Genomic DNA, 72,089 nt, shown 5'->3' on the forward strand with positions numbered 1-72,089 from the left:
TCATTTCGTACGAATCTCCAAAAACAAAAATGTAACCAAAGTTAATGGGCTCAATGTCTCCAACACTCTCTGTATGTGAGCGAGAGAGTAAACGCGGGCATCTGACAAGTTTTGTTTCCAAATTCAAAATGCCCTTGATTTTCATTGGGAGCGGACGGGCAGGAAGCGGAATTCGTTGCCCGAAAACGAATGGGACAAAAACGAACCGTAACATTTGACCAAATCAGTTCGGCCCATTTGCGTATTACTATTATATAATATTAATCATTTTTTTAGTTGCCAGTGCTATGATCGGTAGAAACCTTAATACTTTGCAAGGACAAAGTCAAATCCGAAAAAAATATACATCACAATTCTGTTCAAGACTTCTGTTAAATGCTGTTTATTAAGCAGAAAAGTTTCCGGCAAGCTGCCCAAAACCTATTAAAGAAGATCTAACTTTGCTTTGTGAGAAACTGTACTCACCATCAACAAGCGACGGGATAGATCGCTCATTGTCAGAATTGGAGAACAGAATCAGCTCCTTGTTAATGAAGTCATTGTAAGTCAAGTGCTTGGTAGCCGTGCCATACAGATATTGCTGTGAGAAGAAGAAGACATTCCCAGTGAGATATCACATCTATTAAACTACACCTTATCCCAGCCCTCAGAGTCTAACGATCGTCTTTACCTCAGGTAACCCATGCAATCGTCGCTGCCGTCTGTCCTCCATAAAGTTGGTTAACCATTCTTTTCGGTCATCAATCTTCTTTTTGCTAAAAGCCTACAGTATGCAAAGAAAGATTAAAGCGATATCAAATGTGCTCAGTGAAACATGCAAGAAACAAAACAAAATTGATAAAATAAAAGAGAAAAAAAAACAAAGCAGTTTCCTAGCTGTCAAAATGTTGGAAAAATGGCGTCTTCAAGAACATGGATTGGACAGGATCCCTGTATTTCCGGTTTCTTACCAAGGTAATGGCTGCATCGTCTTCCGGGCCCGCGTACCTAAAACCAATCCTATGCCTGTCCATGTCCGCAAAGTACTCTTTGGCTTCCTTAGCAGTGCTTGTACCCAAACCTGAGAAATAAAAAAGCAACAAATTATGTACTTGTCCGTGTGTGTGTGTGCATGTACACAAACGCTCCGCACAGACATGTCAGAAACAAACACAAACCTTTGTAATACTTTATCTTCCAGGTTTTTTGACTATCCGTTTGCTTTTTCCACTCATCAAACTCTGGAATACTGTAGAACGAGAGCTCCTGCTTATTTTTAGTTGCCTTTGGGGGGGGAAAGAAGTTAAAAGTTACATGTAGCTCTTGCCCAAAAGGCACATCGGAGAGGCTGGGATAAGAATATTAATTGTGTACCTTGACAATAGGGGTAATGAACTCCTCCAGAAAACTGTGTTTCAACAGGGACGGCCAGTTGTGATGGAAAAAGTTAATCAACAAGCCTTTGATGTGAGAGCCGTCTTGATCCTGTGTGTATGTAAAAAAAAACGCAGTCACTAACCGGCTGAGATGCAATAAAGCAAGCCATTAATGGCGACCATTAAAGGCTATTGAAGAAGAAGAAAAAACTTCTGCCTACCAAACACCTTGACAAGGAGCAGTAACTGCACAGACAACACACTGACAGGCAGACAGGGCTGTGCACTGAGGATACATGTATAAAGCAGACAAGGCAGCATATAGGAATCTGTGGTAGCAAGCTGTCATACCCTTCATTAACCCCTGACTGTCCGTGACTGTGCTATAATTCCATTATCGGATGACCTAGTCTATGTGCCGCAGTGCAGATCTCCGTTTCACCCTTCACATTAGTGCAGGCAAGTTTTTTTTTTCCAATTCAGATGACTATGTTGTAAAACCTCAGTTAACGTCAGTTGGTCTAAATCAGTTATAAATATATTTGAACAGATGTATACTTGGTGTTATGTTCCTGTTCACATTTTTTGAACGTAAACGTTGACAGACAACCTTTATTACTTTGTGTAATGTACTTTACAATGTTCCTGACATATTTCAGCTTCCTGTTTCTTTGATATTAAAGGCAGAGTGATTTAACACCCGTTAAGATTTGTCATCCAAGTCACAAAATGAAAAGTATGTCGTTTTCAATAAACTTTGCATAAAATAGTTAACTTGCATTTAATTTTAACGGTTCAAAGAATGGCAGGCAAAACGGTCGGCCCTCGCACATGTTCACTTCATCAAATCTGGCACTCTTCGAAAAATGTTTGGACATGCCTGCCATAGTACCTAGTAGAGCCCTCCGCGGGACTGCACGGGACCCGCAGGTGCAGTGCCTGACCGCCCGCAACCCCAGCAAGAGCGCCCGCAAGTTTTTTGGCGGGTCCCAATGCAGTCCTCTAGTACATAGGATATAAATTGCTTATTTTTAATGTGTATTTATTGAATGCAACCAAAAAATTTGTATTGTTAGTTTACAACACTTCAGAAGTTACCTGATCTGTCATGATCATAATCTTGCCATAGCGCAATGTTTTAAGGGATTCTTGATCATCATAGCTTTTTTTGTATTGCAATCCAACAATTTTAATAATATTGTTGATCTCGGCGTTTTCCATAATCTGTAGGAACAAAAAAACTAAAATTTAAGAAGGAAAGAGTTGAACAAACTGGGGAGTGAATGACTGGAATGGGAAAGCACAAACATATACATATAAAATGCATTTCTCTTGTTACCTGTTTGTGGGAGGCTTCTCTGACGTTGAGGATTTTCCCTCTGAGAGGAAACACACCATACCGATCTCTTCCTATGACCCCCAAGCCAGAAACTGCCAGGGATTTGGCAGAGTCTCCCTCCGTTAAAATCAGAGTGCAGTCGAGGGAATGTTTGCCACCTACGCAGAAACCAATAAGGAAAAATTAAGCAAATGAAAAGCAATAGAAGTAGTTCTTCCTTACATAGATGTGTAGCGGGTTACCGGCTGGGTAACACCACTTTTGTTCAATTACAAAAACCTGAATCTTATGATCGAGGCCTCAGACCTCAGATGCGGCAGTGCCGGCTAAGCCTAGGGGCTTGTCACTCACCAACGCCACACTATTTTAGTGTGAGACTGCTATTATTAGTTGTTTCCAACAAAACTATTGGCCAACAGTATTGACCAACATTCTTAAAACCATCCATTAGAAGCAGAGTCCACATAGATGTACGAGGAAAACCTCAGTCTCCCAATACAGAGTGGATATGCGCAGCCGGTGCTGAGTAAGGGAAATTGCTCACACCTTCTCACCACCCTGGAGGTTTAGGGTTTCTCTTATTACCATTATTGATCATATTCTGCAGCGCCGTACAATGAGATTCTCTTATTACACCACTAGTAATGATAGTACATTGGCAAGTGCAGAGCTCCAATGAGTTGATTATTGAAGGGGGTTACAAGGATGGGTATGCTTGCGCAACACTGAAGATCACAGACACCGTGAGGACATCTGTGCATTTGGTGGCAGCTCTTACCAGCATCGTTGGCGTCATCCAGTTTGGGGATGCCTTTTATTTTACTGTGTTTCACAGATGAACATTTCTTGTTTAGCTGCGTCTGGGCCTTGAATTTAACCCAATTCAAGATACTCTCCACTATGCCACAATTTGAAGCCTTTAAGGGGAATTAAAAACAGAGGGGGGGTTATCAAACATGGCCAATGACATACAGGAATACTTTATGTGACTTTTAATGTTAATGAACAAACACTGCTTTTAGCATAATTAAATTAATTAACTCAAATTGCTACTGCTTTTTTTCAATCCGTTTAATTGTTTCAGAATTTTTAGGGAACAGAAAGCAGGTCAGTGTTCCCCATCACATAAGATATGTTGGACTTCTAGTACACTTATGTGTGATGTTAGCAGTAAGCAAGATGAAAAATAATTCATGTTAATTGTCTTAGACAAATACTATGGTATATGGAGTCTAGTTCTACATCAGCAACAAATAAGTGAATAACTCAGAATAAAAAATACAAAAAAGGAAGAGGAAAAAAAAGGGAGAGTTCAAGAAAACCTTACCGCTTTAGTGAATTTTTCAGACAGTGGACACTTTGAACCAAAACTCTTGGGCTGAAGAGTCATGTTTTCTTTTGTCTGGGAGTCAAAGGTGGGGTTTTCAATCAAACAATTGACAAAAACCCAAATGTGATTCTTCACCTACCAAAAAAACAAACACAAAACAAACGTTATATAGAGATCTACATAATAATCTCAGGGGAGTGTAATTAAAGGTGGAAACAATTGTCAAAACAGTTTCTTAAAGGAAAAAAATACCTGGAAAGGCTTCACTGAAACCCCAGCTTTGTTTTTCTTCTTCACAACTTCAATGAGTTTCGAGACAATTTGGTCAACAACATAATCTACATGCCTACCACCCTATAAAACAATAAAAAGAAAGAAAGGAAAAGTGGTTAGCAAGTAACTTCATAGGATCAGTTTAACAGCACAGATGTGAACCGTGACAAATAAATGCCAAAATCCGGGGCAAGGCTACTGATAAATACACATTCTGCTTAAAACGGGCTACAAAAGAGACAAACACTAGTGTAAATAATCAAAGGTGATCATTATTGACCTTATTTGCATACGCCTACCCAGAATCCCTTGGGGTTGTGGCAGCACCATGAGATTTCTGAGGGAAAAACAAGCTTTCTGGCTTGTCTACGCAATGCAAAGTGAAGAGATTAGGAGTATTTGGAACGATATGAATGCAATACTTTACAAGAAACATCTTGTTTTTAACAAATAGCGGATGAGAAAAAGGAAAAGGACCCTCTGGCCAACCAAAAAGAAAGCAGAGGAAGGAGCAAACGTAAGGAAATAATTGCTGAACTGAACGAAAACGTTATTCAAAAGTGCCCAGAAGCAGACTTACCTTTGTGGTAGCGATACTGTTTACAAAACTGATTTGCTGGAATCCCTTCTCACTCAAGGTTAAGCATACATCCCACCGTTCATTCACAACTTCGTGAATAACTTTCAGCGAGACGCCAGTTTCATCTAGTTTGTCCTTTACGTAAAGATCTACGTAGCTACGGAATCCGTTCACCTAAAAGCAGAAGAGATGGTTGGCACAGCGCTCGAGACACGTGGACTTTAGAGCGTTCAGGAAAAAAGGACTTACTGGAAGTTTTTTCCCATTCAACATGACTTTTACGCCTTTGCAAGAGCCGGCAACATCGTACGCCCGCCGTGTCAGGAGGGCCACAATGTCCTTGTCCAGTTTCTCCATTTTAAATTTGGCCAGGTCGGGCTGGAATGTAATACACGTGTAGTCATCGCCATCAAAGTGTTTTATCTTGGGCTCAGTGGATTTTAGCATATTATTTGACCATGTCTGTGTAGAAAGGAAAAAAAAGCACTAAGGAACAGAACACTTTATAAAATAAACCAAGAACCACCTTCAAGATTATTAAATCAGAGTATTTGGCAGACGAATGATAACAGGCAAAAGCAGTCACAGTATTGCAATATCACACATGACCTCTACTAGCATTTTAAGTCGCGTTGCTGCAGGAATCAACGATAGTAGCAGAGGAGTGTGAAAGACTTGTCGAGGCAACAAAGGAGGTAATGATATATGTGGCAGAAAAGTTTACAGACATACAGAAGACTTGATATTGTAACAGGACATTGGCTGGAGCCTCGGGTACAAAAATATACTGTAGAGTAACCTACAGTACTTACTTTCTTCCCATGGGCTAAGGCTCTCCTCCTCACTTATCACCTCTTCCTTTTCCCGTCTACAAGATTTCACTCGGTCTGCCCCATATCTCTGGAATCTACTTCCACCAAACCTCCACCATCTCTCCCAACATTCAAGAAACATCTCAAAACTCACTTCTTTAGAGAAGCCGCACCGTCTTAGCTGCTAGAGCTTCCCTGTCACTGATACAACCACCACACTACCTCTCACCCTTTCTCTATGCCTTATGTTTGTCACCCTATTCCCTCAGGATTGTAAGCTTATGAGCAGGGCTCTCTCCACCTAATGTATTGGTTTGTCTTAGTCTGTCAATTCTCGTCTTGTCATAACCCTTGAATATATGTATATTATTAAGTGTTGCTTATATTGTTGGCGCTATATAAATAAAAAATAAATGAAAAATGATGCGTAGTTTAAAGAACATCCATGACCCTTCTACCCCCTGCACCGCATGGTAACTAAGACCCTACTCTTTTGACACATGAGCAAGATACTGTTCATTGTAGCCAATGGCCAGGGTAGGGGTGATCAATGCGAAATCTGGTACATGTGAAGGCACAATAGATGAAGATGTGTCTTTGAGAGGGGAAGCTTTACCAACAGTGCTGCCGGCAGGTGGACACAACACAAGAGAAAAAGCAGCATTTTGAAAATCTGATTGGTGTAAAGAAAATAATTTTACAAACATATTAGTTGATCACTTTCGAGGGGAAATCATCAGTCTGTGTTGCCCCCAATGCCTAAATAAAATATGGATGAAGAAAATGTTTCACACCATGCACTTATTTATTGTTTTATATAGCGCCATCAAATAGAGCTGTACTTCTAATAGAACAAAATCACAACTAATAAGCTTCCAATTAAAACCTGAATATTTTTGTTTGTATTAAAAGAAATTAAATTGTACCGATTGGAGGAAAATAAACTGCACTTAATCACAAGCTTAAAAGGAAATGTTAAGAAACGTAAAAAGACTCTCACATCGTCAGTATATAAACGAGAGTCCATGTCGTGAACCGCTGCCAAATATCATCGGTTACTAATTGCTTTGAAAAAAAGGAAAAAATATCAGTTGCTCCTTTGCCAATCTATTCCAAAAAAAAATAAAAAAAAATATGTTGGTCTGGAATGATAAAGCGAGGCTCTCCAAACAGTGTGGGAAGTTACTGCCAGCATCTAATAGACACAGAGAAGAAGTCGTATTTTAGCAGTCCCTTCTATTTCCTTAAAAATAAAATTATCTGTAAATCGTGGGAAGGGACCAAAAAGGCAAGAATTTTCATTGAATTAATTTGCTCATTCTCGCTGTGCTCCTCATCATTTAACTATGCGATTGCTGGCTTGTGGATAGACAGCAATGGTGATTCCAGAAGGTTGCGTTCAGGTGTCCTGTTTTTTTTTTTTCTTCTTCACATTAAATGATGATTGATGAAATAATATACCTGAAGCCTTTTCCATTTGGAAAGAATACGGTATAAGATATTTATCATTGAACAAATCATGTGTTTTGGGATGCGGTTTAGCAACATAACCAAACCTACCTGTTTAAAGCTGTGTTTGTATTCTTTGCATGCAGTTTCAACTGTGAATTTGGTACTAAATATATTGCAAAGCTTGGCACCGTAACCATTACGACCACCTGTAAGATGAAAACAGTAATTAGTGTTTATGTACACAATATTGTGAAGCGAAATTGACATTTCAACAAGCCAGGAACTTTTGCATCCGATATACTGACATCAGCTCATGATTGGTGGCTTAATGCAACTTACGCTCTATGACCAAAAGTATTTGGACAACTGGCCATCACACCTACATGAGCTTGTTGGATATCCCATTCCAAAACCATGGGCATTACTATAGAGTCAGCTGGAATTTGTGACCATTCAGCCAAAAGAACAGTTGTAAAATCAGGTACTGATGTTGGACCAGAATGCCTTGTTCTCAACTGGCGTTCCAATTCATCCCTAAAGTGCTCAGTTGGGTTGAGGTCAGGCCTCTGTGTGGGGCGCTCAAGTTCCTTGACATCAAACTTGTCAAACCATGTGTTTATAGACATAGCTTTTTATACAGGGGTACAGTCATGCTGGAACAGTAAATGGCATTAAAAGCATACTATTCTCTAGAAAGTCTTTGCATGCTTTAGCATTCATTTTGCCCTTCACCGGAATTAAACGGGCCTAACCCTGAAACACAGCCCCAGACCAATATCTCTCCTCCACCAAACTTTGCCCTAGGCATTGCATTTCGGTAGGTAGCGTTCTCCTGGCATTTAGCATACAGATTTATCCCTCCAGATAATAAAGCATGATTCATCGCTCCAGAAAACTCGTTTCCACTACTACGGCTGACACTTGGCAACGTGCAAAAGGATCTTCAGCTTGTCAGCCCATTCCATGAAGCTGCTGAGGCACAGAGCTTGGAACTCTGTAGAGAACGATGCTACAGAGGACAAGCACACTTTACACACTTTAGAGCTCAGCGGCCCTGTTCTGTGAGTGTGCGTGGTCTACTGCTTTGCGGCAGAGTTGTTCTTTTTACTCCTAGATTCTTCCACTTCACAATAATGGCACTTACAGTGGGCCGGGGCAGATCTAGAAAGGTAGAGAGTGACTTGTGGCAAAGGTGGCATCTTATGGCAATGTCAGGTTTAAAGTCACTGAGGGCAAAGTTTGTCTATAGGGATGGCTGCCTCTGTGCTTAATTCTATACATCTGTTAGGTGTGGCTGAAACACCTAAACTCAATTATTAGGATGGGTGTCCGCATACTTTTGGTTATACAGTGTATTTCGTTATGCATAGCGCACTTAGCTCTCCTAGCAGGATAACCTTACTGAGGCTGGCCTTCCATAATGCAAATCAAAGAGATGTTAAGTTCAATGTTTCAATGTATAATTTGTTAAGCAAACACCATAAAGCAAAGTTAGAGAATGTATACAGCACTTAAATCTAGCACGCCTTACCTGTAACTTTCTTCTCATCATCATCATAGTTGCTGGAAGTTAAAAGCTGTCCAAAAATTAATGCTGGGACATACATCTTCTCCACCTTGTGTTCCACCACTGGAATCCCTTTGCCATTGTTCCATATGCTGATTATATTTGACTCGCTACACAAAGTATTTGCAGGATTAGTATCGTAGTAAATGACAGAACATTTTACTAATTATATCTATTCATAATCTGCCCTAAAGTTATTCCTCCATTCTCTTCCACCATTACAAAGGCTGTCTGAACCAATCAATAGTTTAACTGGGGAAAGGGGAAAGGAAACTATTATTATCGTGCAGAAGCTGAGAGAAGGAAGTTATGATGGCTTCTCTCACCCTGTATATATAAAAAGCTAGGTACCTAAAATATTTATTGCTTTTTCATCTGTAAACACCATTGCAAGGTCTTATGCGGAGGACTGAGCTTCTCTATGCAATATTTGGGTAAAGTGACAGATCTACAGCTTGGCTACAGTGTACTGACACAAAGAGCTCTACATATAAGCACTTTCATATACATTCGCTACATGCATATGAATTAAAGTTCATGTAGTGGCTGGAATGTTCCTTAATGGCAAGCCTGAGAAGAATATAGAAACCTCCACGTTAATGGGTACTGCACACAATGTCTGGACCAAAAACAATTATATGGCAGAACGATCTGCCCGTGAGACCTGTATTTGCTTGGCTTTACGAAAGCTCCACATTTTATTACATAGCGAAACCGCAAGGGGTATGCATATCGAGCATAATGCACAACAACAAGAAGAAAACAGACATTTACTTACGGATCAATAGAAATTTTAATGCAGCTCATATTTTTGTCTCTCTGTTTATTGTCAGCAGCATTGACTGTAAAAGTACAAACAAAAAAAGTTTAGAGGCAAGACAAGAACCTAGAATAGTAACGGACAGAAGCAATAAAAAAAACCCCACAAAACATAATAAAAATACTACTGTCATAATGGTAAAATATTTATAGTTACAAAGTTAACACACCAGCAGTTTGATTTATTTTTAACAATGAACACCTAGTATAGGTGATAGAGCCAGACTTCCATCTATAGTGAACACCTACCTATTAACCGGAGCATATGCCTGGAAAAGCAGTTATTATGGAGTCGTTCCAAAAGTTTATAAACACCAGAATAACCTGTAAGCGCTGTATACAGATTCCACATCTCGCTAAATGTAACATTATACACTAAAATGTACAGCGAGTCCAGCTGCACAACATGCTGTTTGAATGCCAAGACACTATTTGCTTGAAAGCGTTGGTGAACAATACTTTAGGATATTTCTTTTTTAAGTATTTACCAACGAAAGGAGGGAAAGTGAAGAGTAAGGGCAGTAGAAGTCTGGTATTCACTACACATGGCAATTCTGCTCGCAGGTTCTATAAAACCCTACAAGATGGGTAGCCGCTCCGATTCCTCTGATCAAAAAAGGTTCTCCCGGAGAACTGTGCCGCCAGTCACGAAGCATAAGAATACACGTTGTTGGGACGGGATATGGTTTGTATAACCATTTTAACAGGGGAAAGGGATTTGACTTACACAGGAAACAGGAAAGGTTTAACAAAATTAACACATAACATACTAGCAAGCGACAATGCCAGCACCAGAGTAATTTCTTGAACATGGACAAGACTGTGAGTCAATGTGAATACGCATAGAAATGGAAACCATTACAGTCCCAATAATATAACTATAACCAACAAAAACATAGTAATGTATACATTAATTACAGCAATAAACTAAAAACAGAGAAAATATAATAGCACACATATAACCCCACATTAACCGGACTGTGTTGTGTTATAACCAAATTAGTCTTTTCCCCCCAATCACCTTAATGTGACAATACAGTATTTTGTATTTGAATGACAAATGTAAACACCAGTATCTCTACAGCTGGCCCAATTCCAATCAAAATAATCATTTTTAAAAATGTACTCACCAAGAATTTCATCAAATATCTTGTATAATCCTGGCACGTAAGTAATATCGCGACAATTAATTCCAATATCTTCATCATAAACCCACATTGTCTAAACAAGGGGAATAAACATCTGTGTCAATAACGCTCATACTATCAAGAGAAAACAAAAACTGTTTGCAACTCACACACAAACCTTAAAGACCACTTCATACGAATGAAAATCTCTCACTTAATGGGTCACCTACAGAAAGGATATTGACGTAGCGGTCTCAGAAGAAGATTGCAATACCGTTTGGTTGGGTAACATACATAGAGAAAAACACATAATCATACAAGCTGTAGGGACCTGAGGGGTTCATGAAGAAATGACCTCCAAAGTTTTAACGCTCATGAGACTCTACATCTTACTGTATGAATGTCGGTCATTTAAAAGCGTCAGAACCTTTAAAAGGGATCACGGTGTATGAGTACGGTGTCACTTGGTGTAACTCGATCACATATACTGTACTAGCGGGATGTTCCTCACACATGAACCTGGTGACTGAACTCCTTTACTTTTCCGCAGCTCTGCTTCTTCTCTTGCCTCCTCTTGTTTTATCTGTCCTCTTCTTTGTTCACCTGCTTTTCTCGGGTATCCGCCCTGTTATGCAGGTACTTTCGCAAAGGGTCGGAGCCTCCGCGCACACACTCTCCCCCGATCGGAGGAACGAGGAGAGGCTGTCCCTGTAGTGTCTTTTTGTGGAAGTACTCCAAGAAGCCAGAATATTGCAGAGGGGTTTGTGGAGAGGCGCAGAAACGTTTCTCTTTCTCTGCGAGTCTGTCTGCAAACTTCTGGCCTCTTGCAGTACTTCCGCAAAAAAGGTGAAGCCCCAGCACACAATACAGGCACGGAGGCTCTGTCCTTTCTCGGTAGTACATGCATAATCGAGCCGATACCGGGGCAAAGTGGATGAAGAAAGAAGATAGAAGAACAAGAGGCAAGAGAAGAAGCGGAGCTTCAGAAAAGGAGCCGGGCCACATGGAAGCAGCCAGCGGAAAAAGCATGGAGACTTTGTGAGGAAGGGGGTGTGAATGAGAGCGTGAGAGCAATGAGAGCGTGAGAGCAATGAAAGCAAAAAACAGTGGTTTTGATTTTCTTCCCCAATACAGTTGTTTATATTTAGGCATTTTCTTTTTTTCTTCCATTAAGATCCAAATTTGGGGGTCGTTTTATAACCAAGCAAATACAGGGCAAAACTGCACGTGTTTAATCGAGCCACGGCTAGGCTTTCAAAATAAAAATCTACAGTTTTTTTTTGGTTTGTTTGTTTTTTTTAGGGACAGCATTTACCTGTGTTACCGGCTCCACAGACCCAATGTATGTGTCCGGTCGGAGCAGTATATGTTCCAGCTGCGTCTTCTTCTGGTAAACTCTTTCTACGGACATTTTTTTGGAGTCATTCTTATTATTGCTTTCAGCTTCTTCTGCTTTTTTGGCGGCATTGTTCTGATCAAACAGGGTCTGAGCGGGAAAAAGAGAACATCTTAAACAAAAACCATTTACATTCCCACTTAGACATAAATCAAAAATATAATTGTACTTTAAGCAGAACAGGATTCTGGAGCACTACAAGATTCTGCTCCAGGCCAGCTCTCATTACCAGCTGCATGCCACAAACTTCATGTTTTATGTAACAGAGTGCTTATGGTACAATATAGTTACATAGTTACATAGGCTGAAAAAAGACATGCGTCCATCAAGTTCAGTCTTTCCTATATCTGTTAATTTGTTGCTGTTTGATCCAAAAGAAGGCAAAAAAAACCCCGGTTTCGCTCTTTCCAATTCTGCACTAACCAGGGAAAAAAATTCTTTCTTGACCCCAAAATGGCAGTCAGATTTCTCCTTGGATCAATAAGCTGTTTCCCCATAATTAAAGATTATATGCCTGAATATTATGTTTTTCCAGGTATCCATCCAGTTGCAGTTTAAACGTCTGTACAGACTCTGATAAAACTACCTCTGCAGGCAGAGAATTCCACATCCTTACTGTCCTTACTGTAAAAAACCCTTTCCTCTGCTTTAGTCTAAATCTCCTTTCTTCCAGTCTAAACGCATGACCACGTGTCCTATGCATAGTCCTGTTTATGAACAGATTTCCACACAATGGTTTGTATTGGCCCCGAATATATTTATATAATGTTATCATATCCCCTCTGAGGCGACGTTTCTCTAAACTAAACAGATTTAAATTAGTTAACCTTTCTTCATAACTATAGTGCTCCATTCCTTTTATTAATTTTGTAGCCCGCCTCTGCACCCTTTCTAGTGCTATGATATCCTTCTTTAGAAAAGGTGCCCAAAATTGCACAGCATACTCAAGGTGCGGCCTTACCATTGATTTATACAGAGGCAAAATGATATCTTTATCCCGCGACTTGATGCCCCTTTTTATACACGACAATACCTTACTGGCCTTAGCAACCGCAGACTGACACTGCACATTGTTGCCTAGTTTGTTGTCTATAACAATTCCCAAATCCTTCTCATTTGTCGTTACCCCTAATTCACTACCGTTTAGGGTGTAGGTTGCTTGTGCATTCGCTATAGAAATATAGAACACAGCTGGGCAAAGTGGCAAGGCTCAAACTCAGATCGCTGAGCCGGCTCAAACGCCTCATTCTGGCCCTTAATCACATCCATATGGACGCTCCTTATGCAATAGCTCAGCTCATATATGTCAGGCAACGCAAGGTTGGCTTCCAGACAGTTTGAGGAGCCGGACTGGCCCTGCTAACAACGTTAACGGTTATGAGGACACAGAAGGCCCCCACTAGGTGCAGCATAAAAGCAGACAACGCGCACAATAGTGTAATCTTCAACAGTATTATGTAAACGACCACCAAAAACAAAGGGATAGCTACAATCCAAGGGAAATTAAAATATGTGGAACCCGCAACGAGTCACGCGTTCATTCTCCTTCTGCAAAAACAGCCTTTTATTTCCATACATTTCGAAACCTGGTTTGGTGGTAGGTTTACGTTAATACCATCCACCTACCGTAAAGCATACATATATACAGACGCCACTGGATTAAATAGTTATAGATGCTTCCATCATAACATAGGATCACTTCTTTAGTTCGTAAACATTCTCATATTGATTTATGGGAACGGACACTGAATTGGAAAAGCGAAGGAGATTTGGGAAAGCGGCAGATCACCTTTAAGCAGAAATGATCTCCTGTTACATATCGGGAAGGCTGTGCGTAGGGTTGCTTGGCCGTGCACACTGTTGGTGTTGGTGAAACACGCTAGTGACTAATGTAGTTCATAGACGTCTTGTGTGCAGATACAAGCTTGAAAACATAGATAATATATTTTGACAAACACAATGCTCATAAATTAAGTTTTGCTCCTAGTGTAGCTCGGTCGCCCGGTTGTGTATCGATGCACTTAAAACATTCCCAAATCCACAAGGAAGAGTCTGTGGACACCGACTGGTATTAAAGACGCGTTACCGACATCTTCAGGTATCGTCCGGGTTTAATAAACTGCCTATTTTCATAACAAATTGCTGGAGACAAGCTGAAAGCCATTTCAACAAATTAGCTTCATAAATAACCTACTTCACAAAGCTTGCCGGCACAGAGCACAAACTAAACAAGGCTGTTAATTTATACAACGTTAAGGAGGAGGAAAAAGACGCGCCAGCATACAGAACAAGTAGCGAGTGTCGGAGCGAAGTAACAATGAAAAAACATCTCTTATTTGAGGGAGAAGGCATTTGCAGTTTTACGCACACGGTATGTGGACCTCAGACATAAACGACCAGTAATGAGCAGAGGAGAAGTGCAACGGGAGCGGAGGAGAAGCGCAACGGGAGCGGAGAAGAAGCGCAACGGGAGCGGAGGAGAAGCGCAACGGGAGCGGAGGAGAAGCGCAACGGGAGCGGAGGAGAAGCGCAACGGGAGCGGAGGAGAAGCGCAACGGGAGCGGAGGAGAAGCGCAACGGGAGCGAAGGCAGGCTAACCACTCATGTGCACTGTGATAAAGTCACACTTTATTATTTATATATTACGCAGAGATATTAGCCATAACACACAAGATAAGGAGCTGGTTGGTTTTATTCATCTTCCAAACAGTTTGCGTTAATGAGGTGTATGGCCGCACAGCCCGTGTGACAAAGGTTCCAACAGGCCAACCACAAAGACATCACATCAACATGATTGCCACAGCTCCAATCAGCAACATCCTTCTACTGGTTGCTATGGTGATAAGACCATTTGTCAAACTTTGCATCAGAACCCCTTTTCCGACATAACCCCGCTGTGCCTTTAAATTGTTGAAAAACAGATGGATCTGAAAAGAAACGATCACAAGACACTACACTATCCAGTTGAATTAATGCATGCCCACCAACTATACAGTAACTTGGAAATAAATCTTAAATTTTACATAAACTACACAATCTGATTGGCCTCAAGCTCATTGGTTAGGAGAGGAGCAGAAGCTATGGGGCTCCTAGTCCTCAAACCCTTTCCGCATTACAGACCTCATTCCGTATTCTACCTGGACAATGCTGCGACAATAAAGTAGTTGGGTCCTCATGAGTCTAGGTTACCACACAAACTTCCTATAACAAGGAACATAAACCAAATGGTTTTTCCCTAAAAAAAGTTAATTGTTATCAATGAATGATCTCTTTGCATTAAACATACATTACAAAACACCAAGAGAGGTCTTATTGGGTCAGATTGTTTCATAAATACGTTGAAGCCTCCTTTGAAGAGAGTTTTACATGATGGGGAGTGAAGAAGTCAAGATGAAACTTTGGCACTGGGGCCAATATAATCATGATAAGCATAATACAGAGGCCTGTGATAGATATCCAATTTAAAACTGGACGCAAGGCTCTCACAAGACCCCTGTTCCTCCCACATAAGAACTTTGTATATCTATTAACTTTGAACATCAACCAATGAGTTATTTATATCCAATGGTGATAATGGTGTTTCTTTGCATCCTAACTGGACAGCTAGCACAATGGGTGCATATATTTGGCAATCTCACTTAAAAACCTAAACAAGAGGCATGAAGTAAGGCCTCAAACCCCGTAGGATGCTCCTCATTGTCCTAAACGTAGACTGGAAAGTGCAGTAGAGGACAAGTGGTGGCACAGAAGACCTGAAACAGATACATAGAACTTGACTGCAGGTAAGAACCATTCGGCCCGTCTAGTGCGTTAAAGACTCAATCAAACCTTAAATAGTCCCTGGTCTCATCTTAGACCCTGAACATCTATATACCATCACATGCATGTTTAGGTCCCTCACCGTGTTCAAATCTACCCCTATAGCATCATGTTTAGACCCCTCGACTGCCTTAACCTCTACCCCTACAGCATCATGTTTAGACCCCTCACTGTGTTAACATCTAGCGTTACAGCATCATGTTTAGGCATTGACGCGACATATACTCCGGCACAGTGGGGGGCAAACTGCATTAAAGCTCTCACACAACACAAAGAAACACAGCAGTGTTTCCCACCACACAAAAAAGCAACACCACCAGATCATTAGCTAGCTGAGGACCAAGATCCAAGAAGATGAAACACAAAGTGCCCACCAGGCATCCCTTGACACAGAGAAACAGATGCCCTTTTACTGAGCTGACCTGGAAGCAGCATCCTCACATAACTCAAGGTCCCAATGATGAGGCCTCCATGTCTCAACTGCTAGAAAGCAGAGTCTCCAATGAAAGCCCTGCCGCTAGGGGGCATCCCCGGGCTTTACCTCATAATAGCTTATTTCTCATTCACATCATACTTAACCAGGCTAGGTATCCATGACTTACCACCCAGGTGAGCCCCCCGCTTCCCCCTCCAGCTGCTCCTCCTCCTCCGGCAGATTTAGACATCTTTTCGGTCCTCCTCCCAGAGAAATGCAGTAAAAATGCGTATTAATAAATGAAGCAGAGAAATAAAAGAATAGGGCTCCGGCTCCTATTGTGCAGTCGAGCTCCTCCCCCAGATGTGCGGCTCTCCTCCTCCAAGATGCGAACACACACAACACAGATACAGGGGTCTTTCCTTCCTCTTTTCTCTCGTCTCTTGGAAAAGGGCCCGCGGCCTCAGGTTGTACGACACACCGGGGATGAGGCCTATCCGTAGGCACAGTCTTTGATGAATGGTTTACGTATTAGCTAGTAAGCTCGGTCCCTCCGGCGCCTTCGACGTTAATAAATTAATTTAAAATCATTTAAAAACAATATTTTAAAAAGAGAGGGGTCCTGTAAAAAGGCTACAGAGACCCTCTAACGGAATGGGCAGCGTCATGTGTACCGGGAGGGTATAAGACGCTCTGCGCCGTGCATTAAACACGGACAGGACAGCACAGGCACAGTCCGCGGACCTGACCCCCGGTTACCCCCTCCTCTTCCTCCCGCAGACAATACACAGCGCCGCTTCCGCTCTCCGCAGCTACACACACAGAGGCCCGGGAACGGCCAGTAGCCAATGGCAGCGCTCCGATCGCGTAGCGTCACGACCTAGTGGGCGGAGCTACCTTCTCCTAGAATGGCAGTCTTGATGTGGGCGTTGATCGTGACAATGACGTCACAGCAAGGGAACCACTGGATGGAATGGTTGGCGGTGGAAGTGAAATTGAAGCCGTGAATGAAGCCGGGATGGTAATCTATACATTACAGCAAAGGGAGAGGGAGCTATACCGGAATCCGGAATATTATGCCAGTGGTGCGAGCTGCACGTGAACGTAACGATAGGAACTACGACTGATGATGGGCCTGTGTTCTGCAAACCAACACCTTGGGTTGGCTAATGTAACAATTAATAAATAAAATGAATAATATTAATAATAAGCTATAATGCAGGCAGTGCTTTACATACGACTTAAAAGAACCAGACTCCATATAATCTTCTCTTTTAATTGAAGGGACAAGGGGAAAATATATATATATATATATACATATATACATATATACACACAGACATATATATTTTAAAAAATAAATAAGTATTGCAATATAAAATAATACCTAACTGGACTCTTTTTTCAGGACAAGCTTTCGAGAGTATTCGAAAGTATTGCTTTAGACTTGAGTCCGATAAAAAGGTGTTATTTTATATTACAATGCTTGTTTCAGAATAGTGTATGAGGTTCTGGTAGGGTCACTGTATAGGATTGGGGGCACCACAACTCTTTATTCAGTAGAGGCTCCTATGATGATGTCAGGACATATGGGCACCCATTGAAAATATTGGCCCTATGCAAGGAACAGGTCATTGAGAGTATAGGGTGCCAATGCCAGGAAGCCATGCCAACACAATAACTTTTTTCTTTGGAGGTAGGCAAGTCAGCGGTAGCATAGGCAGGGCAGAGCCCATGCCTAATACTGATGGAGGCTCGGCCTTGGCTCACGTTCTCCTGGATTGATGAGCCATGCACAGTGAGGTGTCCACATCAGCTCATCCAGTTCTACAGTTCAGTTTGTGGCCAGGACAGTCCTGTGAATTGTCCCTGCACCCATCTGACACACCTTATTGTCCTAGTGTAGGTAAATGGCAGAAGCAACGCTATGCATGGCTTTTCCCATAGCCACTTGGAGACTATCCATTATATTGGCTTTTCAAAACGATATTTAAATCAAATTTTACCAAAATCACCTTATGTTTTACATGAATGCTCCACAATAATAATTTATGTAAATGGTAATGCTCATGTTTTTTATGGTGAAGGACTTTAGTCAGCTGGGTTGTCAGTATGTTGTGTGCTTAGCTAGCTAGTGTTAGGTGAAATGTGTTGTAAAACTTACCCGAAGCTTTCCATGAGTGCCCCTGCTTCTCCCAGCCAGACCATGGACCAAACAGAGCGCTGGCATCTGACGTTGTCTTGATTCCCTTGCATGAAGCCACATATTGCTTAAAAAAGGACCAAACTTTACAGCCATTTGAGTAATTTGTGGCTTTCTTATGAGGCTTCGGATGCTGTGTGCAGCCTCTGTAATTACACTGCTTTGACAAGAGGCTGGAGAGTACCAGAGGAGCATGGACAGGTGAGTAGTGATGTTAAACATCCAGGTAAGATAAAGATTTAAAATAAGTTAATCTAAACGATGAAGTATGTATCACTTTCATAAATAATGCTTTATTACACAAAAATGGGAAGAGTGGTGGGAGTTCCCTTTTAAAGGTGTTGTTCCACTAACATTGCTGAGATGTGTCGAATCATTTTATGACTAAATGCAGCAATTCGAAGCATCGTTCATAGTACTGTTCAATACTCAAAGCCTTTTCACAGATAATTGTTAATCGCATCAAGTTTTACCCTGTTTACAGTTTTTTTAGGGACTGTTTAGCCGGCACAAACTTAGTCGCTGATAGGTTGCTAAGCTCAGAAAATGCATTCTTTAACAATGGAAAAATGAAACAAAGAAAACATTGTTGCTGAAATGGTGCGATATTGGGGAATTCAGCAACACTAAAAAAAAAAAGTTGCAGGGACCCCATAAAAAATGTCAAATAGTAAAAAAAATGTAAATGTAATAAAAAGACCCTAGGGATGTCACTATGTAAAAAAAAAAGTCAAAAAAATGTAAAATAAAATAAAACAATTACCCAAACATATGTATGGGGGTATCACTGTACTCAGGATATGTTGGGGTGTTGTACGGCTTTTGTAGATTTTTCTTTTGAAGATGTTTCAAATAAAAGCCAGAAAGTTTTTCACCGTATTTTTTTTTATAGTAAACTAAATGACACGATCAAAATAATGGTATTTAAGGAAAGCCCTGAAAAAAGTATATAATTTGTGTGGGTTCACTTAGCTAAACACAAACGCAGCAGAAGTGTTATAATAGCCTCGGGCGCAAAGAGCACAACATTTAAAAAAACAGCCCGGTCCTTAAGGGGTTAAGACACACTTTACTGAACTCCCACCTATATTTTCGTAATACCTGAGAGTCAGTTAGATGGCGGTCTTCCTCGAAATAATCACTTTTTGACCATCTGTTTTGCCTTCTGTATTTAAATTTGAATTCTATATTTGGAACGCTGGATTCATTCTCCATGCTGCCAATGTGTTTGACTATCACAGACTGTGTTCCAGCAAATGTCTCCTCTAGTTGGGCTTTTCTGATGATACCAGCAATAACTGTGAACTACTTTGTCTGCAATATCTTCAGTGCCCTTCTGCTAAGTGCTAAATCTTGCCATGTGCATTTGTTTACCTAAACTGCCCACACATAACTTCATGCGCAAGCCCCAGTTATTCACTTTTTGAATAACAGCAGGTTTTCATGAACAAGTTTCTTAGTGATATAGAAATACTAACACTCATTTTTATTCATTGGTTTTAGCTCTCCTTATAGTGAACAGACATGGGCATTAATTCACCATTCATCATAAAGGCACAATGATCTCACTGATTAGACTAGCAGAAGTTCATTTGGACTAATTGAGGTTAAAGCAGCAGAAGCTCATTGGGACTCATTGAGATTCAAGGAGCAGAAGGTTCTTGGGGCTCATTGAGGTTCAGCAGCAGAAGCTCATTGGGGCTCAAGCAGCAGAAGCTCATGGAGGTTCAAAGAGCAGAAGCTCATGGAGGTTCAAGCAGCAGAGGCTCATTGAGGTTCAAGCAGCAGAAGCTCATGGAGGTTCGAGCAGCAGAAGCTCATGGAGGTTCTAGCAGCAGAGGCTCATTGAGGTTCAAGCAGCAGAAGCTCATGGAGGTTCGAGCAGCAGAACCTCATTGGGGCTCAAGCAGCAGAAGCTCATGGAGGATCAAAGAGCAGAAGCTCATGGAGGTTCAAGCAGCAGAAGCTCATTAAGGTTCGAGCAGCAGAAGCTCATTGAGGTTCGAGCAGCAGAAGCTCATTGAGGTTCGAGCAGCAGAAGCTCATTGAGGTTCGAGCAGCAGAAGCTCATTGGGGCTCAAGCAGCAGAAGCTCATGGAGGTTCAAAGAGCAGAAGCTCATGGAGGTTCAAGCAGCAGAAGCTCATTGAGGTTCGAGCAGCAGAAGCTCATTGAGGTTCGAGCAGCAGAAGCTCATTGAGGTTCGAGCAGCAGAAGCTCATTGAGGTTCGAGCAGCAGAAGCTCAATGGGGCTCAAGCAGTAGAAGCTCATTGGGGCTCAAGCAGTAGAAGCTCATTGGGGCTCAAGTAGTAGAAGCTCATTGGGGCTCAAATAGTTGACATCACAACTCTCTCATCACAACTTTTAGTGAATGAGTCTTCTTCTATTTAAATTTTTTTTTTACAAACTGATAAAAGCTGAGAAAATATTAAGTTTATACAATTATTTGATAATGCGTGGGTAGCTTAGTATTCATTACGGTCTCTCATAAATGTAGACCATCTCTGTATCGACTTATCTAAAACACCTTCATCCTGAGATTTTATTTGTAAGGGGTACTTTCTACTTAAGTGTACCCACATACATGACATTTTTCCCAAGTGAAGCAGGGCTTTCATTTATCTTTATACATACAATAAGAGAAATAAAATATTAGAAAAAATGGCGTTAAAATTGAAAAAAATATTGCTTAGTATTTCTGCCAAAGAGCAGAACTTAACCCCAATTTATGTTTAGCCATGTTCCCTTAGGTTTATGAGGGTTAAAATAGTCCCTTACATATCAAACAGTTTTTCTATATCATTTTTTTTAAAAATAATTCTACTTGAAAGGGTATGGATGTGTTGTACTTTTTTCCGTTCATTTTTTTTCAAACTTTTTTTTCTCCTTGTTTCATACTGTTCTTTATCGTGGAGAAGAGGCAAGACATGTCTATTATCAGACAACCCTCACCACAATCCTGGATGCAATCAGCTCCGCAGCACTGATTTTAACTCATTAAGTACACCGCTTCTCCTATAGGACCAGCTTTTTGCAATGCACCTGTTTTGTCATCAGTTATAAAGGGTTTACAGCACATCACTTATCCAAAATTAAAGATTTTATATTCCTATACATTAAACCATTGTACCTGTTTACCGTTCAGAGTAGGCAATATACGTGTAATTAAAACCTACATTGCATGTATACATTGGGGTGGTGACTGTTCCTCTTTAACGTACTTACAAGAACACTGAGATCTTTCAGCATGTAGAGAATTTCAGATTGTATGATTCTGGTGTTTTTTTTTAAAAGCCAGCAATGTTTATAGGTACATTCCAATAATTCCAAAATGGTACATATCAGTACACCACATAGATAAATACAGAATAACTAAGGACTTCTGCACTTCATCATAGTATTCAAACAGATTGCCATTTACAACAAGCAATTGTTATCTTAATGTAATCAGCATTATAATTTTTCCTCCATCTGTATACTGTATTGACCAAACCCAACTATGGCACAACCCTAAATTAGGAGATAAAAAGAGAAACATAGAATTTGACGTCAGAAAAGAACCATTTGGCCCATCTAGTCTTGGTCTTGTCTTAGATTCACACTAGTGTTATGCTTATCACGCACATATTTAAAATGTATAACACACGTTAGTGTTTTAAGTACAGATGAGCCAACGCAGGTTCCAGCTAAATGCATGGCTCAGCACTGAAACAGCAATAAATACCCCACCACTACAAACTTTCCTGATGAAGACATTTTGTTTAACCCCTTCAAGACAATTGATGTGACAGGCACGTCACAGAAAAACATCCCATTGTCGCCAATTGACATGCCTGCCACGTCATGACTTTAAACGGGTGTAGAAAGCATGCTACGATTGGTTTCTTCACCCAAATGGTGTTGCTGTAATGCCTTGACACCGAGGCATTTGGCAACACCTAGATCGGCAGCAGGGGAGCTGTGTGGCCCCTCCCCCAGACATCAACATCCCCCATATATTGTATGGTGACAGTGCCTCCTAAGCTTAAACGGTGTCAGTGAAATGCCTTGAAAGCGAGACATTGAGCGACACCGAAAACCCACCCCAGAACGCATTTTTTCCGCTGCGGAGAGCGGTCACAAGCGCCACTGCCAGAGATTTTGTCTCTCGCAAGATGGCGATGTCCTTTCAAAAAATATTTTTGGGTCTCTCCGAACTGAGAACTCTGGGCAAGTCAATGGAGTCCAGCTTTCTAAGACAATAGTTTATTTTTACGAACAAGCCCTAAAATTTGCCTTATATCGTCACAAATATTCTTGCATGGAAAGAGTTAAAATACTGGCATGTTAAATGCCCATGGGCTGTCTAGTTTAAAAAATGTATGATTTGATGAGGTAAATCGAATTGGCCAGGTTCAGAGATGTCCCAAATATAAGACATGGGCATAGACTGACCAGATGTCCAAATTCCAAAAAAATGCACACCTCTCACAGGTTTCCTTTTACCTCCCAAATAAATTGACAAACCCATGCATGGGTTGTATAACTGTACTCAAAGATGTTGCTGAACACATATTGGGGGTTGTTTGACGGTGACTTATACCAGAAGCGGTAAATGAAGTATGTGTGTAAAATAAGAAACACAAAAAATACCACCGCTAATTTTGACAAAGGCTGGTGGTAAAATTAGTGCATGGAAATACCAGTATTTGACGTACCCTGGGGTGTCTAGTTTTTAAAATATATGGTTTGATATGGTAAATTGAACTGAACGGCTTCAAATATGTCCCAAATAGGACATGGGGGCAGAATTACCAGATTTGGAAAAATGGTTTTGAAATATCAAAAAGCTAATTGTAATTATTGCTCTATAAACTTGAAAAAACCCATAAAAACATTTGGTATTTCTAAACTCAGGACAAACAGTAGACTTTTTTTAGCAGGTTTTTTTTTATTAGCTTTCATAGAGGAGTAAACAATTTTTCAAGTAAGAGTCAGAAAAAGTCCTTTCCTAAATTTTTCACCATATTTTATACTTTAATAGTAAATTATATGATGCAATCAAAATAACATCTAAAGAAAGCCCTTATTGTCCTGAAAAAAACAAAAAAAAAAACAAAACAATATATAACTTGTGTGGGTACATTAAATGAGAAAGAAGAAAATTACAGCTAAACACGAGCACTGCAGAAATGCTAAAACAGCCATAGTCACGAAGGGTACAGAAAATCTTCCATTGTCAAGAAGGGGTTAAGAAGTGAGGCATGGTAGTTGTTACGCTATGGTAATGATTGCTTTACCTGTAAAACCTATTAGCACTTTTTTCAGGAGGTAAAAGCCAGCGTGTATGTGTTTTATTTAATTTTAGCAAATCATATATAAAAACTTCCTTGAGCACCACATGAGCTAGCAATTGCCTTGCCAATATATATTGAACTCATGAGGTTAATATAAACATAAGCACAGAGGTTTGCTCCGCTCTAAACGGAACTCTATAAGGAAGATGTATAAATAGTAAAAATAGATGTTTTATTTAAATATGTCAGACATAACAAAAAAAATAAACTCAATTTATTTTAATATGACAGGTGGCACCGTCTATCCCACATATAGAACAGGATAAATAGTTTTTTCAAAATTTCAATATGTCAAAAAAGGCAGTATATTCCCCCATATTCACAAGAAAACAAATGAGACATGATCTCCAGATGAGACCTTTTACCGATATATTATTGATCTTGGTAAATGTATAGCAGCTAAAACGGATTATATCAGACATTTCAAATGTTTCTAGAAACTGGACAAAAAACACATAATTCTGTCGTAGAAGAAGAGATCAATTGAATTTTTTTTTTGTGGAAAAAAAAAGAAAAGAAAATTCTCTTCAATAACCTAAAAACAAAAATCAAACATAAACCGTAATACAGCAAACATGTAAAATCATTTCACCCAAAATGCTTCCTGTATATGTAACGATCGTGTTTTGCAAAATGTGGTTTGCCAATTGGCATACACTGATGTACAGGAAGCCACATTACATTTCCATGTAATACCTGTCCCTATTTTGGACCATATTAACATAAAAACCGAAACAGAAAAATGAGTAAAATTGCAATCATGGCTTTCTTTCAGAACCATTGCTTTAATGCTTTTTAAAACAAATACAAAATGTTCCTAAGGGTCTTTAAGAGTTATTATTATCTCTAAAGAGTTGTCTTTTCCATCCAATGACTCTCGGAAGAGCTGTGTATGCTGCCATGCGGTGTTTCCATCTCCTCCACTTAATTCTGCTTCTATCACAACTTCCGATGCGTTTAGGAACTCCGAATAGGAATAAAGATTTTTATCTGCAACAAAAAAAAATGAACACATACAGGATAATGTAAACATATGTCATACACACACATTCTAAAAAATACATTTTTTTCCCTTTAATAACAGCAGAATCCTTTAAAATTATTGTGGAGACTTGAATGGACCTGCCACAGAAATCAACTTGGCTCCTTGCTGATACATTGGGGTTTATTCACTAAATGGAGTATTGCCGGAAAAGTGCAAGAACTGTTGTTCCAATCCCCTGACTTTACTATTCATTATGAAGGGCCGTCCCTGTCATTTTTTTCCAGCAAGAAGGGTTAAGCTGGCTCTGTATATCATATACAGATATACAAAGGCTCCTTAATCTTTGCATGTAACCAACTATTCGGTATGCTTTTGGTGAGCAACAATGACAAAGCCTTCATTTGGTGACATAACATTAAATTGCGACACAGAGATCCCTTTAGCCCCTTCGCGGCCATATGGAGGCACCTGTACGTCCTAGAAAACCGTGCTAAAAGCCCTGATTTTATTGCAGCGAAATGGACATCTCCCTCTTGATACACGGGAGATCAGGCTGACATGTCTATGGAGGGTTGCTTGCTGATCGCGGTCTGATCAACACTTCTACTTACCAGGGTTTACTTCCACTTCAATGTCCCCAGAACACAGCTTCCAATTTATTTTACCACTATTGAAGGTTTGACTACTGGTACGGAAACTTAGGCTTTCCACCCTAAGCCCCACTGAAGCACATTCAAACTTCCAACCAATTCTTGCCGATGTGGAGCCTTCACTACGAGCTAAATAAACCTACAAAGGCAAAGTACATCATCAGGACTAATAGCTTCATAAAAGAATTTAAATAAAACATATTCCATTATGTCACACAGAGAATATCAGGATGAAAAAAATGCATTTCTTTCCCTAAAATGTTAGTCTTTGATATTTAGGAAATACAAATTATTGTGTATACTGTACTAAATGGCCGAATTTATGGGCTGTACTGTACTCTGTAAAATGCTGTAAAGTAAGAATGCTTTCAAAATTAGACATGTAATAGCTTTTTTTATCATTTAACAAAATGCAAAGAAAGTGAACAGAAGAAAAATCTAAATCAAGTAAGGTCAATAAAGACATGGTTGGATGAGTTTGGTGTGGAAGAACTTGACTGTCTGCACAGAGCCCTGACCTCAACCCCATCTTTGGGATGAACTGGAATGGGGATTGCGAGCCAGGCCTTCTCATGCTACACCAGTGTCTGACCTCACAAATGCTCTACTTGATGAATGACCAAAAAATCATACAGAAACAGCAAAATACTGCGGTGAGCCTTCCCATAAAATTGCAAGCCGTTGTAGGGGGGCATAACTACATATTAATGTCCATGTATTTAGAATGCGATGTCCCTGTTGGTGTAATGGTCAGGTGTTCCAATACTTATGTCCATATGTTGTATATACACACAGATATAATCCTTTAACCCCTTCAGGACCGGGATTTTGATACTAACGTGTCGCTAAAGGACCAGAGCCGTTTTTGTGTTTTTGCCATGTCTTTCTTCAACTGTAATTTCTCTCTTATCAATTGGTGCACCCACACAAATCATATATTGTTTTTTTCAGCACAAGTAGGGCTTTCATTTGAAACCATATTAAGCTGGGTAGTACATTGTTTTGTTTGAAATAAACTGGAAAAAGTGGGGAAAAAATTAAAAAAAAGCATTTTTTTACAGTTTTGTATACATACAAATTGTACACACATTGAACCAATGGGAAAAAATTATCCCAAATATATTCATTAAGTTGTCCTGATTTGGAAACCACCCAACATGGCCAGGATTTTTATCTATTTTGACCAGTATAGGGCAAATATTGCAAGGCATGCATCACGTTTTTGAAATGCAATTTTTTTCAAATTTGGCATGGTAGTCTAATAACTGCAATAGTTGTCACAGATACTGATTATCCCCCCAAAATTATATGTTTATGAACAGTAGATAAGTCAAGGTGTACAACTAGGGTCATTTTGACACTTTTCAAACAGGGATTTTATCGCCAATTGCTGCCAAATTTTGAGGTATTTTTATATTTTTTTGGTTTTTTTTGCATATGTTGCAATGTTGCTTTAGATTTTATATTATATTTTGTATAGAATATGTGCAACTGCAGAACAAAACACCAAATTGTGTTCACCAACATCCCCCGGTTCCAACAAGGCCTCACATGCATGGTTCATGCATTTTTTGAGGAAGCTATGAGGGCAAAACTGGAACATGTGCATTTTAGTTTTCAAATTTGGAATTTTCAGAAATTGGTTTCCTGGGCCCATATCCCATTTGGGACATTTTGGAAGCCCCCCACTGTAAATTACCCCATAAAAGTATATATTTATGAACAGTAGACGAGTCAAGGTGTTCAACTAGGGTAGTTTTGACAGTTTTCAGCCAGCCATTTCTTCACTGATGTCTGCCAAACTTCACAGGGAAATTATTTTATTGCATTTTTAACGCATACATTTCAATGTTGCACTGAATTTCTTGCACAGCATAAGTGCAACAGTGGAAGAAAACACCACATTTTGTTCACCAAGATCCCATGATTCCAACAAGGCCTCACATGCATGGTTCATGCATTTTTTGAGGAAGCTATGAGGGCAAAACTGGAACATGTGCATTTACATTTTTTTAAATATTTTTTTTATCAGATTACTTGTAAGTGACAGGTTTAGGCCGCTGACATCAATCAGGGAGACCGATCAATAATCAGCGACTTAAAATGTCACCGACAAGTGATCAGGTAATAATTATGATTTTTTTATTTATTAATAATTTGTGTTTTTTCATAATTAACCTAGATGACCCCTCTCCATAATGATCCGATCACTCCTATTGGCTAGGAGCGATCTGATCAGCCCAGCCCAGCATTTGACCTGGAAGCACCCTGGACTTTCAGGTCAGTGCTGTTATTTTTTTTTATTATTATTATTTTATTAATTTATTTATTTATTTATTTTTTATTTTTTTTATTTTTCTTTATTATTATTATTTTTTTATTTTTTTTAACTCTTTCAATGCTGATGCTCCATTGAAGCACAGCATTGACTGATATTTAGTCCCCACAAGCTTGTGGGGACTAATATTAACCCCTGCAATGCTGCGATGGGGGGTCATACACAATCGCAGCATTGAAGGGGTTAATTGAGGAAGAGGGGGGGTAGGGGTTAACTGAGCAAGGGAGGGGGTGGGGGGGCTGGTCTCCACACTCATGTGGAGACCAAAGAACCCTGTCTCCCTGCCCCTGAAGCTGCCTCTGGCAGCTGGGACACAATCTCCAATAGACTGGAGATTGTAGGGGAGGAGTCTCTCTGATCAGTCCTACAGGACTGATCAGAGGACTTCTGGGGGGTCGTTTTTGCTGTTGCTGGTCTGCCTGGGCTTCCAGGCAGACCACCAGCAGCAGAGCCCCCTACAAAACGGCAATTAACCCCTTCAATGCCGCGATCGCGGCATTGAAGGGGTTAACGCTGCACTGACGCTCTCATGGAGCGATCAGGCAGCAGGGGGGTGTTGGATCAGGTCCCCACACTTGTGTGGGGACCCATTCAACACCCCCCCCATTCCCTGAAGCTGCCTGTGGCAGCTGAAACCGCGATTGCAGATTTTTCTGCAATCGCTGTTTCTGCCTACAAAATCACTCCGTGGGAGTGATCGTAGGCTTGGGGGCGGGTTTAGACAGGCTGTGCTGTCTGCCCAGGAGTCCTGGGCAGACACCAGCAGCAGCGCCCCCACGATCACCGCGATTGTGGTGATGTGGGGGCGTTTTTTGGAGGAGACGTACCTGGTACGTCCCGGTCTACCGGTGACTGTTAACCAGGAAGTACCAGGTACGTCCCGGTACGGAAGGGGTTAAATATCAATTTTACTTTTTTTTTTATAAATGCAAAAATATTTTTTAATTGGACCACCTGGGCCCTGTTTGCTTAACACTCAAACTAGGAAGGGGAAAAAATCTTTAACAAAGGCAGCAAAAAGGTAATTTGTATCGTGGATTTCGATGTGAAAGCCCACATCAGTGGCCATAGTCATCACACAGGTAATAATGGTTGATGGCACATACCATCTTCCAGTCATTCTCTACTTTTCTACACACAGACTCAATCTTCCAAGCGCCATTTTCCCATCCAGAAATCATCTCATTGTTATTTGAGACTCGGTTGTAGACATCTTCAACAATGTTGTACTGAAGATGGAAGCATTTGCTGGTCTTCTCCTTTTCAGATGGCACAAAGACGACACTCTTATTCTAAATTAAATAAAAAATAAATACATTTAAATAAAAATACTATATTCATGAAATGTAACAAGCTGCGATTCTCTTTTTTAAGGTTGCATTGTACAAATAATCTTGCGGTTAGTGTTTGGTAAGTTACCGTAACCTTCCACCTGGGCTCTTACAAAATAGGGCTGGACTTAGTATCATTTGCACCTATGTGAAATAAAGTCACAAGTGCATCACTCTTATTCTAAAAGGTTACTTTTGTAGTCGCTGACTAATAGCAGGGAGAGATTCTGGGACCCTCACCCAAAACATCAGCCATTTAAATAATTTTACAGCTGATGGTTAAAAAAACATACGATTTATATTGCCAATTTGAATCTGAATGTGTCTTTAAACAGGCTCATCTGTAATGCAACCTGCTAGACAACAGGTTTAAGAGTAGGGTAGACAGCTACATATGTAGAACATAATTCTGTAATAGAAATGATTTACCTGTAATCCGCTTTCACCTCTTGCCATCTTCCAGGCCAGTGACCCAGACACCCTGCCACCAAACTCTCCAGGTTTAGCGGCCTTAGGAGACATAAACTCTACAATCTCTACAATCAGTCTTCCGAGAAGCTCCTTTTTCCGGCTTTCTGGCAACGACTGCTGCCTCTTTAACACGATAAGATAAAACAAAGGGCAATTTGTCAAAACAAGCTTCAAGTATAATAATGATGCTAGATGGTTAATAAATTCAAAGAGAGCAAATAATGACACTCTGTAATCTATAGCTATTGTGACCTGTAGCTATTTAACTTGTTTTCAGCCTAGGGTTAGGAGAGCTCCACTTTCAGATGTAAACATTTTGGGTTCACGGCATCAGGTGATGATAACATAAAAGTCAATATATTAAATATGTAACAGCTAACCCTCCGTTTCTAGCAAGTGCGTATGAATTATATATTTATGATGTATTGGGTGTAGGGCTTGGGCTGCAGATTTTCGGAATTCTTGTGAGGTCCCAACTTCATCACATTTCACATCATAAAAATGAAAGCAATCTGCCATTAAGGTAACTATATAGTTACGTTTCAAAGATAAGTCACTGTCAATAATGTATTATAAATATAATCTATGGCTTATTTAAGAAACAAAACAGGCTACAAAAGATCACGTTTTGTACCGTCTTGTTTAGAGCAGCAATTGTTTCTCGTAGCCAACTTTCTTGGACTTCAGTTCTCCGAGAGATCACTTCTTCATGTTTGCTTGAGTATCTCCAGGTGACATCGACAACCTAAAACCGGTGTAACAAAATATATGGTCTCACGTTGTCTGAAAAATATTGTACATAGTCTATTTTTTGAGTTGTAGACAATTTAGCTTCATGATTGCTGCAGATGGCAACAATTTATATGACAAGACTATAACTGAAAGACTAAGACGAATCGATACATTAGGTAAAGATGGTCCTGCTCGCAAGCTTATGCTTTATACTTCCCGCACCAGGCAGACAAAGTGTGAATCTACGTCTGATGTAAAATGAATAATGGACTAAGCGTAGTGAAGAGGGCTCATATACTCATGCTGATAAAAATTATTGGCTGTATTATTCAGACTGGTAAAAGAAAATAGCCATGCTCAGCCGGCTGTTCCAGTTGTTGCCGGTTCTGAAGGTTGTCATGCAAGGAGAAGCTGCTGCTTTAAGGAGATCCTTCTCCTATCTTATGATATTGATCTTACAAAACGTCATGCAATTCTTTTCCATACTTATAGAGACCACATGCCCAGCTATACCTCGTCCTTGGAGAACGCGATGATGTAAGAAAGCTTCTTCCCCCATCCAACCTCATAGAGGAGAGGCTTGTCACAAGCATTTTCACATGGGTCACAATGAAGCCATCTGTTTTGAGACGAAGAGAACACCTCAGTCCAGACATGATCTGCAAGATTTAAAAAACATAATTAACTTATTCTTACAATTCTTTTTACTGGAAAATTCACAAAAAAGTGTATATATATATATATATATATATATATATATATATATATATATATATATATATATATAGTGAATTTACTTGAAACATATATTTCCTGATTATAAAGTCTGTTTCTCCCTAGAAAGATGGCTAAACAGAAATGGTGGTATGTCTATCGTTGACACCCCATTTATGTTCACTCTGATCGAGAAAGTATGGTACTGTACATCTGAGCAAGCACCCAGTTCATCCCTGGACAACACATAAATATATTGTCACAAAGTATCCTTCAGATTGCTTCCTATGACTCAGAAGCAGCTAAACAGCATGGATGCATTCTCTCAATGGAAAATGATATAAAACATATAGGGGTACATTCACTTAATGGTGAGTTTGAACATTACTGGTCATTATAAAGGGCCAACCCCAACAAGTGTCTCCTGCAAAAAGGGCTGCTATCAAAAAGTTAAAATCATTCATGTTATGATTGACATCCATGATGTTCTCCATTAAAATATATGAATGGTTACAAAACTTTAAATTCAACCCCCTGTTATTGTCTAGCTGCATTGCTGGAGGCTAATATAGCCTGGCTGGGTTGCCATGGCTACACTCCTGTCACTCCTGTGACACGGCCCATTGTCCAGCCCACAGCCAGCCCCTTTTGGCTATTTAAGCAGCTAGACTTCACTTCCTCCTTGCCCTTGTGTTGTTTCCGGCTGCAAGTGCTATCTCTGTGTTCCTGAATTCCTGTGCATGACCTGGCTTTCTCTGACGTCCCTCCCAGCTCCTGATTCCTGGCTTGATCCTGACTTCGCTGATCTCCGTATTCCTGACCCCGGCTTGTCTGAGTACCCGTCTTGGTTCCTGACCCCGGCTTATCTTTTGGTATATGCTCTTGGATCACGATTTGGCTTTGTTCACTATTTTTATTACAATAAAGGCGATTGCATTTTACGTTTCGTGTCCGTATGGTTCCTGGACCAGGAACCAGACAGACAATCTGGTGTATATGTGTATAACCAGCTCATTGAAACATCTTCTGGCAGAGATGTGGTGCCAGATCCTGGGAGTGGTACAAAAACACCTAGTGTTAAATAACCACTATATACGATGTTTTTGGAACGCCAGCCTCACTTTCTCATATGGTTCAACAGAGAAGTGCTACAACATAGTGTTGGCAAAGTCACACTGTATGGGTCTAGGAAATACTACCACTGTAGGGTGTTTATGCCTGTCCACAGAGTAGGTACTGTGTTATTTTTGGAGTATACCACTGGTTTTAAAGAAAACACTGCTCACCTGTAGAATCCCAAACATATCTAGCTTCAAGACCCAAAGCTCTGCAACACAATGTAAAACAGTTTGCCCACTCCCCGCAACGACCTTGCCGAGTCTCCAGCAGCTTTTCAGGGTCATTGTATCTAGAATAGAAAAAGGAAAAAAAATGTTGGATAAAGAATAAACGGTTTATTGAGTATTTAATTAGACTAGTAATATAACTTAAGGAGAATTCAATGGAAAAGCCCTTAAAAACAGAACAAAGTAACTGGCAGGAATTTGATGTTTTAAGAGAGTGAGAGTGAGAGAGATAATAAATGACTCCTTAGGTCACCGCTCGTTAATGAGTCTCACCGATCATCAGCCAGCGACCTAATCTGGTGGTTGTGTCTTATATACAAGTACTTCATTTTTTCACCAGAAAATTGAGTGCAAACTTATACCTGCGTATTATACTCAAGATTTTAAAGTAATTATTAAGAGTATGGACGAAAGTGAAGAACAAAACTAATATAATTATGGGCTTAACCGTTTTCTACAACAGATAACACTTCCTGCCAGAGGGATCAGCCGGATGGTTACAAATATGTGTTATTAAATAGGTTAATGAAAATAAATGTACTAATGCATACTTGCCTTGGGAACCTGTTGATGTGCTGACACTTATCACAGTAATGATTCTCCACGCGGTTTGCCCCCCATCTAAGGTCATCAGCAGAGGGAGCCTGGGCGTCTCTCACTTGGGTTGCCCCCCCACAGAGACTACATGGGAGATTGTTCACCCAGTGGAAGAAGTCCTCTTTAAACCAACGCAGCAGCTCCAACAGCAAGAAGTCATCTTCGTTCACAGTGGTAGCTTTACAAATAAAAGAATGTTTTATAGTCTATATTATTCTAAGGTGCTACAAAGACAAGGAGCTCAATAACATTTTCATGTACCGGGCAAAGGAAAAAACTTTTATAAGCACAAGATATGGTTGAAACACAGAAAAACATTCAAATGGATTAACTCACTACTAGACAAAATGCTGGATTTTTGTCAATTTTAGTCCTACTTAATAAGTAGGACAAGAGGTAGGTTTTTATTTTTTATTTTTTTTATTTATTTCTAACACACACTTTTTCTGATTACCAGAGTCAAGCGCTTTGGCCTGGTGCAACTTCTCCTGAGCGTTCTTCTTCAGTATAGTAACCGGGATTTCTTCTAAGGCTCTTTGCTGGAGTTTAGGCAGCTCGTATACTAGAACGTGTTGGGAATTTGATTGTAAAGTCTTGAAAAACTTGATTTCAGATGCCTATTAACAAAAAAAAAATGAAAATGTTAATTTAACTGTGGTGTTCAATGTAAGTTAATAAACACTGTTCTGTATTTATCATGAGTCAGCTGATTTATCTGGGCTAATTCATCTTTTTTTTGTTAAATAAATTGTAGTTACACACAATGGTAATAACATAAAAAGGATTCCAACTAGTTGCTAATACAATTACACTTTCAGGTTTCTGTTTTAAAGGTGAGGATTGAAATGAAAACAGGGAGTGGAAACATGTATTATTCCATGGCAAAAAAACATTCACCAAACCCAAACTTCATTTCTTGCTTAAGCATAAAAAAGCTGGGAAATATGAGATAAAGTTCTTCAAAATTAAGTTTGCTCTTCCATTTGCTTTTGCTAATATCACACATGACACCAATGACATAAAAAAGGACACTCTCAATGTCTTCACAAATCACCTTATCAGTGGCATCACTAGTAACATCATAGTGAGATATATTTATCCGTTTGTTAACGTGGATGCGTATGCGTAAAGGTTTGTGTGTTAGCATGGATGTGTAAAGGACTTTTTGTTAACATGGATGGGTATGTGTAAAGGTTTGTGTGTTAGCATGGATGCGTATGCGTAAAGGTGCGTGTTAGCATGGATGCGTATGCGTAAAGGTGTGTGTTAGCATGGATGTGTAAAGGTTTGTGTGTTAGCATGGATGTGTAACTGTTCCCATAGATGCATATGTGTAAAGGTTTATGTGTTAGTATGGATGAGTATGCGTAAAGGTTTGTGTGTTAACATGGATGTGTAACGGTTTGTTAACATGGATGCGTATACGTAAAAGGTTGAAAGGGAGTGTGTGTTAGTATGCAGTAAGATTCAATGTAAGATTCTACTTCACAACATCAGAGAGATAGGCAGCCAAACAACCTATGTAGGTATCTCCTAGTAGTAACAATTTACCAATAACTAGTCAATACCAAAAAAAAATGTAATACAATTTTAGCTTTTAAATAAAACAATGCTCGCTATCCAACATCAAAATCGCACCCCCGATACCCCTCTTTCTGTCCTAGAAGTTCAGCAACACATGCCAGAACTAAATGTAAGATCACATTTTCTTCAAAAAAAAAAGCAAAAATACTCTGCTCTCATGGATATCAAACAATTACACACAGAACACAGGTTTATCCAAAAAAACAAACAAAAAAAGATAAATATATCTTACTTTGATGTTACCAGTGCCCCCTTCAACTACCTCAAAGCAGTATCTGCCCCTTCAGACCCCCTTTCTCATTTCCCCATCTGCACCTTTCAGTCACCTCAGCCCCCTATCTGCCCCTAATCCCCAAACTGCCTCATTCTACCATCGCCGACCTGTTCTGCCTGCTTCAGCCACTTCGACTACCCCCTTCAGCTTCCCTTGTCATCCCCACCTGCCCCCTAACCATGCAACTACCCACTTTAACTGCTTCTGCCCCCTAAACACCTCTATAGGTGCCTCAGCCCCTAACTGTCCTCTTCAGCCACCCCCTTCATCCACCATCGACCATCTACCATCTACTCCCCACTCCCTCCATTGCTACCTCAACACCTGTACCTCCCTCCTTCTGAAAGTAATTGGTTGCACAGATCTTATTTAGGGGCCTCATAGCAAAGGGGGTGAATACATACGCACTTTTCTGTTTTTTATTTTTTAGAATTTTACAAAAAAGTTATTTTCTTCATTTTATTTCACCAATTTGGACTTTTTGTGTCGGTCCATTACATGAAATCCTAATAACAATCTATTTTAATTTCAGGTTGTAATCCAACAAAATAAGAAAAATGCCAAGTGGGTTGAATACTTTTCACTGTAGATACATCAGCCCCCTGATCGCCTGCTCTCCCTCTCTGGTTCTTTTACCGTTGGTATGCAATATCACGTGACAGAGCGCCAGTACATGTCATGTGACCTGTCACAAAGTTGGAAAACACTCCCCACTGAAACAGATATCAATGCACAAAGCAGAAAGGTCACATGACATCATGCAACGGCGCCAGGTCATGTGATGTTGGTTCGGACAGCAAAACAACCAGAGAGAGGAGCTGATGTGGCATGGAATAGAAAGAATAGTCCTAATAAAATCCAAGCGCTAATTTCTGCATACAGGACGATATTAAAAAAAAAAGCCTTTCCGTAAAACAATAACGAAACCATCCATTTTTCTCTAAAACAGCTCTTTAATAAACAAAAACGTCTCACAAAATTGTTCGGCTCTGTTTTTGCACATTGTGTAGCCAACTGGTAGCCCTTTAACTAAATCTAAAGCAAAACTCTGGAAGTCCTCAAAGCTTGGCCCAAACCCAAGAAGATGAAGGGAGAAAGCTCTATTTTAGTCATCTATGCCACAGTCCTCACATCGGAATTAGGTTCCTGGGGAAGAAAACGTTATTTAAACTGAAATTATGTAACCCCATAAACAAAGAAATATATTATAAAGCAGCTTCTTGTTCCTGACCCAAGAAACATAGAAAGTGACGGCAGATAAGAACCAGTAGGCCCATCCAGTCTGCCCAACCTCTGAGTACTTTCCTTTAGTACCTGCCCTTATCCTATATCTAGCGTATGTATATCATCTGGAGAGCGCTCACTGACAGACAGTAACAGGCTTTGTGGTCAACGACTATCTCTGTTCCCCATAGGCACCAATGACTGTCAATAGCCATGTCACAGACCTTGGTGTCCTTCTACAGACACAAAACAAATTTAGCGCATATCCAGGAGGTACCCTAAGTTTGGCAAGTGCTATCTAATACTTCATGGATACATTGCTTACCAAGGAGATGAATTTTAACCCAAAAGAGAATTCAGAGCCTTCTCTGGACACCATTAATGAGGTACCAGTGTGTCAGGAGGGGCTGCCCAACCCTAAGGTTTGGTCAGAACCTGAAATACACACCAAAAAGTTGGATGACTCCTCTGCCGTTTGTGGTGGTCTGTTTGCAGGGCTCGGACTTGGCGCGTCAGGCTGCGTGATGTACGAGCCATCCATCCTCTTACTCCTTTCCGAAGCAATGCGGTCTCTGACTACACGGAGCTTCTCGACAGATGCCTTTTTGGGGAACACGAGGTGGGTTTCTCCCTGTAGGAAGTAAATACTTTAATGGATACATTACTTTCACTAGGGAACCGGCAAAGTTTCAAGAACTGCCGTAAAAGAAAAAGAAAGACTAATTCATGGATTTTTCTTTTTTTTGATAGCAGGACCATCTTAAACGGTGGAGAACCAGCGGGGTGACCTATCAAATGCCAAGGAATGCATAAGCCCAGTGGTATATTCTGGCCTAGGTTGACTAAGTCCAGGCCCAAGGAAAGCAGGTCCAGGCGGGACGTCAGCCCCTCTGCCGTATAATATGGCGCCTGATCACTGATCTCTCCAACCGGCCCATTAACGCTATGCAGGGCTTTGCCAGGATATGACATCATATCCCAATACCTAGTAGAAAGGACAGAGGTGCGCGGAGGGGCATAGGCCGCAGTACCCTAGGTCGGGACTACAGCGGCACAGAAGGTTAATCTGACATTTACCTCAGAAAATGATGCGGCCGGACTACGGAGGCGGACTGCGACGGATATTTCCTGCTATGTGCTTATTTAAACATTTCTCTGCTGTATGCACATTTATTAAAAATTATTATTTTTATGGCAAAAACTGGAAGGTTCAGTTTAAGGAAGAAGTTGCAGCGTTAGAGAAACCTGCTAAAGAATGAGGAAGTAAAAATCCCCCGATGCCCTGACGACTGAATAACTTTACTAAGAAAACATGTATTATATAGAAGTTGATCTAAGAATGTTCTAGAACATATTCACTGCGCACAAAGTACCTCTTCAAATCCCATTTCAAACAAACATTCAACTGCTCCCGGCACAGGTAAGAGTCTGCTGGAAAACGCCGTGTTTCCGATCCTTATCGATCTGTATTTTTCTTCATTGGGGCTCCTGATGAATGAAAATACAAAACAGAAAAGAACGTACATATTATGCTGACATGTAGGCACTGGTGATTGTGATGTCACAGGTGCCCCCCTATCTTAAAGCCAGCCAAAAAAGCAGAATAATTTAAGAAGAAAAACTTTTGTGGACTACAACTCCCATTTATATCATATATATATATATATATATATATATATATATATATATATTGTTTACAAGATTATGGAATTTAACCCTTTTCATACATGCAACATGTCGTGTATTGTCATTATTATGAATAATGGAAATTATTTTTCATTCATTCTACTACTTGATTTGGTATATATATATATATATGCATATACGGTATATCTTTTCAGGGATGCATGGTTTGCCTTAGGCTTCTTATCTTGTCCTGAAACAAATTATATACACATTAAATATATATATATATGTATATAGTACCAATAGAATATTCCGCTAGACCCAGTCTACACGCACTGGTGTCTAACTATCAGCAAGCAACCTTCTGGAAAGCAAAACAATATAGGGTGTATTGCGGAAAAAAACGGTCTTATATCACCATAGCAACCACCATTCCATAAGACCACCTATATACTTATGGGGTTCATTTAGTTACTTTGCATGTAGTTAACGTCTCCCGCACTTAAAGGGGCACTTCTGCCATCATTTGCAGGTGTGTGTGGGGGGGAATTCTGCTCCTCTGCCCGATCCCCCAGATATTTCTATGCAGTTGTGTGCATGCACAAAGTGATCCCATTGATTTCCATAGAAGCGCCTTCCTGCCACCAATCAGTGGTGGGAACGGTCAGACCGCAGATAAGGCTGGCAGCTGCAGCTCTAGAGCTGCAACAGCTATGGTGCTTTTAGTTATTTATCAAGAATGCATATTAAAGCGCTCACAAAACACTTTGATTCAGTCTTCTATAGTAAACTGTCCCTTTAAGCAGCAGGTGGCGATTTAACCAATTCACCTCCAAAAGTACACAGTAACCCTTTCACAGTCCTGCGCACACACTACACTGGCAGTATAACCTCTGTATGTGGTCACAGCTGCCGTGACGTCACGGTCCGGCATTGCACTTCCGATCTCACCTTAGAATGTTGTCGGCATAAGTGAGCAGCAGCTGGGAGGCGTCCATGAACACATCCTTCCCGTTCTGGCACAGCTCGGCCACGGCCGTGGATTCCCACGCAGCCATCACCACCGCAGGCAGTACTGAAAGCGAAGCCGAGTCACCGTGCAGCCCGCCGTACACGGAAACCGAGGGAGCGCCACCCTCTGTGCGCACGGCGCAGGGCCGGATGTGAACGGATGATCTCCCCCCTCATTCCGTCATCATCGTCATCTCGTGGAGGCCGCTAGGGAAGGGAGCAGGTCCTGATTCCCCTGGTAGTGCTGGCTTCGGGTCGGTGTTATCATAAACGTGCAACCGGAGACTCGGTCTAAATAGCAAGCTGCTAACGCGACTGTGTCCCTTACTCTTTAAGCCCACGCGTGATCGCGATCCACTTAGTGCTGTCAGCTTGGTGGTATGAAAGATATTTGCATTTACTGGTCTGCACTACACCGTGATAAAGCCCTGTTATTATTATTATTATTATTATTATTTATTTATTAAAGGTCGCTTTATACCCGTCTATAAAGTATTCTGTCTGTGTTTAAAGGGAAGATCCTTTTGTTCCCTGAGGTCAAATATGTCTTCTTCAGAATCACTTTCCGCTAACCTTTATAGAGCGCCAGCAGATACTGTAGCGCTGTATGCAGAAGGTTGTGGCAGTCACTTAAAAAAATATACATTATATAATATATTCATTTATATTATATATATATATATATATATATATATATATATATATATAATTAGTTATGGGGCTTTATTCACTTAAGGGAGAGTTTATAGGGCAAGTTCAGGGTTAAACGCCCCGGCTCCGCTATACATTATTTAGAGGGCCGTTCCCAATAATGCTATCTAAATTGGCAACGTTTCTTCAGCACCTGTCGGATTGATTTATGCATTATACGGGGCCGCTTGGTCCTTCAGAAGCTTTACAGGGATGAACCCCCTCTCAATACATAATTCAGCACAACTCCTTACTTACTGAATAAAGCCCATGGTGGACTTTCTGCCAGTTCAATTAATGATAAATATTTATATTGTGTTACTATAAAGTGGGGGGCTACCGCCCCGGGAATATTGCCACCCGCTGCCCTGACCGAGGGTCGTAATCTAAAACTAGACGGTCCGAGACTGCGATGTAACGTATGGAGGTATTACTTTCCTGAGAGGGTGGAAGGTTAGTGGAACAGCCTCCCAATAGAAGTGGTATTGTGTAATACAGTAAGGGGATTTAAATATTCTTGGGATAGACATATGGCTGTCCTGAATCAAAGAAGAGACTAGCCCAGACTAGATGGGCCGTTAAATTCTATGTATTATTCACTGACAGTCATTGGCCTGCGACTGTTATTAAATTGTTGAATTGTACCATTTTTTTTCCTTCTGAATTATTTCATTTTAGTATTTGTGATTTTTCTCATTTTCTGCAAGGTTTGCCAATTTGTCCTGACATATTTTTCTGGTTTTGTATTCAGGTAGACGGTTGAAGGCTCTGCGTTCCTAATGACTTCCCACACAATAGGGATATTGAGATCTGTCCAGCGCTACCCCTCCATCCTGAAGCATATAGAAACCTTCCAGATTAGGAAAAGGGGCTTTGCTGTCAGCGGTCTCCGCAGATCTCGCAGAAGAGTGGTGGTGACTGGGATTGGCATAGTATCTCCTCTTGGAGTTGGCACTCAGTTTGTATGGGAGCGTCTTATCCAAGGTGCGAGTGGCATAGTCGCTCTAGAAGAAGAAGACATTAAAACCATTCCGTGTAGAGTAGCTGCTCGTGTTCCTAGAGGGACGGCAGAAGGACAGTTCAATGAAGAAAGATATGTTTCCAGGACGGAGATTAAGGCAATGTCCTCTGCCGCCATTATGGCCCTTGGAGCAGCTGAAGAAGCCATTGCTGACTCGGATTGGAAACCAGTAACAGAAGCTGAACAAGAATGTACAGGTGTAGCAATAGGTATGGGGATGGTCCCTCTTGGTGATATTACAGAGACTTCCACATTGTTTAACACAAAGGGGTACAATAAAGTCAGCCCTTTCTTTGTCCCCAAAATCCTAGTCAATATGGCTGCTGGCCACATCAGTATCAAGTATAAACTCAAGGGGCCGAACCATGCCGTGTCAACTGCTTGCACCACAGGAGCTCACTCCATTGGCGATTCCTTTAGATTTATCACTCATGGGGACGCCGATATCATGTTGGCTGGTGGGACAGAGTCGTGTATTGGCTCCTTATCCCTTGCCGGATTTGCAAGAGCCAGAGCTCTCAGCACTAGCTACAATTCAACTCCTCAGTTGGCATGTCGCCCATTTCACCCTAAACGGGAAGGTTTTGTTATGGGTGAGGGAGCAGCTGTGCTTGTTCTAGAAGAATATAACCATGCCGTGTCTCGAAATGCCAAGATTTACGGAGAAGTTTTAGGCTATGGGCTGTCGGGTGATGCGTGCCACATAACTGCTCCAAACCCAGATGGTGATGGCGCCTTCAGGTAAGAGCAAAGATGCTTAAAGGATTGTCTCTGTCAGCAGAACAGGATTGCAAACAGCCTATTAATAACAGATAGTGCTAGCACTTTTTTTCTTGCCCTGTGTGGTCTTGTAAAGTCTCTCTATGCTGCTGGTTTGAAGATCTCTTTTTTGATGGATGCGATCGCAGACACACCATGATCAATGGAATTTGTGATTAAGTAAATACACACCGTAACATCTGCCTTGTTGGGTACTATAATACAACAATAACATAACAATTTGCCTTGTTTTAAGTACTTATAAAGCTGTTAAAATTAGACTTGGGCACCAGGGGGGTCTTCGTGTTCGTCTTCGGCAAAAAAAAAAATCTTCGTATTCCGTGAATATTCACCCGTTCCTGACTTCTCTTCGGGCGAATATTCGTTGACATTCTTCGTGTTTGTTTTTTCTTCGTTTTTTTCCGGTTTTGTATAAGGGGTTAATACGGGGTTAGCGCGTACCGCAGCAGCTCTGGCGCCAGGAGTTTAAATGTCCGTGTGAGCAATTGGTTGACGCCAGAGGAGGTCCCTGCAGGCGACCAATAGGCTCACTCGCACTGCCCTTTAACCCCTGATGGCGAATCCAACGGATTTCCGCTTCCGTCAACTCCTGCCATGCTGCGTAGATAAGGTAGGCTAGATGGGGAAGGGACCGGGGAGATTAGTAGGCCAAGGCGAATACGAAGATTCTTCGTGTTGTGTGTCTTCGTCTACGTTTTACCGCCACTATATTCTCTTCTTCCAGCTTCAGAACGAACACGAAAACGCACTCTTCGTGTTCGTTTTCATGTTCGCCGGAAGACGAATGCACAAGTCTAGTTAAAATTGACGTCATCCACAAACACATGGAGTGTGTCCTTTAAAATGATGTGTACTGGATTAGATAATACACCAATGCTTTAAATGGGCCTTACTAGGGCTGCTACAACTAATCGATAAAATCGATAATAATAATGAAAATTGATTTTCATTATCAATTAGTTGAATCGATTTTATCGAATATATGGGGCTTCTATGATGGGGCACCGGTGTCACATGACCTTCTGGGGCTCTGTCATAGAAGCTCCAGGGAAAGTGCTGGGCAGCAGCAGAGGTTTGTCTATGCGCAGGCGTTTCCCGGCTGCCTCCATTAGACACCAGGGAGTCTGGAGCATGGGGGGCAAGTCTGAGTGGCATATCTGGGGAGTAGAAGGCATACCTGGGGGGGCAGAGTTGCATATAAGTGGTATAAGGCATATCAGAGGGCACCCAGTTCGTTCATTAAATTATTTTGAATAAACAAAACATTTACATATTGTTTTTTTATCTGATTAATCGAAAAAATAATCGGCCAAGTAATCGATTATGAAATAATCGTTAGTTGCAGCCTTAGGCCTGACACCATCCTAGTAGCTGTATGTTAGTAGGCATCCAACCTCGTCTGATTTGATTGTTTCGATTACGTATTATTATCATTACCATCCTTCACTTTATCTCACCCTGTCAATGTCTCCCTACCTTCTTAGCCAACCACTTCCGTGGCCCTGTCTCCTCTTCAACATGTCTGCTTCTTCTGTTGTCTCTTCATCCGTTTCTCCCCGGTATCGGCTCTGTTATCCAGATAATTCCGCAATAGGGTGGAGTCATGGCGTGCACCACGGTGACAGCTTCTCCCCATTCCTCCAACCGAGGAGAAGGTGTGCACAGAGGCTCCACCCTTTTGCGGGACTACCCATATAAACGGAAGAAGACAGAAGAACAAGAAGAGGCAAGAGAAGAAGCGGAGCTGTGGAGGAGGAGACAGGGACATGGAAGCAGTTGGTGGAGGCGGTAGGGAGACATTCTTTAAGATCCAATGTTTAGGTGTGGGGAGGGGTCATTTTATAACTGAGCAAATATAGTACATTAAAGCATGTAACAAGACACTTGAGAACAGGCCTGGTACACCCTGGTGTTTTTGTTAGAGACAAATTACCGTATTTGCTCGATTATAAGATGACCCTGATTATAAGACGACCCCCCAAATCTGAATATTAATTTAGGAAAAAAAAGAAAAAGTCTGAATATAAGACGACCCTATAGGAAAAAAGTTTTACCAGTAAATGTTAATTCATCTAAACTATTTATTTTTAATAAAAGCTATGATTGAGAAAAATATTTTGGTTTTATTTCCTTCTATTTTTCCAACCTGGCCCCCAGTTATGCACAGGAGGATCCAGGTCCCCTGCAGCTGCGGGGGATCTGGATCTTAGTCGTCTCATAGTCAGACCTATTTGAGGTCTGATTATAAGACGACACCGATTATAAGACGAGGGGTATTTTTCAGAGCATTTGCTCTGAAAAAAACCTCGTCTTATAATCGTGCAAATGCGGTAATATCCGCACATCTGAAATCCGCCATGACAACTGAGTAAAATAGAGTAACTATCAATGGCCCAGTGCTATGACTTTTGGAGTTTTATTACTGAAATCATTTTCTATTCAATAATTTAGTATTGCATATTATCCAGTGCATTAGCGTTCCTCCTGTTTCCATGGGAACGTGGATTTTCATTCATTTTTCTGTCTTTAATTGGCTCAGTTCTTTCATAATACCATTCTTTGAAAACCCAAACGGAATGTCAAATCCAGTTATCAAAAAGCACTAGTCACGATCTGAGATATTTCACCAGAGCATAGCTAAGACATCATTCAGTTGGCTTTCTGAAAGGTGCATGCACATACATGTACGTTTTAGAAGAAAACATACAATAGAGGGTGATCATTACATATTTATAGCCATGTTTGCAAATTTTAATTTATTCCCTAGACCTTCATCCTTTTTTAGTAACAGATCACTTTATCTTATGGGATTTGTAGCACAAAATCCGCCAAGGGCTTCACCATAGGCTCGGAACGCTTGCACCCCAAGGATATGGCATTTGATGTCCTTCTGCATTAATAATATTTAATACTTTTTGGTTGATATTCCTTGGAGCCAGTACTTTTCATTGCTCTAACTGCTACCTAACTTTTATGATTAATTTCTATATATTGTAAAAAAATGTGTGTGTTTAGCCCAGGCCAGATACATAAAGCAACTATGATGGTGCTAAGTCCTAAATTACTGAATGACAGCAATGAAATGCAAATTTACTCATATTTAATAATAAAGAAGAACAAAATACTAGCACTCAAATCTAATCTCTGGAATTCCATACCCCCGGGCCGTATAAGGCATGTGAAATCATTTGGTGATATCAATGGTGATATTTTCACACTTTGCATGCCAGGATTTGTGGCAAGATACAGCGCCATTTTTAGGACTTGCTCGTAAAAATAAAAAAAATTGGGACATTTTTTTTTACATTCTCTTGGAACTGGATGGTTCCCCTTATAGTGTCGTGGTTTTTTTTTATTGTTACATTTAATTACATTTTCTAAAACTTTTTATGTTTTTATGTTTTAAAACATATAAAAATATGCTGGGCTCCATTGACCTGCATGGTTGTCTGCAGTACCTGTAGTGTTGAAGACCCTCTGGGAACTCTTACTTTGTTCTGGGCGCTGCTATCTTATAAGAGAGGGAGAGCTCGGGAGCGATGGGGCCCTTGATTTGTGTGTGTGTGTATGTGTTAATGAATACCTCTTTATGGAGGTATACCTCTTTATGGAGCAAAAGTAATTGTAACGATTGGATGAGGAGGACCCCGGGTATCAAGCCGGGTCAAACGAATAAATAGTCACAGTAACTCGCACAGGAAAACAGCAACCAAGGGTGACCCAGAAGAGGAAGTCCAGGTTTAAATAGGGAAAGGTGGAGGTGTGTCCTGCATTAAGAGGTCACCCAGGGTTATAAGAACACGTTACAGATGTAGACGCCGACCGAGTAGCAGAGAGAGAGAGAGAGAGGCACATAGGGGGTCAAAAGGCATAACATGGGGCACAGTGGCATATAGAGGGTTAAAAGCATATCATGGGCCACAGTGCCATATTGGAGTGGCAAGCCTGGGGGCAGATGTGCGTAACTGGGGGACAGGTTGGAAAATACAAGAAATAAAAACAAAAAAAATCTTTTTCTCAATCATAGCTTTTATTAAAAAAAATAGTTCACATGAATTAACATTTACTGGTAAAACTTTTTTCCTTTGGGGTCGTCTTATATTCAGGCTTTTTCTTTTTTCCTAAGTTAATATTCAGATTTTGGGGGGTCGTCTTATAATCAGGGTCGTCTTATAATCGAGCAAATACGGTAATAAAATATGGTGCTAAATAGATTCTAATATTTGTCCCGAGAAATACCCAATGTTTTAATGTTGCTTCACTTTTTTGCAAGTTATAGGGCGATAAGTACAAGTAGTGTATTGTCATTTTTTGCAAATCATCTCATACTTTTCCCATGTCCTGTTTGGGACATATTTGAAATCAGACGCTTCAATTTATCCCCATCACACCATATATTTTTGAAAATCAGACACCCCAGAGTATTTCAGATGCTGGTATGTTTACTCTTTCAATGCACTAATTCTACCGCCAGCCTTGGTCAAAGTTTGTGGCGTTGATTTTGAGGCTTTTTCATACACGCACTTCAGGTGTGAGTTTTACAGCTTCTGGTATGTGTCACTGTTAAGCAATACCCCAATATGTGTTTAGATTAGTACAGTAATACTACCCATGCATAGGTTTGGGACATGCACATTTAGTTTTTCAGCTTGGAATCTGGATACCTGGTCATCCTGCGTCTATGTCCTATTTGGGACATCTTTGAAGCCAGTAATTTTTTCCCCTATTAAACTATATATATGTTTGAAAAAAAGACACCTTGAAAAAGATTGGTTTTCAGAGTGCTTTTGAAAGTCTGACAGAACGAGGAAGGGGATTCCACAAAAAGGGGTGCAGCACAGGTGAAATCCTGAATGCTGGAGTGAGAAGAGGTAATCACAGTAGAAAGGAGATGCAAGTCATGAGAGAAATTAAGAGGGCAGTTAGGGGTGTATTTGGATAGGAAGGTATAGATATGGGTGGTGCGGAGTTGTTAAGGACTCAGTAGATCAGGGTCAGAAGTTTACATTTTATTCTGAAGGATATGAGGAGCCGACGGAGTGATTGGCATAGCTGAGCAGCAAATGAGGAATTGTGAAAGAGAAAGATTTATCTAGCTACAGTGTTGAGGATGGATTGGAACTATGAAAGGGGGGAGAGGGGGAGACCAGTTAGTGGGGGTTGCAATAGTCCAGACTGGATATCACAAGGGAGTGTATTCATATTTTTGTTATGTGAGGAAGTATTTAAAACTGAATTGCTTGGACTAGTTAGAAAGGCATGTCCTGTGGAGGGGGAGGGATGCATTTCTTTGTTTTCATATTAACATTTTATTTTTTGTAATAAAGGTGCATGAATGCCGCCATAAAGGATTCCAACATAGAGATCAACGATATATTGTACATCAACGCCCATGCCACCTCTACACCTCTTGGAGATGCAGCTGAAAACAAAGCTATCAAGAGACTTTTTGGAGAACATGCTTATTGTCTTGCAGTGTCAGCAACTAAAGGAGCCACTGGGCATTTGTTAGGGGCAGCAGGGGCTATTGAGGCTGCGTTCACAGTTCTCTCCTGTTACCACGGCACTCTTCCTCCTACTCTGAACCTTGATAGGACTGAGCCGGAGTTTGACTTGAATTATGTTCCCCTTAAAGCCCAGGAGTGGAAATCAAATGGTAGACGTATTGCTCTGAGCAATTCTTTTGGCTTTGGTGGAACCAATGCCACACTTTGTTTTGCAAGTCTATAATATATATTTATAGTTTCTTGGTATTTAATTTATGGAGCTGGTAAAGAAAGTTTTTTTTATGTTACTTGGCGGTTTTCCTCTTGACAGTTTGTTTTCAAATTATTTAACAGTACCCTTATCTCCCCTTGTACCCCTCTACAGACCCATGATACATAAGCGTGTAGTATTGTTTACTGCTGATGATGTCTACCAGGGGGCAGCTACATGTGACATATTTCTAAGGGAAATACTATTGATTTAGCTGAACGATAGGCATCATTGATTGTTTGCCACATTGAAGCCTGAAAAAATAAATTCTCAGCACTACTGTTCATTTATAGGCAAGCTGACAAAATTAATTTTAGAGCTTTTAGGGCTTTTTGTGCTTTTCACTTAGAGCTGGATCTGAATCTTTTAAAATGCCCTGCTCTTCGCACCTTTGGATCACCTCCATAACCAAGGGATGAGTCGAGATAAACAAACTGGGCTTAGTGGTCTCATTCAGGTATCATAGGTCCTAACACACTCCAGTCGAACTTTGCAAATGGTGCAAGATGTATGCAGATGCTGAAAATATTTTTGGGGTTTTCTTTTGATACGGGATTTTACCATTTGTGTCACACAATAGGACATCCTTATACGTAGCCCAAAAGTTCTAACCTATGTTGCTAGCCCTACATTTGTCACGTAATTTATATCTTTATAAAAGGAGAATGGTACGAAAACACAGAATAAAGAATGAGCACATTTCTTATCCAAATTCAGTGGGCATTGTGATGTTCTTACCTTTTATAAGATAGCTGGCATTCAAATCACTGTGATGAGAAACCGAAGCATCTATGGAAATATCAAATATCCTTAGATTGTAAGCTTGCGAGCAGGGCACTTTCCACCTAAGGTATCGGTTTGTCAATTCTCGTCTTGTCATAACCCTTGAATATATGTATTGTACTGAGTGCTGCATTAATTGTTGGCGCTATATAAATAAAAGATAATAATATGAAAATGTCTAGTGCCTGCTATACAATGGTGCAGTAAAAGTAGAAATATCATATTCCTCTAACAGTATTGACATCTGTGAGAGCTTTCATATAAACGGATGTTTCATTGAAGCATTGCTCTTTATATCAATATCACCCAACCCCTAGGTGGGCTTTATTGACTTTCCGGTCTTAATTTTTTTTTAAAAAAAGGGTTTTTTTTTTTAATTTATTCTTGCTTTGTTAATACAAAATAAATGTGTGTGATATATACCGGATGAAAAGAGACAGATCTGACCTTTCTTCCCTGTAAGTGACATGGATAAAATATTCTAACTGTAGTCCACTATGCTTCCATTTTTTAAAGTGAAGCCAGGAGTGCATGTGTCTAGTATCAAAAGACTGTGATCGTGTCCTCTGCCCGACTAGTGGGATGTGTTAACAAGCCACAAAGGACTTCAGTCAGAAAGCTACACAGGAAAAGTGAATCTTGCAGCCCTTTTGTGATGAAAGCTCCAGATGTCGCAACTTCCTCCTCTTCTGACAATAAAGTCCATCAGGAGTTTTGGATATTACTTTGGGACCATGGCAGGTGGATTTGTACCCCAGGGTTTTGTCCAAAGGCCTTTAGATACGTATGGCAACCAAAAGGGTAGCACTTCAGTTGGGAACAAAGGATTTTAGAATAGTGGTAACTGGCTAAATAGAGACATGTTAAAATGATTGTAGATAGCATTCTTAAACTGTCAGGTTATATACTTTATATTTGGAAGCATTTCACACCCCCACCGCCCCTTAAATTATTTAAAGTAATCCCATTGCTTTAAAGCAGAGGTAAGCAAATTTTATTCTTGATGCTACCAGCATTCCAAACAGTCAAAAAAGATAAACTGCTATTTAAAATGGTAAATGTAATGGTTTGAAATCACAATTGATGCTAATACGTTTTTTTTTACATCACTGTATCATCACTCAGCAGTGCTCTAGAGCAATTTTCATTTATTGTACATCCTTAACCTGAGCTTTTAAGCACAAAGATTTCAGACTGAATGCCCCCTTTCTCATTTTGCCAACTTTCAAGTCCTCAAAGCATTTGCATACAGGGTCTGGTGCTTTAAGACCAGCAGCTGATAATGCATGAGTGGCTGCTCTACATTCTTATGCTTTTGTAAGCCAGGGTGTATTCAGCTGGTGTCCAGACACTAGGACTGGGGCGAGACCTGCCACAAAAAACATCAAAAACGTCAATAAAGGTAAGTGAGTCACACACAGGACCACACAGCCTGTTCACATAATATATACACTATATAAACTAAAGTGCTGCTGCCTACTAATTTAGAGACAAGTTGGCACTGTGTTCTTGAGTGTACCAGAGGGAGCATTCATCATATCCATTTACAAAACGAAATATGGGATGTGCAACTAGAAGCTGCACAGCAGAGTGGCAATAGAAACGGATATGCTGCTTTTTAGACAGCCTAATGAAAGTCCAGAATACCAATGTTGTATCAGAAAATAGTGAGCTGTTTATGCAAGAAAGTCCTCAAATGTCATTGGTTTGAAGCAGTTCTGTAGAGATGAAAGGTCCTGAAAACCAATACAGGAGACATGATTTTTTCAATAAAAATAAAGTCAAAATGGAGAAGCCATGTGTGAAACACTAATTACACCCTTACTGCTTCCATAGGAATTAAGATGCTAAGTGGCATACAGGTGCTGCTAATCAAATGCCCTGGATTAATTGATCATAAGCAAGTGTGACCACCTCTATATAAGCCAACGTTTTAGCAGTTTGCTGGTCATGAGCATTAAGGTGTGTGTTAACATAATACCAAGAAAGAATTACATCAGCAATGATCACAGAGAAGCCATTGATGCTGCTCATCAATGTGGGAAGGGTTATAAGGCCAATTCCAAAAATGTCCATCACTCTACAGTGAGAAAGATTATTCAAAAGTGGAAAACATTCAAGACAGTTGCCAACCTTTCAAGGAGTGGACTTCCAAGGAAATTCACCCCAAGGTAAGACCATGCAATGGTCATACTCTACAGGCTTCAGCATTTTAATGTTAAAGTTCATGACAGTGCATATAGAAAAAGAGTAAACAAGTATGGTTAGTTTGGAAGGGTTGCCAGGAGAAGGTATCTTCTCTCTATAAAGAACATGGCAGCACGGCTCAGGTTTGCAAAGTTGCATCTGAGCAAACCACAAGACTTCTGGAACAATGTCCTTTGGGCAGATGTTTGGTCATAATGCACAGTGCCACATTTGGGAAAACCAAACACAGCATATCAGCACAACTAACTCAACTGTCAAGCACGGTGGTGGAGGGTGATGATGCAGCCACATGGAAAGGGAATAAACCCTGCGCAAGAATGACCTTGTTAATAGATCACCAATATGTGTTATGTAAAAGTGAGAAATAAAAATATGTAATTAAAAAAGGGGGATGGATATACTTACTAGGCAGTAACAACAGAGATCTATAAAATTAGTACTATAATTGTGTAATTTATGTGAAATAAAAAAAATGAAAATGGACTCACAAGTGTGGCTCCAATAATACAGATGGAGCAACTAAAAGGCAGATAAGGAACACTAAGCAGTGAAGTAGGTTCCGAAAATAATGGTGTTTAATGTTGCAGTAGGAACAGTCATTCACGCTGGATGTATAGCATTTGGATTTGACTGAATCCAAAATGCTGGTAGAACAAAAGCTGGGGCTATTCACGTAGTAGTCCAAGGGGAATAGAGTCCACACCGCTAGAGATGAACTGGCATACAGACAGCATCCAGCGAATGTAATTGAAGCTGTTTCTGAGTAGTGCTTTCAGATTAGATTTGGCACAGGTGGGCGGACGCCTCCCTCTCTACGGAAGCTCAATAGGATGAGAAAGGATCAGGTTCCATTTGGGTTTGGGCCTCAAAATCTTTTAGTATGCAATCCTTCTTCACAGAAGACTGTATACTAACCCTGATAAATCCTCTGATGCTGAAATGTAAGTTCTAGATGTAGACTTTGAAGTCCACTGTAGAGGCAATGGCTCCCATCCAGTTTTTATCATTTTCATGTTCCCAGTTGCAGAGAACGTAAGCATTTTTGAGCATAACCATAGTAAGGGTTTAGCCAGTCTTTCAAGAATTAGATGCTTCCAGGAGAATAGAGCTTGAACCAGATGAGCACACAACCCACTAGGCTATCCTCATATAGGGCTAAAAAAATGAGACTGACATTTGAAGGTCTCAGTTTTTTATGCATGTCCAAGAGGAAAAACTATAGGCCAGGATGCCCGGGATATCAGTCAAGGTCTTACACCCCCCCCCTTGTTAATACAAGAGGTTTGCAAGACCTGGACAGAGAAACCACTTGTTGTTCTGATAGCTTCATATAGGACACATTTTGTCCTTTCAAACAGGATGGATTTTCTTCATCAAACCCTGATTCTCCACCCTTAATGTTATCTGTTTACGCTAGCACTAGCCGTTAAGCTTATGAAATAAATTGGCCTTCAGATGCTCTGATTTGAGATTTTGGGACACTAGCAATAGCTTTTATCTAAGGTTGTCCGCAGCTCCTCTGCCATTCCCCAGCTCTCCTCACATCCTCCCTACCTAGATCTTTCTTCAACATCCAAATGTTCTTGATATTTCTGTATACAAATTGTTTTCCATAGTGCATTATTTTAGTAGCTAGTACAATGACTAGTTGTTATTATTTATTGATTTATATTGTAGTATTGTACTCACAGCTCTCTGTGTATGTTATTTTCCCTACAGAACTGCTCGCAGAGTCAGAAACAGTATAATGAATGTTGTACAACATAATCTTATTACTTTTTTTGTTCTAGAAAACATCTCACTGGCATTGCCACTTATTGCGGGTAGTTCTTTTGAAATATTGTAGAAATAAATATCCAACTGAACACACTAAAGTTGCCATCAAAATCTAGCTATTACTGCCATACATTCAGAGCAAGAAGTTCATAAACCTACTGTAATTTTAGGCAAATATGTTTTCCGTAGTGAACAGGTATCCTTTAAAAGCCCAGAAAATCAGTTATAGATCTGGAAATGCCCTGAAAGAACTATGCCAGTAGATGGCAGTCTGGTTTTAACAATTTATCTACAATGTTTTTTCACCCCCAGCATCATTATTTAAATGTAAAAAAATAATTGTGTTGTCATTAAGTGAAAAATGCTCGCTAATGCCTTAAAGCGTTTAGTACAAATGACATAATAAACACAACCTACTAATTTGACTAGTTAAAAAAAATCTATTGCCATTAAAAATGACTTATTTTCCTATTATAAAGCTCTGCAGACAACACAAAGTATTGCTCTTCTTGTCTGTTAAAAATTTAATTGTCTAATTAAAACATGAAGTATTCACAGGTGCAAAATTTACTTAAACATTTGAATTGTAGAAATATATTTGAAACGCGCATAACATCCCCATTCTAATGTATCACTCTATTCTTAAAGCATGTCACCGGATTCCATATTCTGGGTCTCGTTTCTACCCTCAAATGTTTGTGATTTCAGCATTTCCCTTAAAAGAAATTGCCGCTATTTCATGGTCACCTCCCTTTTCTAAATCCCATGCATCTTTAACATTACATGGATGTTCCAGTGCACCGACAGCCTCTTAAGAAAACTACTTTGTAAGTAGTTTAATATGCAACCTTCCGTCTGAAAAAAAATGATAATGTTTAGGAGAAGCACATTGCTCCCACCACTGTCTGACATTTTGCCCCACTAGGTTAGAACCTCCCATACCACCATACCTGGGAACTCTCCGGGTTTGACCTGGAGATTGCCGGGTGAGCGCTGCTCCTCCAGTTCTCGGGGTCAAGACACGATTCCTCTGGATCTGGGAGCAGGATCTAGACCCGCCTGGCTCCCCGCCCATTTTTCCTTTAAATCAGGGTGTTTCCCGCTACCGTCAGCGCGAACCCCCCCGATGTCAGTGGGAACGCCACCAACGTCAGCGGGCTGCCCACCGACGTCAGCGGGACCACCCGCCGACGTCAGTGTGCAGTCCTGGCCACGTCCCACAAGGGAAGGCTCCTGGTAGCCGGAGCCCAGAAGTTCCCAGGTATGCATACCACCCAGGAACGCTTGCAGAGCCAGCACTGGAGCTGACTGGTGGTAAGTATATCACATGACAGGAAATATGTTTGGTTAAACGCACCTCCTGCACACCAAATAGCTGGGGGGTGCATATAGGTGATGCTACATAATGTGTCATGCAGCCACGTAAAAATGTAAAGGGACCACTCCTGCCCGCTCCCGCCACATTTGTGGTCAATCCCGCCCGCTCCCACCACATTTGTGGCCAATCACGCCCACCTCCTTACCTGAACTACAGATTTCCCGTGCAGTCCCGCAAAGCTGCCCTTGAGTTTCTCCCTCACAGCGTCTCTTCTCTTGCTCCGCCCAGGAACAAGGCAGAGTCACGGGAAGTGACGTCACATCACGTGACTCAGTTTTGTTCCTGGGCGGAGCAAGAGAGGAGACTGTAAGGGAGCAGCGCGAAGGCAGCCTTGCGGGACTGCGCGGGATTACCGGGACCCGCAGGTACAGTGCCTGACCACCCGCAACACCAGCAAGACCGCCCGCCTCCCAATGCAGTCCTCTAATCTCAACCCTTCTTGTAGGAGAAACTCTTTGGTGTCCCTCTTATATAGGATAGTTTCCTTCTGTCAGTCCAGGAGAACAGACAACAACTTTGACATTGCAAGTTTCCATGAAACAGAATCTTGCAGAGGATATATATATATACATACACAGTGTAATTTTCTCACGTTTTTCACCCAGAGACTTTCAGTGAAGCTCCGCTTCTCAATGTCACCTCAGAAAAACTCCAAGTCCTCTCCAACCATGGCCAAACTAGCCATGGTTGGAGAGGAACTGGGCAGGGAGTGGAGAATGCCACACGAAAGGAGTTGTGGCATCCCCCACTCCTTGCCCACTTCCTCTCCAACCATGGCCAGTTCTCATGTGTGTGGTGCTAGCCAAGCCCGCAACATCACCAGGACCGTGTACTGACATCAGAAGGACAGCCTGCAACGCCAGCAGACAAACCACTGACATCAGCAGGACTGCCCGCCCGCATCCAGAAAAGGTATGGCTACAGATAGCCGGAGACTTGATGTTCGCGGGTATGAGCATTATGTTCTGCCCCTTTGCACTCACTCAATATTATGAAGAGCTGCACAGTAGCAGTTCTGTTAACAGCTGGCCACTCGATTATAGACATTGGTTTTCATTTCAAATGAACATAACTGCTTGTGTGCATGTAACACATTATGTCTTGTGTTTCTCATTTCTGCATTTTGAGGAGTTATACGTTTTGCTAAACTTATTTCCCTCTTGGCTACAGAAAAGAATTGCGTTCTGAGAGTTTCTTGGTGTCTTAACCCTACAAAGTATTTCAAACCACGAGGCATGAGAACAGTTAAAACATGTACTGGCGGCATCCATGCATAATACACATTGTTCTTGTATCCTCTCTTGTAGTTTTGCATTGCAAATAGTGGAATAATTATTACATATAGCGCAGAAGGAAAATAATTATTGGATAAAATCATAATCAAACTGCCCAGAAGAAAATTACAATTTGCTCTGGATGGGTTTTGTGTATATTATCTGATTAGCCTTTCTTTCAGTACAGGCCCTGGAGTAAAATGTGATTGGGTTTCTGATTTGTTGGAATTATTACCGTTAATTAATTCTCAGAAGCTAGGTATGAATTGACTCAACAGGAAACTGGCATATGTGAAATGTATTTACATTTAATTTATGTTTTATTTATTCAACTTGATTGAAAAAAGGATGTAGCTATGCCAGAAGGACCAACGTATATATCTTCCCACTTGTTCTAATGTGAGAAGAGCTGTTGGAGTGCCTGAAGACTGTCATTGAGAATCTCCTGTCTATGTACAAAATACAATTATATGATTATGAACTTCCCTAAATATTAGAAGTAATGGCCCAGTCAAAGCCAAGACCTCAACCCAATTGAAATGTTGTGGCAGGACTTTAAGAGAGTTGTGCATAAACAAATGCCCGCAAACCTCAATGAACTGTTGCAATGTTTGAAAGAAGATTCAGATAAAATTCCTCCACGACGATGTGAGAGACTGATACATTTACTTCAAGTTATTGCTTCATAAGGTGATTCTATAAACTATTGATTTATAAGGTGTGCTTAGTGAAAAACACATGGCTTCTCCATGTTGGCTTTATTTTTGTTGAATAAATCATGACACAGTGTTATATGTAATGTGTTGTTGTTCATCTGAGGTCATATTAACTTATTAAGTTTTAGAGTTGCTAAGAAACAGATGATTGTCAATGAGAATATCCCACTATTTCTTTGGTTGTTAATTTGTAACTTTCTACACACAGTCCCTTCCCACTTTACCTCATCAAAGAGCACCAAACGGGGTTCAATGGCACCAAAACGTTGCAAACTAATCTTAACGAAATGTTGGAGATTTTGCCTTTGTTTTCTGCTCTGGGGCACAGTCATGTTGGAATAGAAGGGCCTTCTCCAAAGTGTTCCCACAAAGTTGGAAGCATAGCTGAACGGGGCATACCAAGACATTTGGACAAGGCCCTTTTCTATTCCAGCATGCCTGTGCTCCAGTGCAAGCAAGGTCCCTAAAGACATGGTTGAATGAGTTTGGCGTGGAAGAAAGTGACTGGCCTCAACCCCATCAAACACATTAAATACAGCATTTCACATATATATTAAATCCTAGACCAGCACAACAAAACATAACACAAATTGAACAAGTTACATGTTTAACTGAAAAATCAGGACGGGTTCCAAAACAAAGTATCAACCAACAGCAATGATGTTAACCAAGAGGACCATAGATGGCCCCAAAGGTTGAAACATCAAACAACTGGTACACTTGCACCAACAATGGGGGTATTGTAATGGCTTTAATATAATCTGTCCCCAAATGCTACATCTCTCTAAGCCTTATAGACTTGCCTGGTGTCGCAAGTCCAGCCATGCGACACCAGGCTTCTACATTGTTTTCTCTTGGGCTGCCCAGATTGCCTGGAAATTAAAAGGAGTGAACTATACTTAGATGAGTGTGTCTTTTAGAATGGACAAAAGTCAATGTGCTAATGCAATGCCTAAAAGAAAATTCGTAACTTGGTAATAACAAGAAAATACAGAAATGGCCCATTTCTTGGAAAATACCCATTTACTGTGCTAGCAACTAGTCGACTTAAGCCTCTCTATGTAGACTCATGTACACCTATACTCATACATACATGCGTGCACACACAAAAATCCCCTGACCTCTTGGCTCCTGTTTGGTGATAGTTGCCCCACTTTCAGTCATGTAACACAACCTGATGAGCACCTACCTCCATTATAGCACAATGGCCCCACTGTGGTTGGGGGCCCCTAGGCATGTGACTGGGCTTACTGGACTTACTGGTTCCAAATTGGAAGCACATGAACATCTGCCTGTGTGCATCTATATAACAGTGTACATTGATAAGTGGGTGCCTGGCAGTCATGTTGGACTGTCAGCCACAGGAAATAATTGAGCAGTGACAGATTACTTTAAAGGTGCTGTTCCACCGCCTATTTAAATATATTTGAAGCTAAATGAAAAGTTGCAAGCATACCTCTTTGTACCATTCAATGCATTTTGCCTCATTAATCATTTTGTCGGGAACACCTAATTGTCATGCAACACAAAAGCAGTCACTGATAGGTTTCTTCGTCTTGTTTTTTTTATGTAATTAAACCTTCAGATGAAAGAATAACATGACAGCACCGCTGAGGTTTATTTGCTTAACATGCTAGAAGTGCAAACGTTTTATCTAAGATCAATACATTTAATGTCCTTTTTAATTTTAGTACTATTTATTGATAGGAGTTTAGATAAGGTTTTCAGCAAATGCATAATTTCCCGATTAAGTTTCCCGGTTTGGTTTCGGCTAAATGTAAAAAAGTCAAAGAGTTTTGCAGTGTTTCATAGGATAGATACATATACATGAAATATGCTCTGGATATACTCCAATGCTTTTAATCAGCTCTTAGTTATTTTATAAAGCAAGGTTTAAAAATACTACCCTAGTGAGTTTCCAAAATAGAAAATCAATGGATTACATAACAATGAAGCTGCCAGTTAATCTGAATATGATTAAGCAAATAATTAAAAAATGTTCTCATATCTTGGACTGCATTCCTTTTTTCTGATTTACAGAACAAGACAAGCCCGTCTGTTGTATTCAAAATCAGAGGGCATAAGTCACGCCATGCGGGGACATTTGAAGCTGAAAATGCCACAGTCACACCAACAAACGAACGCATTTCAGAAAAGCATAATTAATTGTGGAGTTCGTATTATTTTAACTCTCGAGTACTGCGTAGAATATATCACATAATGTCGGTCTTCATAGAGTTAATGCATGTTTCTAATAGCAGGAAGAAAAATAATTAGTAGTGTCTGGCATAGGATATTCCTGGAGTTCTTTATCTGATTAGCATCTGCGAACACCTTTTACACAGTGTGATTATAGCTTTGCACCACCTTAAAAAAAATATTTAGAGCTTATTTTTATAAACACTAAAAATGTAAAGAATACAAGCCTAGCCTATGAAAGCCTGGTGGGCTTGTGTCCAATGGCTACTCCCATTTACCCATATCTCCTAACAATCCTGGTTTTCATATGACTGTCCTGGTTATGGGTAAACTTTTACAGATAATGTGTGAGTGGCGGTGGGTATACACAATCCTTCCAGGTATATGAAGACTTCCAGCTTCACTCAACAAGTTGCCCAGACATCTAGGGACAAGAAAACAAGTGCCACTTGTATGTAGATAATTACTGAACCTGTGTTCAAGTTTATCTGGATAACTGTGGCTTGTGGTACCATAAGAAAAAATCAGAAAGGGGTTCCCAAAACAAGCTAAAAAATTGGACTTTTTTAGATTTGTGCCAGGAGCTGTTGGCAGTAACATTTATGGGTAGGCAGGATGTGTGTATGCTGACCACCATGCGTGATGATGGCCTATTTCTGTCTGGGACGAAGCTAAGGTCCGTTGGACATCAGTCTGAAACAAGGCCTACAACGGGCATGTGGAGAGTTGATTTGGCAGATCAACTTTTGCAGCCATGCCTTATTCTTTCCTCCTGCTTTGGCAACTTCTTTTGTCCTCTCTGTTTTTTGCACCTTAATAGCTGACATCTTTTCCTCACTTTTTTCTATCTTCTTTGCCTTTTTCTTTTTTAACTTGCGTGCTTGTCTTTTACACTCTTCTTTCTTCATTTGCTTCACTGCAGGGCTCCCAGAATGCTTCTGCAAAAGAGAAGAGTCTCCTCGTTTGGAGGTCTGGGGGGAGGCTGTCCCTGTGGCTACGGTCTACTCAGAGAGGCCATAAAAATGCAATAGGATTTGCGGAGAAAGAGAGGTGCAGAAACTCGCTGCGTATAGCACTATACAAATCGCACAACAGGGACAGCCTCTCCCATGTTCCTCCAATCGAGGGAGAGGGTGTGGACAGAGGCTCCGCCCCTTTTGTGGAAGCCCTCCGAGAGGCATGGTTAACAAAGCTGATACTGGGGAAGAGCGGATGAAGAAAGAAGACGAAAGAACAAGAAGATGCTTCAGAAGAAGCGGAGCTGCGGAAAAGTAGACAGGAACATGGAAGAGGTAGGCATAGAAGGTGTTACTGTGTTGGGTATTTTTTCCCATTGGTTCTAGCTGTGAATAATTTATATACATAAAAACCTGTGAGAAAAATTATTATTATTTTTTTTTATTTCCCCCAACTTTTTAAAATTTTATTTATACAAAATGTATTATACCTGAATTAAAATAAAGTCCTACTTGTGCTGAAAAACAACACAACATGTCATTTGCGTGGGTACACTAATTAAGAAAAATCATTTACGGTGGAAAAAATACATAGCAAAACATGAAAATTACTCGGGTCCTGTAGTGCAAACAATAAAAAATAAAAAATAACTGTGGCCTTGAAGAAGTTAAATCATAAACAGATAAAAGAATAATAAAGCCAGTGAATTGAAACTCTGATTCTCCTACCAATTCCCTCTTTAGTGAATAAGCTTGATGTAATATTGTCAATGATATTGCAGTGTTTCAAATTCTGTTACAATGCATAATGTATCTTGAAGCTATATAATACTGATGGACTACCTCTACAGTACATGTTGCCATGTTACCATGTTGCAGTTTTATAGAAAGGGTATGGACCGAAGTAAAAACAAGGAAGGTACTATGAACAACATGATTTGAGCAAGGAGTTATATGTCTGGACTCACCGTTATACTTGGGGTGTTATATTACATTGAAAAAGTTTGTCATTAAGTGGCAATTAAGTGTCTGTTCTCAGTTGAGTTGTTCTCAAACGTTTGTGTATGTCATTTCATCATTCGGGGATCTCTTGCGGTCCAAACCAAGTGTAAAGGTGAGTCCAGATGTGGACCTCCATGCTCACTTGCCACTAAGGGGATCCTAATCACTGATGAAGCCCTTCAAATCTTAAATGTATGTCTAGGGTTGTTGGTTCTCTTGTGCGGAGAAAACGTTCCTTGCATTTTAATTCTGGATGGCTCCTGTGGGCAGGATTTTTTTTCTGTAATCATAAAGTGAGCTAAAAACTTGAAATGCTCCCATGCAGAGACACACTGCAGGGTAGGTTAATAAGCAGCTGTCTCTTATTGGTTTAGTTGGCCTTAAATATTTTTGTATGTTGCTTGAACCTGCATGGACCACTGTTCTTATTGCTACCTGAAGGCTCTGCATTTCTTGGAATTTTCCACACGTCTCTGTCATCATTGCCTGGTTCATGAATCAAACAGTGAGTGGCCTTTATATACCAGGGTTGCTTTTTGGTTGGTTTGTTTGCTGGAGCTTTGTTCCTGGCCCTGATTTGTTTGCCCTGTTACCTTACTGTTTCCCGACCATTAGCTTTGGAGGGGGGGGGGGGGGGTTGTGGTACCTCATTCCAGCCGACGGATTATCTGATTATAGACTGTGCTTTGACTTTGAGCTCTATTTCTGCCGTTGGGTTTTGTATATTCTCTTGTTACTCTGTGCTGTGTTCTGGTTGCTACTGTGTATGACCTTGGCTTGCTTGACCTTGGTTACACTAATGCCTAGCCTTGACAGCAGATGACGCCTAAACTAAAGGTTAAGACTAGGGGGTTCAAGAGTCCTGCTGTCCGTCACAGGGTTCAGAACAATCAAAGGTGTTAAATATTGAATTCACATTTTGTATTTTATGATAACAAAATGTGGCATCTCCCACAGTTTGATGTCATGTCAGAGAAATACAGCGGTCTAGTTCTTTCATCCGTAGCATGCATAATGTAATTTTTAAATAATATTTGAAGCCTGGCATGATTAATACTTTTCATTTAATAAAAAGGTGGGGTGAAAATCGCTAACAACACATAATAAATCTGAATGAACTGAAAGTGGTACGGTAAACTCTTGGTAGCTCATCAAAATCACAGCAACCCGCAAACAATAATATTTATTATTTTCAAAGCATTTCTAACTTCAATACATTCAGCTGACTTGAGTCTCTATTGTTTTCAATAGGAACTTAACTCACAAAAACTGTAAATTTACTTTCTATGGGTTCATTTCACCTGGGGGAAGGACTGATTTAAAGTTGTTACACGATATGCAACAGAAAAATAAACACATTTGGGGATTCTTCAGCCAATCTGACTTTTAAAGAATGACCCCCACATTATAGGACACTTGTTGGATATCCCTTATAGTTGAAACAGTTATTAACAGTTGGAAAAGGCTAACTGAAATTTAACTGAAACAGGAAATCTGTAACACACTGTAGGTTGTAGTACAATGTGACTTAAATGTCTCCGACGAATCTTTTATTCTAGGGGCACAGTGATCCTTACAGAAACACAATGTAACACTTTTTAACATAAAATGTACAGAGAAACACACTTAACTTATATAGGAAATCTATTTCTTCACAGTTCTCTTGGAAACTTGTATTTACGGTGACCATCAAGTCAAGTTGGTAAGCTCCAGCTGTTGTATCAGTCTGCAAACTGTCTAACTATTCCAACCCAGGTTTATGCAGAACGTGGCCTTTGCGATGTCACTAAAGGACGAGCTTTGTGGTGTCACATGTGTGAAGTCATCGGCTGAGATACATAGATGTTATACACAGATCTATAGCTCAGTACATACAAAACATGGAGATTTTAAATATATAAACAGGCCTACAACATGTGTGAGTCAAATGAATGGACTAAAAAAAAGTTGTTAAAATAAGAATAATGTAAGGGGGTATTTGTAAGGGATGGTAGTTTGGTGAGAAAGGGCAGAAAAATATTTAGAGTAGCTTACAGGGTGTAAATGCATGTAACTTGGCAGCTGGTACAGTGTACATATTTCAAGATTATGCTTCATTATGCCGGAAATTATAGCCGTGAAGAATCATACTGATATGACGAGGATCAGTGAAATGATGCAATATAATCCCCATAACTATGTTGTTAATATCCATTGTGATCACTTGTGTATGCTAAACCTAAATGTATCCAGTGCATAATGAATAATATAAGTTACAGATCAGTGGTTATGTGTGTGCCTTTTGGGTTCATTCAAAGTAAATTGAAGATGGACGTATAACACAGGGGTCATCATATAAAACATTTACTACTCATGATGATGTACAGACAAGGGTATATACATACATTAGAAGACCTGATCTCAGGGTATAAAGGGGCAGATTCTCACACAGAGTCACACAGTCTTGAACTAACTCCCATTCTACACTGCTGTGCTCATAAATAAGGCTACCCATTGGTGCCTTTCAGTATGGTATGGGTGATATCCCTGCTTACATACAGGTGTCTGTATACAGTATTTAAATAATGATAAATCAAGGTTTCCATGAGAACCAGTATTAGAGCAATTTGGGTAACACATCTGGCAAGTCACTACATAGAATCTTCATAATGGGCTATTAAAGGGTTAATATTTCCAGAGTCTCAGGGTCAGCTCATTTATAAAGTTCCCAGGTATGGGTATAAACCTAGCTGGACCTTGTCAATCATGGCGCTTTAAATCTATCACAATAAAATCAAATGCTGAGAAATCAAGGGAAACCTGTTTTAAGCATAGAAAGAAGTTCTAAAAATGGCTGCATCATTGTCGTGCAATTCGCACACGACTGTATTTCAATGAAATATGGGACTCGAGTTCACATTTCAAGGTAACTTTAAGCTCGTTTCTCTAAACCAGTGTGTATAATTTAGCATATCAAACAGAAAATGCCTGTTAGAAAGCGTGACTTCAGTCACAGCGTTGAAAGAATGCTGCTACTTTTATGATTTCCCAGAGAATCATGATTAGATTAGTCTAGGGAAACATGCTGGTGACAATCTTTTACAAAATATTCTAGAGTTTAACTTTCCAGAAGAGAAGCAAAGGGTAAATTACAGCAAAAAATCACTCTTGTAATATGTATATGTTGCCCTTGGTACACAGGGGTGAATGACATGCCCCAGTTGGGATAGTTCTGCTTCCTTTCTTCTTCTGTAGCTCATTCTCCAGGAACATATAGAAGACATTTTTGGGGACTTAATTTGGCAGATTCCCCCACATGCTTCCCGTTTTAATGTTTCAAATAATTTGTCTCTTGTATTGTCAATTGTTGTTTTGTGTATTTTCTTTTCTTTCTAATATTGGCATAGAAGTGGCCTGTTCTTCTCTTCAGTTTGTTCTGGTTGTTCTCCAAGCATGTGGGGGTCCAGATAGATCATATGGGCTGTCTGGGGCTTTGGTAAAATTGATTAAAGCTCTGCCCAGTTCACCTCCAGATGGCTGGTGGATGCTGCCTCCTCTTTCCACACTTCATATGTGTGTGGGGGACTAATGTCAAAGGCCCTGTTTATTGGAATTAAGATATGTATTTTAAAAGCTTCCAGGTGGGATTTTAACATTTTCTTCACCACCACCAACTAGGACAAATGTGTGGAGGGAAGTGGAGCACAAAGCCAAATCCGGGAATCCTTTGGGCAGTTCTGGTTATGATGAGTCCATGTGTACCCAGCAGCCGTTTCTTCAATCCGCTGCCGCCTACCATTGCTATTGATTTTTGTTTGAGTTGCTTTTTTTATATTTAGTAGGATTTGGGGATTTATTATTATATAAAAAAATAATGAACAATGTTTATTTATAGTATAATCCTTATAATTTTGATGCAGCTATCAGATTTTGTGTTGCTTATACTTATATTAATGTAACACATATGCATACTTGGCAGGTCTCCAAATATGATTTTGCGAGTCAACGGTCTAATCAGTGCCCCAGTTCTTCAAAGCTATTTTTAATACAGTGGAATGGTAACTGTGCATATGTAAAGCAAATTTATCTGTAAAAGTGTGCAGAACGGGCAGAATCATGGATGAAACAAGCCCTCGTAATACTAGATAACTACATGGTCCCACCTACTGCCCCCCTATCTGGCTGGTCTCTACATTGTTTCTCTCTGTAGCAATATTCCTAATGAGAAAGGATTAGAGGATATATATTATTTTTTAATCTATAAGGAGAAGGCTTTTAGATTTTATAATATCCTCTATACAGTTCATGTTGACACACAAATATTTCTTATTTGACAGAAGATATTTTCTCCAACTAAGAGACATGACTATGGGCACCTGCTGTGCACCAGGATATGTAAAATTATATTTAGGGTGGGGAGAACAGACAGTGGTATTCATACCTTCATACCCACCATGAGAGAAATCAGCAAGTATATCTCATTCTGGTGCCATTACATTGAGGACATCCCCTTAGTCTGGACAGGTTCTAAGGAAGCCTTCTCTGAATTAGGTTGTTTAAATTTAAACTCAATTGGATTAGAACTTACTTCGGTAATACATTTTTGGACTTAAAGATCACGAAAACGAAATATTCGCTAGTTCCAAAAGGAGACAGCTAAACAGTCGGTTACATGCCAGGAGCTGGAATCCCAAATCCCTAAATCGGACAATACTTATTTTCTTCTGGAGCAATTGTTCAGATATACAGGATGTTTTTGCAAAAGCCAAATCGTTATGTCTGAATTTTAAGGAGAAGGGCTATCCTAATAAATGGCTCGAAAAAACTTGCCAACTGATAAACTTATAGGGATACTCTCTTTAAGGCCTTGGATGCACGGGATCCAGGTGATTTGATCAGATGTGTGGGTATGTATGATGAGGCATGGCCCAGATTAAAAGCTATTTTACAAAAACTTTGGCAAATATTATACAATGGGCCACTTTACCATAATCCAGTTGAGTTCTTTGCATAAGGATAAAGTTAAAGTACCTGCTATAATCTTAACTGTAGAGTAGACAGTTGCTACTGTAGTACCGGAACTGTTTTTGATTAAAGATTTATTTAGCTAATGCAACCTGAGGCTTTTTTCCGAGTGTTATGGCAAAAAGGTTTGCTAACCATGATCCTATATTTCTTACCTTTCTGTCAAACTGTGAGTTTGTCTTAAACATCATTTTAGGATCCTGGAAGGAAAACATAACATAACAGCTTTCCTTATTGTTGATGACATTTACTTTACTTGAAGAAGGTTTGTCACATCCCTTTTAACGTGATGGATCTGTCTCGTGTAGTTGACAATCTATATGGAAGTTTAGACTGTAATAATGAAAGTCAACATTGACCGTATCAATTTGTTTCAGACAACACATTTCAACAAACGAGTACGCTTATCTTGGGTTATCTTCTTATTTTCATTATCTTTCCAAGGAACTCTCTGGGTTTTATCTGGAGTCACCGAGTGAAGTCCTGCTTCATCTGGTCTACAGGTCAGTTTCTTCTTTCCCAGAGGAGCAGCATTTGGACGGTGTTTGGTTAGCTAAATATCTTTAAGTACAACTCTACTGGGTGCAGAATGATAAAAATAAATCAGAATATCTCATAAAAGTCATGCAAAGGGATATCTTCTACAACAGTGCCTAGGTGGTAACAGAGTGCACCATGGGAATGGATATGTGTGAAGCCAAGGTGGATGCCTACATATTATTGGCATTGGTAATTACGGAATTATAAAGTAAAAATGTTGGATTGAACAAAAGCTCTTTTTAATAGAACTATTCAAAGACAACTTTAAAATCAAAGGAAATCAACAGATAAAAATATTGCTTGGGAAGACTAAAAATGCACACGTAGGGGAGCAATAAAATAATTTCAATTTCCTTTTTTAGTATGGGATTTCTCTGTGTTCTTGTGGCATCTAAAAATAAAGCTAAAAAGGCAGGTAATGTAGTGTTAAGAGGCTCCTGAGATTTAGCTTAAAGGAATTTACTTTGGTTGCTGCAAGTTTCTTGAGTGTTTTGTAAAAGCAAAATGGAGAAAACTGTAATAGGTAAAAGGGAATTACCCTGAGGGAAACAAACTTTTGCCATGCTCCTTTCTTTGGTGAAAATAATGAGAAATAGTGAGAAATTGGCATTGTTAAAGATATATCATGACAGTTCAGATGATTGTTCAGTTAACAGAAGGAGATGTTAGATTTAATGCTGAATGCTTTAATCATCATGATGCATTATCGAACATTTTACTTTGTTTCAAATAAGTTACAAATAAACTTATAGGTCGTTCTGAAGAGCTCAGTGAATTCGCATGTGGTACTGTGATAGGATGCCACCTTTGCAATAAGTCAGTTCTTGAAATATCATCCCTGCTAGTATTGTTGGAAAGTGGAAGCGTTTTGGTCTTCCATGAAGTGGAAGACCACGTAAAGTCACAGAGCAGGTCACCAAGTGAAAACTCCATAAAAGTTTCCAATGCTCTACTGATTCCATAGCTGAAGAGTTCCACTGGCATTAATATCAGCACAAAACTGTGCGGCGGGAGCTTCATGGAATGCGTTTCGATGGCAGAGCAGCTGCATGCAAGCCTCACATCACCAAGCACAATGCCAAGCGTTGGATCGAGTGATGTAAAACACGCTGCCACTGGACTCTGAAGCAGTGAAATGTGTTCTGAGGAGTGACGATTCACACTTCTTTCTTTGGCAGCCTGATGGGCGAGTCTGAGTTTGCTGGATGCCAGGAGAACATTACCTGGCTGACTGCATTGTGCCAACTGTAAAGTTTGGTGGAGAAGGGATAATGGTATGGGGGCTTGGAGTCCATGGAAGGGTAGCAGACTTTTGGTGTTGAGAATATGGACTATACACACTGTAATCTCCATGATCTATGGTCCTATGTATATTGGTAGAGGATAATTTTGCATGGGTTGTTTGTGTTTGTGAATGTGCCTAAGGCTCAGTAGCGTACCTAGCGGGGGGCGGGGGGGGGGGGGGCGGTCCGCACCGGGTGCCGCTCATCAGGGGGGTGCCAACTTGCCGGCACCCGGCACCCCTCCAGAGACGGACAGTAATGTCCGCCGCTGGAGGAGCAGGCTCGCAAGGGAGCGGTATCGGAGGTCTTTAACAGACCACCGGCTCCCTTGAGTGATTTTAAGCCGGTTCAAGGATCTCCCTTGAACCCGGCTTAAAATCACTCAAGGGAGCCGGAGGTCTGTTAAAGACCTCCGATACCGCTCCCTTGCGATCTGCGCGGCAACAGCTGTTGTGCGCCGGGGTTTGTTGTCAGATCCCGGCGCACAACACTGAAGCCGCGCCCACCGCTGTCCGTGCCCTCTGACCCGGAAGAAGAACTGAAGAAGAAGAGGAGAGAAGAGCAGGAAAAAGAGGCTGTAAGGAGAAAAGAGGAAAGGTAGGAAAGCATACAGTGAGAGTGGATTGGTGTATGTGTGTGGATTGGTATGTGTGTGTGGATTGGTATGTGTGTGTGGATTGGTATGTGTGTGTGGATTGGTGTGTGTGTGTGTGGATTGGTGTATGTGTGTGGATTGGTGTATGTGTGTGGATTAGTATATGTGTGGATTGGTATGTGTGTGTGGATTAGTATATGTGTGTGGATTGGTGTATGTGTGTGGATTGGTGTGTGTGTGGATTGGTATGTGTGTGGATTGGTATGTGTGTGGATTGGTATGTGTGTGGATTGGTGTATATGTGTGGATTGGTGTATATGTGTGGATTGGTGTATATGTGTGGATTGGTGTATGTGTGTGGATTGGTGTATGTGTGTGTGGATTGGTATGTGTGTGTGGATTGGTATGTGTGTGGATTGGTGTGTGTGTGTGTGGATTGGTGTGTGTGTGTGTGGATTGGTGTATGTGTGTGGATTAGTATGTGTGTGGATTGGTATGTGTGGATTAGTGTATGTGTGTGGATTGGTATGTGAGTGTGGATTGGTGTGTGTGTGTGGATTGGTATGTGTGTGGATTGGTATGTGTGGATTGGTGTATGTGTGTGGATTGGTATGTGTGTGGATTGGTATGTGTGGATTGGTGTGTGTGTGTGGATTGGTGTATGTGTGTGGATTGGTGTATGTGTGTGGATTGGTGTATGTGTGTGGATTAGTATATGTGTGGATTGGTATGTGTGTGTGGATTGGTATGTGTGTGGATTAGTATATGTGTGTGGATTGGTGTATGTGTGTGGATTGGTGTATGTGTGTGGATTGGTGTGTGTGTGGATTGGTGTATGTGTGTGGATTGGTGTGTGTGTGTGGATTTGTGTGTGTGTGTGGATTGGTGTGTGTGTGTGGATTGGTATGTGTGTGTGGATTGGTGTGTGTGGATTGGTATGTGTGTGTGGATTGGTATGTGTGTGGATTGGTGTATATGTGTGGATTGGTGTGTGTGTGTGGATTGGTGTATGTGTGTGGATTGGTGTATGTGTGTGGATTAGTGTATGTGTGTGGATTGGTATGTGTGTGTGGATTGGTGTGTGTGTGTGGATTGGTATGTGTGTGGATTGGTATGTGTGTGGATTGGTATGTGTGGATTGGTGTATGTGTGTGGATTGGTATGTGTGGATTGGTGTATGTGTGTGGATTGGTATGTGTGGATTGGTGTATGTGTGTGGATTGGTGTATGTGTGTGTGGATTGGTGTATGTGTGTGTGGATTGGTGTATGTGTGTGTGTGGATGTGTGTGGATTGGTATGTGTGTGTGGATTGGTATGTGTGTGTGGATGTGTGTGGATTGGTATGTGTGTGTGTGTGTGTGTGTGGATTGGTGTATGTGTGTGGATTGGTGTGTGTGTGTGGATTGGTATGTGTGTGGATTGGTATGTGTGTGGATTAGTATATGTGTGTGGATTAGTATATGTGTGTGGATTGGTATGTGTTTGTGGATTGGTGTATGTGTGTGGATTGGTATGTGTGTGGATTGGTATGTGTTTGTGGATTGGTATGCGTGTGGATTGGTATGCGTGTGGATTAGTATATGTGTGTGGATTAGTATATGTGTGTGGATTGGTATGTGTTTGTGGATTGGTGTATGTGTGTGGATTGGTGTGTGTGTGGATTGGTATGTGTTTGTGGATTGGTATGCGTGTGGATTAGTATGCGTGTGGATTGGTAAGTGTGTGAGAGTGATGGGTGTTATGCTGTACCATTTCCAATGTATTTTTCATTATATAATTATGCTCTAAAGTACATCATAACTCCCATCACTCTATACTGTTCCATACAGTGGCAGAGCTGGGAGACAGAGGCCTTGCACCCCCACCGCAGGACTCCTGAAAGGTAAGTGAACTTCAAAGAGGGAGAGGGTAGATAGTTAGGAGGGGTAGATAGGGAGAAGGGAGTGAGAAGGGGTAGATAGGGCAGAAGGGAGCGAGAAGGGGTAGATAGGGCAATCATACTCCTATCATGCCAAGTCTGCGAGTGCCTCCTGGAATCTGGGTATGCCTGGGCATGATAGGAATGTGATTGCTGTTAACAATTATATATATATATATATATATATATATATATATATATTGTTATTTAATTGTTTTGTCCTATTTTGGTGTGTTACTTACTTTAAATTTAAATAAAAGTGTTATATTTTTTATGGTGTGTGGGGGGGTCATATTCAGTTTCGGCCAGGTAGTTTTAAAGTGTGTGTGTGTGGGGGGGGTGCCACATACAGGATCCGCCCCGGGTGCCAAATACTCTAGGTACGCCCCTGCTAAGGCTGTCTGAGTTATTATATAATATATAAGGTACTGGTGTGGTTTGTGCCTTGGCGTTCCTGGTGTGAAGATCTTATATTTGCTAAAAAAATCTCTAACAATCCTGTATATGATTTTTAATGTATTGCTGAATGCTATTTTTAATGAGTGTCCATAAATATGATTCTAAAAAGCCTACATATCGAAGCATAACAAGAATTCCATTACGTAGCACAAATATTTTATTCATAATTGGTCCTTTGATATATTAGATTCATAAAGCTAAAACTTTTTAATTTTAATAATTGCTTTTAGACTCATGAAACCAACCTTTTTCTGATAAAGGTCTTAAAATTCAATGTCTCTGAATTTCATGTTGTTGGGGACACAATGAAAGCGAACCTCTCATCAATGTACTTTTCTTTCTTGTAATGTGAAAAAGCATGAAATAGTGGCTTCCTTAAAAATATAAATATGGAAAGAATATGCAACCTTTTTTTATTTTTTGTTGATGGAAAGGTATAACTGTCACATTTTGTCAATTGCAAGTTTATATTAATCTGCACCTACCAAATGTGTGCGAACAGAATATGGCTGTTTAACAGAGGATGCACATCAAACAGACTTTAACAGTGACAGTGACAAGTTAGCTCATACACATCTGATCCAAGCATGATGAATAACTCCTCAGAACGAGGTTAAGTAAGGACTCGGGAAGCAAACCTCGCTGCATATTAAATGTGCTTTATTTACTCAAGGTAACATTTGAGTTGATTTGTATTGCATTGCATGTTAGAGACCGACAAGAACCATTCAGCCCATCTAGATTGCCCATTTTCGCTTTTGTTAAGACCTTATCAGTCCTAGGTCTTGTCTTAGATTCAGGACAGCTTTATGCCTATCTCATGTATGTTTAAATTCCCTCACTGTATTAGACTCTACCACTTCTGATTGGCTTCCTGTTCTATTTATCTAACACCTGTATCTACTGCCTCTAAACATCTGACACTCTAGTTTTAGATCATGACCTCTTGTTCTACCATCTATTCTCCTATGAAATAAGCTCCCTTACAGGGCCGTCTTTAATCTTGGGGCCCATAGCAACTGGCTCTTGAGCCCACCACAACCACTGCGGCAGGGGTAATAACTGCGACCGGGTATGCAACAAACATTGCAGGTATGATGACATCATATTCAGCACACTTCGTCACAGTATTACTAGCCAGCAAAGGTGCAGACAAGGAGAGACCACAGAACCCTTTTGCACCCAACCATGACACTACCAAGTGATGCACCTTTGCAAGGCCGCTTATGATCAACACCATCATTTGATAGACTAAATGATACCTTAGATGTGTCTTTCCAGTAAAATAAAGACAGTTTGGACTCTAAGTCAATTTCAGATTAATTTTGATATTTGTATGAAATATGCAGTATCCATCAGTGTTTGGCTGGGATTGCTAAACAGTAACTTTGGAAACCATGGAAGTGTAATCCAAAGCTATACTAGCTGTACTTAAAATATATAAAAGGAACAGTCTAGTCCCCAAAACTGTATATTTATTTTTATTATGCATCAAGAACCCAAGTATTTCAATATCATCAGAAATATGATAAAGTGTTAAAATCACATGGCATTCACATCCTCAGATTTGAATGTTTAAGGATCTGCACAGTTTAGACCAATTAAGTTTCATAAAAATATTTCTGTTGCCTTTGAGGTTTGAATTTGTGTCGAGGCTTTTCCTTGTCTCTTTTTTTAATAACTAAATTTACTCATTTTCATTTATGATCCCAATTTGCCAATTTAGTAAAGGCATATTAGAAAATCTTCAATAGCAATGGAGCATTATTATTTCTTTTTCTTGGAAATAACCTTTTCTAAATGAGGCATGTGGATGTGCCGAGGGAAGATAAATTATAATCATTTTCTTAATACAGGGGCCTTTTCTTGAAAGGGCATCATTAAGAATTTAAGCAAGAAAGCCTCTTTGTCTCAGTGATGGTAAATTGCCCCATAAGGGACAAGCCTTCATAGTACAGTTAAAAAATATATCTAGGAGAGGGCATATGTTGGCTGGCTAATTTAGCTTAAGACATGCAGGTGATGAAGGATTTAGGTGTTTCAGAACATGATAATGAGAAAAATATCACTGTGTTAAGAGTCTTTGCATTCCAAGATATCCAAAGTTAATTGGCATAATTATATCCTTAAAATATATGATAACAATATCCAATTTGGGACAACTGAAGAACTAATTTACAACACAGTTTATTGGGCACTCAGGTGTGTTGACAGTACCGTTCCTTCACAAGCAGGACAAAAATATATATAGAAAGCTTCACGTCTTTGATGTTTTATACTTAATTATCCTAAACCAACAAAGATCCTGAAATATGAATGCATTCATGTTCGTTCTAATAGTATTCCTTAAAGAAGGAATAATTAGAATGCATTCATGAGTGAAGGACATAGGCGCTGTAATGTAAGGTAGCCGGATTGGTAAAGTAGGCCCTCCTATTTTCCTGCCCCTAGGAAAGCTACCTGGATTTGGGCATCTGAAATGTTGGGCTACTGGGCCAATGCGGAACCATTGAAGGAAACCTCTATAGTACCATATTTACAGAAGTAAGGCCTTAGGACCAAGAGTGCTGTCTGCTCTGCCTGAGCTCCAGAATCAAATAGAAATGCAGCAAAGCTATAAATATGTGGCAACCATTCTCATGTTTCTTATTGAGCTACAATCACCTTGCTCATTCAGACACATTAGTACATTTTATAAAAATATTGGACCTTGTTAGTTGTATTAAAAGTAGAGATTAAATGGGATGTGAATAAGCATATGCAAGCCATGCTGATTCTTTATAACTTTGGTATTGGTAACAAAGGTACTGCAACCTTAGAAATAGGTCATTTACATTGGAAGGGACGGCTTGGGGTACTTCCTAGGAAGAGACCTAGGCCAGCGCCCTAGGTAAATACATTGTTTCTTCCAACATGTGACTGTCCCTAGACATCTATTATTTATTAGAATGATTATTATTTTCAATTGGAAGAAATAAAGAGCCCTCCAAGGGTTTTTTTATTACCCGCACCCCACTTGGCTTGGGTTGAGCAAAAGGGGAAT

General features: G+C 40.3%; 3 protein-coding genes across 6 annotated transcripts in view; 1 reads left to right on the forward strand and 2 right to left on the reverse strand.

Moving 5' to 3' along the window:
* TOP2B (DNA topoisomerase II beta) overlaps positions 1-17,062 on the reverse strand; it is a 28,853-nt gene extending 11,791 nt beyond the window's left edge. The window contains exons 1-18 of the mRNA XM_053466179.1: positions 16,472-17,062; positions 11,970-12,140; positions 10,658-10,748; positions 9,487-9,550; positions 8,673-8,818; positions 7,250-7,347; positions 5,127-5,339; positions 4,878-5,051; positions 4,277-4,378; positions 4,022-4,159; positions 3,473-3,611; positions 2,695-2,852; positions 2,454-2,579; positions 1,354-1,464; positions 1,158-1,263; positions 951-1,060; positions 671-763; positions 466-580 (exon numbers count right to left, since the gene is read on the reverse strand). Coding sequence (XP_053322154.1) covers positions 466-580; positions 671-763; positions 951-1,060; positions 1,158-1,263; positions 1,354-1,464; positions 2,454-2,579; positions 2,695-2,852; positions 3,473-3,611; positions 4,022-4,159; positions 4,277-4,378; positions 4,878-5,051; positions 5,127-5,339; positions 7,250-7,347; positions 8,673-8,818; positions 9,487-9,550; positions 10,658-10,748; positions 11,970-12,140; positions 16,472-16,534 — 2,218 coding nt within the window. The 5' untranslated portion in view covers positions 16,535-17,062. The remainder of the gene's footprint in view (positions 1-465; positions 581-670; positions 764-950; positions 1,061-1,157; positions 1,264-1,353; positions 1,465-2,453; positions 2,580-2,694; positions 2,853-3,472; positions 3,612-4,021; positions 4,160-4,276; positions 4,379-4,877; positions 5,052-5,126; positions 5,340-7,249; positions 7,348-8,672; positions 8,819-9,486; positions 9,551-10,657; positions 10,749-11,969; positions 12,141-16,471) is intronic.
* A 6,335-nt stretch (positions 17,063-23,397) lies between these two features.
* Positions 23,398-38,864, reverse strand: NGLY1 (N-glycanase 1). Its single transcript, XM_053466701.1, has 12 exons — positions 38,647-38,864; positions 37,443-37,557; positions 36,518-36,700; positions 33,442-33,604; positions 32,946-33,165; positions 32,331-32,452; positions 30,844-30,989; positions 30,233-30,343; positions 29,557-29,721; positions 28,903-29,088; positions 25,420-25,597; positions 23,398-24,813 (listed from the first exon to the last, which is right to left on the reverse strand). The coding sequence occupies exons 1-12, from the start codon at positions 38,751-38,753 to the stop codon at positions 24,641-24,643; spliced, it is 1,869 nt and encodes a 622-aa protein (XP_053322676.1). The 5' UTR covers positions 38,754-38,864; the 3' UTR covers positions 23,398-24,640.
* Positions 38,865-38,889: 25 nt separating this feature from the next.
* OXSM (3-oxoacyl-ACP synthase, mitochondrial) lies at positions 38,890-47,076 on the forward strand. 4 transcript variants are annotated; one of them, XM_053466704.1, is made up of 3 exons: positions 38,890-38,960; positions 40,152-41,158; positions 46,525-47,076. In XM_053466704.1, exons 2-3 carry the CDS (start codon positions 40,176-40,178, stop codon positions 46,925-46,927), a joined length of 1,386 nt encoding a protein of 461 aa, XP_053322679.1. In that variant the 5' UTR covers positions 38,890-38,960; positions 40,152-40,175; the 3' UTR covers positions 46,928-47,076. The 4 variants fall into 4 exon arrangements, with proteins under 4 accessions (XP_053322679.1, XP_053322677.1, XP_053322680.1 ...); XM_053466702.1 differs by having other exon boundaries at positions 38,891-38,960; positions 40,148-41,158; XM_053466705.1 differs by having other exon boundaries at positions 38,905-38,947.
* The last annotated feature ends 25,013 nt before the right edge of the window (positions 47,077-72,089 follow it).

The sequence above is a fragment of the Spea bombifrons genome, chromosome 5 (assembly GCF_027358695.1).
Source record: "Spea bombifrons isolate aSpeBom1 chromosome 5, aSpeBom1.2.pri, whole genome shotgun sequence".
In the NCBI taxonomy this organism is placed as follows: Eukaryota; Metazoa; Chordata; class Amphibia; order Anura; family Pelobatidae; genus Spea; species Spea bombifrons.

Coding starts and splice junctions, on each gene's coding strand:
- NGLY1 (XM_053466701.1), bottom strand. CDS start 38,753: ATGGCTGCGTGGGAATCCACGGCCGTGGCCGAGCTGTGCCAGAACGGG. Junction 37,558..38,646: donor TATGCCGACAACATTCTAAG/GTGAGATCGGAA, acceptor TTCATTCATCAG/GAGCCCCAATGAAGAAAAAT. Junction 29,089..29,556: donor GAGGTGAAAGCGGATTACAG/GTAAATCATTTC, acceptor TATTTAATTTAG/AATAAGAGTGTCGTCTTTGT.
- OXSM (XM_053466704.1), top strand. CDS start 40,176: ATGACTTCCCACACAATAGGGATATTGAGATCTGTCCAGCGCTACCCC. Junction 41,159..46,524: donor GATGGTGATGGCGCCTTCAG/GTAAGAGCAAAG, acceptor TTTGTAATAAAG/GTGCATGAATGCCGCCATAA.